General features: G+C 40.3%; 2 protein-coding genes across 3 annotated transcripts; both read left to right on the forward strand.

The window, feature by feature from the left end:
- Positions 1–4,515: 4,515 nt before the first annotated feature.
- Positions 4,516–10,068, forward strand: LOC145799139 (regulatory-associated protein of TOR 1-like). 2 transcript variants are annotated; one of them, XM_082888683.1, is made up of 7 exons: positions 4,516–5,114; positions 5,297–5,420; positions 5,919–6,043; positions 6,161–6,306; positions 6,537–6,826; positions 8,661–8,734; positions 9,889–10,068. In XM_082888683.1, exons 1-5 carry the CDS (start codon positions 4,550–4,552, stop codon positions 6,621–6,623), a joined length of 1,047 nt encoding a protein of 348 aa, XP_082744809.1. In that variant the 5' UTR covers positions 4,516–4,549; the 3' UTR covers positions 6,624–6,826; positions 8,661–8,734; positions 9,889–10,068. The 2 variants fall into 2 exon arrangements, with proteins under 2 accessions (XP_082744809.1, XP_082744810.1); XM_082888684.1 differs by having other exon boundaries at positions 4,517–5,114; positions 6,437–6,826.
- Positions 10,069–30,268: 20,200 nt separating this feature from the next.
- Positions 30,269–30,649, forward strand: LOC145799608 (uncharacterized). Its single transcript, XM_082889208.1, has one exon. It carries the CDS (start codon positions 30,269–30,271, stop codon positions 30,647–30,649), a length of 381 nt encoding a protein of 126 aa, XP_082745334.1.
- Positions 30,650–72,089: the final 41,440 nt, after the last annotated feature.

Here is a 72,089-nt window from a genome sequence, read left to right on the forward strand (position 1 = left end):
AGATCTCTGAAGTCCACACACACCCGAATTCTGCCGTCTTTCTTTGGCATTGGGACAATATTAGCCAACCAAGTCGGATACTCAGCTACTAGCAAAAACCTTGCGTCTATCTACTTGGTGACCTCTTCCTTAATCTTCAAAGCCCAATCTGGATGTATTCTCCGCAACTTTTGATTGATGGGTCAGGCCTCGGGGTCGAGAGGGATCCGATGCTGTACAATCTTAGGATCGATTCCAGGCATGTCTTTGTAGGACCACGCGAAAACATCTTTGAAATCTTTTAATAAGGCGACTAAGCGCTCGCGCTCCTCCGAAGACAATGTGGACCCGATCTGAACCAGACGCGGATCCTTCTCAGTACCCACATTAATAGCAATGATTTCGTCAGCGAGGGGTTTTGCAAACCTCTCCTCCTCTCGATTAATCAAATTTTTCAAAACCAAAGGAATTCATTCCTCATCGTTTTCATTAAAATTTTGTAAATCATGATCAATGCAATAAACAAGAGGCACAGAGAAATACTCAGAATCTGCAATGGCATTCTCATTCAAAAGGTCTAGTTCATCCAATTCCTCGGTTACAACCGACTCAAAAGAAAAATAAAAGGACGACCTGGACAAAACATCAGCATCTAGGTTATCAACCCTAGGAATACCGGACCCAAACTCAGAAGAACCAGAATCTGATTCCGACTCCACAGACGTTGTGGAATCAGATTCTGGTTCATTACCTGACTCAGAACAGCTAGATAAGTAGCCCTCCTCCAGCTGCCAAATGAGAGAGGGTGCGTTAGATGCATCCAAGATGCTGCTAGAAGGGTTCACACTCGGTTGGTCCCTGATCATGGAAATGGTCAGGTTATTCCCCAAGCTCTTTGAGTCGATCGAAGGATCCGAAAGGAGACATACCAATGCTGCTCCTGTCTCAAGCTCATTGCTGTTTGAATCACTTTCTGTGCTCTTTGCAGCTTTAGCAGTTGGTCCAGTCTGTTCCTCTGTATCACTCTCTTGCAGCTGCAAGTTAAAGAAAATCTCAAAGCCGGGAACCCACTGTTTCTCAGAGTTGAACCAGGGCTCGGGGAAACCACAGAATGGGAAGTCTTCACCCTCCCGAACAAAATAACCATTCTGGGTTCCCCGAATTGGTCGGTGCACAAGCTCGTAGCACTTTCCAGTCTGCTTAGCTCTGGCCCTTCCGGCCATTTCTTTCCCTTTCCTTACCTAGTCCTCTTTGGTGGGCGTATAGCCAAGACCAAAGACATGCTGGTTATGTGGCACATCGGCCAATGCAGTAACACCTTTCCGGCCGCTCCTTTCCAGCCCCATTCCTGTCATGTGTTGGAGCTTGTTCGTGAAGTATACAGATTGGGCGCTGACATACAAGCCCTTATCAACAACCAAGATATTCTGCACTACTCGGGCCTCAACCAAGGTAAACCCTGAAAGGAAGACATCCTCTTCGCCATGCACAATCTCAAATACCGGTGTAGTAACCTCTGGCGGAGGATGTATAGATGAATTTTCGAAGACTATGGCCACCCCCTTTTTATGGGGGTACTTCAGTATTTGGTGGAGGGTGGAAGAGACAGCTTTCACTTGGTGTAGCCAAGGTCACCCTAGTAATAAGTTGAAGGTGGCCAGAACATCCAGGACACGGAATTCGATATCCTATTGAGCTAGGCCAACCTGTACTCTAATCTGCACTGTCCCCATCACTTCTCTACTTGTATTGTCATACGCCCGGATCACTTGGGTTGTAGGCACAAAATCGGCCAATTTCAGACCAATAGCATAAGTTGTTGTGTCGACCAATACCACTGGTATCCACTTTTCTCAACACTCAACGGATATGTATAGAGGCTTGTTGTGTGCAGAGCCTTATGGCGGTAATTCCTTGTCTGAAAAGGTCAAAGTTGGCGCAGCGGCTCCCAGGAAGACTAATCCCACCAGTTGTTTCGCGGTGGTATCGATGGACAACTTAGCTTTATCCATCGCCGTCAATACAGCCTGTCTGTGCACTCGCGAAGCTAGAAGCAGACCCCAGATAGATATATCAGCTTGAATTTCAACTGTTTCAGCACAGCCTCTTCCTTCAATTGCTTTTCCTTCTGTTTCTTAACTTCTTTATACTTCTCAGATGCCTCGGGTTGGTCCAGATGCGATGGTTTAAAGTATCGGCCACTTCTTGTCATATCGTCGACTTCTTCCACATACCAAGTGTTGTCAGGAAGGTCTCCACCCCAATCCTCATCAGTATGGGCCAAGTGTAGGTCGTCGTCATCCCACCAGACCCCTTCGGCAACCGACAAGCACTCGTCCGGCTCCATTGGGATCATTCCATTATCACAAACATTCCCCACAGGGTGTTGAGCTTTTCCAGTTTTCCGATCATTCACTCATTTCTTGCCCAAGCCGCTCCAACGTGACTTCTTGTTCAGTATGTACAGTACTAACAATGCCCAGTTCCTGAGCCAATTGTTCTACACCGGTGTTTTTCGGTAGTTTACCCTTTCCATTGGCCGTTCCAGCCATTATAGCGGTTCCCGCTGTCTGTTCTTCCATCTTTGATTTAATTTCCTTATCTTTATCGGGTTCATCACTTAACCACTCAGAATTATCTGTTGACCCGTTCAGATCAAACCAATCAATATACACGTCCCTTGATCTTGCTTATCAAAGAACTGTAAATTGTCTATATCCTCCTCCAGATCGGCTAGATCATCTAATCCCTGACTTGGCCCATCTTCTCAAACTACATTGACCTCTATCCTAGCTGGCAACACCACTTCCGGCTTAGCTTGATTGATTGGCACAATATAGCAGCTTGGGTTGTATGTCCCTTTAGACACTACAACAAAAGTAACCTATGGTGATGAAAAGTAGTGAAGAAAATAAATTTCATCACTAAATAAGAATAATTCGTGACGAATTATAAAATTTTGTCACATATAATAAAAAAATAAAAATAATAGGTGACGAAATTTATTTTCGTCAACAAATACTTCTTTTTAGGTGAGGAAAAATTAAGTTTTGTCACCGAAAGTTTTCCCGCTAATTTTTTTTGGATGGCGCCAAAATTTTGAGACTTTTGGTGAGAAAAAAATTTGTCACCAATTATAAAATTATTAGTGTGGAATATATTTTCGTCACTAATAATTTTATATATATATATATATATATTTTTGGAGAAACTTGATTTTAAATATTTTAAGACCATTTGGTGAGAAATATATTTTTGTCACTAATAATTTTTAATATTTTGAGACTTTTTAGTGAGGAAATTATTTTATCACTAATTTTGGAGGAAAAATTTTGACATATTGGGCGGTAATGAAAAAAAAGAGACTACTAACCTTTTTTTCCTTTTTTTTTCTATCAGTTCTCCTCTCTCTCTCTCTGTGAACGAAACACAAGTTAATTAGCTCTTTAAGTAACCTATGGTGATGAAAAATAGTGAAGAAAATAAATTTCATCACTAAATAAGAATAATCCATGACGAATTATAAAATTTTGTCACATATAATAAAAAAAGTAAAAATATTAGGTGTCAAAATTTATTTTCGTCAATAAATACTTCTTTTTAGGTGAGGAAAAATTAAATTTCGTCACTAAAGGTTTTCCTCTAATTTTTTTGGGTGGCGCCAAAATTTTGAGATTTTTGGTGAGAAAAAAATTTGTCACCAATTATAAAATTATGAGTAAATTACAAATGCACCCCCTGAAGTTTACTTAAAATACAGATGGTCTCCTGTGGTTTGAAAAATTACAAATATCTCCTTGTCAAAAAATTTTATTTATTAGAATTAACTGAAAAAATAAAATTCTTAACCACTGCCCTGTATAATAATAAAATTACCTGAATTATTAATTAAAATAAAATTTTAACATCATTAAAAATTATTAATTAATTTGATGTTTTATTAATAAAAGGGGTTATTCATTATGAAATTAAAAACCTTAGGGGGCGTGATGTAATTTTTAGAACCACAAGGGGCCAATTATATTTCAAACAAACCTCAAGGGTTGTGTTTTTAATTTATCCTAAAATTATTAGTGAAAAATATAGTTTCGTCACAAATAATTGTAAATATTTAAAAAAAAATTAATTTTAAATATTTTGAAAGTATTTAATGAGAAATATATTTTCATTGTCAATAATTTTAATATTTTAAAATTTTTGGTGAAAAAATTAATTTTGGAGGAAAACTTAGAGATATTGACAGAATGAAAAAAAGAACCCTACTAATTACCCCCTCTTCCCCTTTTTTTTTTTTGTTTTTGGGTGCTTCAGTTTTCCTTTCATTTCTCTCTTGCAAAACACTACCTTCAGCCCCCCTTCTCCTCCTTCAGCTTGTTCTCCTCCTTCAGTGCCGCCACCGACGTCACCGCGTTCTCCTCTGAGCAATCGTCAGCGCCGCCGGCGTCGCTTATTCGATCATTTATCTATTTTTTCTCTTTTTAGGTATGGGTTCTCTCTTTCACACTCAATTTTTTTGTTTTTCTGTCTTTGTTTTCCCTAATTGGCCGATATTTAATTACCTCCTCCATAGATGCCAACATTTGAATTCAATACTGCAAGTGCAACTGCGATTTGCAATCTTGAATCTAGAATGGGTTGGGTGTGGAAGAAGGACGAAGCCGAGAAGGATAATTCAAATCCTAGAAGGACGAAGCCGAGGAGGATAATTCAAACTCTAATTCAAACCCTTGAATCTGTGATTTGCTACTTTTGCTTGTGTAATATTCTTGTACTTTTTGGAAGTTTGAATTTGCCTTTTGTGATTTTATTGACAGGACATTTGCCCCTTACATTTAGAACTCCTCCAGTTAGTCCTCCTCGACCAAGTTACTTGCGGAGAGTTTGTTCGCTAGAGTTCAGGCCAAACCTAATGAATACTCCAGACACTGGATTAGCTGATCCACTTTTGGGTTCTCATGGAGCTTCTGGGGTTTCAGAGTGTAGTTTTCTTCCACAATCAACTATCTACAATTGGAGTTGTGGTCATTTTTCAAAGCCACTGCTTACAGCAATAGATGATGCTGAAGAAATACTGGCTACAAGAGATAAGAGTGAAAAACATGCTCTAGACCTCATTGCAAAATGCCAGCATTCTTGTGGGTCTTCATAATAATTGGTCTTTGGTTGTTTTTATTTATTTATTCATTTTGTGTATTTTTGTTTGATAATCTACTTGGATTCTAGAGTTGAGTCCTCTGAAATGATTGGTCTTGATTTTATTATCTTGATAAACTTTTGTTTTATAATCTGTAATAATTTTGGCACATTTCCTTACCAGCTATTAACAAAAGGCACAATCCAATTGCTAGTTGGGATACAAAATTTGAAACGGGTGCCAAAACAATTTTGGTGCAACCCTTCTCTCCAGTCGTTATTGCAGCAGAAGAGACTGAACGAATCAGGTATTTGAGTCTCGTGTTTTTTGGTTTTTTTGGGGTGGCTGTAAAATTTATTGTAGGCATCCTAATTATGCACTGAGGATTATGGCAAAGTATGTTAGGATATTAGCAAATGGTTATATTATACTGATGCCATACCAACTAGAACATCTTCATGGTCTTTAATCTGGCTGGATATACATAATTGTTATGAATTTCGTTTCTCTGAATCTGCAATTGCAATTGTCTGATGTCAATTTCGGATAAGGTGCTTTAAATTGCTCAACTTGGGAACAAGAATAACTATCCACTGTTCATTGGCTGTTGATTATCTAACCTTGACCTGAGTTTGTTGAAATACTTAGAAGTGAGTTGCGTGAAAATGACATGGATTGCTTAACTGGATGGGGATTTTGAGCCTATATAGTTGCATCTAAGTTCTGTTGGAGTGATTTGTTAACTACGGTGCTGGTTCCTGTCTTGTACATTGGTATTAACTGCTTGGTACTTGTATCCTTTCAGGATATGGGATTATGAGAAAACTACACTGCTTAACAGTTTTGACAATCATGACTATTCTGGCAAAGGAATAGCTAAACTCTGCCTCGTGAATGAGCTTGATGACAGCCTGTTTCTTGTTGCCTCATGTAAATTTCTGCAATGCTGTGTTTGATCAGTTTCATGGTGCTTATGAAGATTCTTTCTGGATTTTTTAAAACTTATTTTTAATTGAATCTAACTTGTACTATTCCCCCGTGATGCAGCTGATGGGAATATTCAGGTTTGGAAAGATTACACTTTAAAGGGTAAACATAAACTTGTAACTGTATTTTCTTCAATCCAAGGTCATAGACCTGGTGTACGAAGTGTGAATGCTGTTGTGGATTGGCAGCAGCAGTCTGGAAATCTGGTAAATGATTTACTCTTCCAGGATGTAATATTTATAAACTGTAGGATACATATGTTTTTTCTTTTCTTTCTTATTTAAGTTTTTCATTCGTTTTCTGTTCATTCATTTTTTCAATGCCTGCTTCTACTAGGCAAAACATGTATGCGCACATATTGGTCCATAAGCTAGGCAACAATGCACAATCCTCAATCATGATGAAGAAGTGACAAGATGTCTATGTTTTCGTTCAGCTATGTCATTTGGAACCTGAGTATATGGACAACTACTTTGATGAACAATACCATGAGAAGTCAACAAAGTATCATTGTTTTGGTTAATGTTTGAAGCCATCATTATCAACAAGCCAGACTTCAATGAGTACAGAAAATGTGATGATTTGGTGGTTAAAATTTTGAGGACGTTCAAAATAAATGCCCTAAGGACTTCTGGTGAAACTTAATCAATTATGGTATGGGACCTGGATAAAGAGCAGCTTGTTAGTTCTATTCCGTCCTCGTCAAATTGCAGCGTCTCAGCATTGGTGAGTTATTGATATTTGGGGAAACACTATGGTACACATCTCTACCATATGCACCTTATAATTAAAGAAGAAAATGGCATAATTTCATACTTTTTGAGTCATAACTAAAAAAAAAAGAAAAAAGAAAAAAAATTCATGACTAAACATAACATGAGACATAACTATAGAACTCATGAGTCATAACTAAAATAATTTTATAACTAAAGAAGAAAATTGGTCATAATTAAAGAAAAAAAATAGCACAACTAGGGGTGCATATGGTACACCCTTTTCAAGGGTGTGAATTCTAGAATTTCCCATATTCTTTTCTTGTATTTACTTGTTCTTTCTATATACGTTTTTCTTCTTTTTGAAATTTTTTGTAGGCACTGTCTGCTTAAAACTCACAATAAAACCCTTAATAAAGCAGGCACTTATCGAAATTGACTGGTTTGGTAAACAAATTGCATCATGAAAATGATTGCCACCATTAATTAAGAGTTTACACAACATGCAATATTGATTGATCTACACACAACCAAGAGAGAACAGTGTTCATAACATATCCATCCCATATGTTTATATACCCACCTTTGTTCTTTGATCACCCACAACATCCTTTATTCTCTGCATCATGAAAATATAGGCCTTGATCATTGCTTGCACCTTTCATCAGTTGGTAGCATTTTTGCCCCCTGCTCTGTTTTTTTTTTTTTTTTTTTTTTTTTTTTTTTTTTTTCCGCCATGTTGGTAGCATTTTTCCATCAGTCGTATTGACATAGATAGAGAGGTCTACCATTTTTTTCCATCATGCCACTAACTTTGGGACCATTTAGAGATATTTTATTCAATTATGAACATCAGACCATTCAACATAGATTGATCATTTTACATTTTTTTTGTGTAAAAATTTGTTTCCCAGTTTTCACTTGTTAATAGCCAGAGTTAAACAGGAAATCGAATAAGCATAGCCAACCAAAAATAAAAAATAAAAAATCCAGACAAGTTATTAACCGAAAAGGAAATCCCCTCTCCTTTTTTTTTGTGTTATTGAAAATAGTAGTGCAATAACAAAACATAAGTGGCAAGTTTATCAGTAAGGAATTTGTTTATTGATGTAGTATATCATCATTAATTAGAACTATGTCGTGTTAAAGTAAGCTTACAGGGAACACACCTAAATCTTAGATCTCTGAGAATGAGTTGACTGTCTTGAACCCATGATTCTCAGGTAGAGGTCCATTTCCTGGCTGCACAGAAATTATCACCTCCAAACCTGAAACATGTATTAGAATTCAAGATCCAATGGTTAAGGCAATCTCAACCAATGGCTCAGGCAATAACAAAAAAAAAAAAAAAAACTATTCCCATTGCACAAACAAACAACAATAAGCCCTACCCATTAGCTATCATTCTCTTCTGGTTATGAAACTCCATAGATGGTGTCGTTGGAAACCTGTCTTCCACTTCATTTATAGAAATATGAATTGTACTCTAAGCTAAAATTATGCACTATACCTTGTAGTTTTTATTAATCAGTTCTATGATGTTGAATTATGGGTGGCATGAGTATCCTAAAAAGTTATCCTAATATCCTATTGTTGTTTCTCTGAAGAGGAGTTTCGTTTGCTTTTTCTCTTTAAAATGATTTTTACCAGTCAACTCTTCTTCTGATGCCTTTCCAACAAAGTTGTGTGTTTCTAAATTGTGATATTTTACTTCATAATGTGTGAATTTAATTTGTTATTTGTTAACTTATCTAATTGTCCTTATCTTATTCCTATAGGTACAGTGTTTCAGTTCTTTGATTTGAGTTAGGAATAGGTTTTTAAACAATATGATGTTGGAGATGCAGGTGTAACTCTTGAAGATCCTCACACTGAAGATCTCAGCCAAGAAGTTAGAGGCTTCATATTCTCTAGAATTCTGGTTCGTTTCTGAAAGTCATATTTGCCTCAATTGCAATTCCATTTCAAAATACTTTTGGTCAATTCCATAGCTGCATTAATTGCTGATCTTTCTCTCTATACATGATCTACATATATTAGGCAGATGTTGTATGTTTACCAGAGACCATTATAATCTTTTATTTTCTGGATGGAGAATCTTTTTTGGTTGAAAACTCAAGTTTGAAAAATGTTTTCAAGCAATCATGAGTGGACTTTTGTTCATTCTGTAACAACCTATCACATATAGGAAAATAAAGTTCTGCTTGCTCAGAAACAGATTCTTGATAGCAAAGACGCAGACACTTGGCACGAACATGACACAACATAGATATAAATACTAAAACAAGACATAGACATGGCGACAACATTAGAATAATGAAAATTGCTTATAAACATGGGAATAATTAAAAAATGTCCATTGCATACTTAAGTTGTGGCAGCCATGTCTATGATGCCAGTGTCTTGCATTTCTTCTTTTATCTATTTATTTGAATAAATGGTTGGGTGCTTTTGTGTATGTTCATCCTTTTAATAAGGCTGTTCGTATGGCTACAATTATTGGCCTTGCGTTTGAGTAAGTGTTAGCTGAGGCCCCAAAATTGCAAAGCATATTTAAATAATGTACACACCCAAGAAGTATCTCAAGTCTCTAGGTGTGTCCAAGTGTAGGTATTGATGTAGTGTTCTACATGGACATTGCTTATTTGTGTCTGTGCTGCTAAGACTATAGTGGGTTGCTAAATGGTATGGAGAGTCTAATTTAACTATAAGCAGTTTGACTATTAACACTTTTTGACAAATACTATATTGATTACTATTATTATTTTTATTGTTATATTTAGTAAGACAAGAAAATTGACTATCACTAATACATAGGATACAGTTACAGTATGGAAATAAACTTTTTTCAAAGTAGAGACAAAATTATGTGTTTACTCTCGTGTATTTTTGCTAGGCAGTGTTGGAGTTGCTCTAAGTTAGTGATGTGATTAATAGGAGCTTGCCATGTACAAAGGAACTTCTGGTTGTTAAGTTAGACTGATTGTGTACACAATTTGTATTGACATGGATAGAGAGGTCTATACAATGTAATTGATAATATGTTAATGTTTTTCTTGTTTATTTTCTTTGCAGATTGGTTTTTAATGACGTTTGGAAGCATACTTGCAAATCAAGATCATGTGTTGAATTATTTTTTTTACTGAACTAATACTTAGTTGTAGTTGCAAATCAAGATTGAATGTTGATTTTTTTTGTGGACTCCACGTTAGTTCACTTTGGGATTTGCTTTGATGATTTTTTTTTTTGGTTATACTTAATGGATTATTATTAAAATTGTTTGATGGATATATTTTGATTTATAATATAATTGTTTAGTGAATTTTTTTGTGGAGTGGTGTACAATAGCTAATGGATTTCTTAGTACATTTAAAAAGCTATTGGGATATGAGCAGAGATATTTGTGAAGTAATAATTTAAATTGAAATATAAAATATGGAACAAGTTTAGTGACGAATTTGTTTCGTCATTTGTACTTGTTATTATGACAAGTGATTATTCGTCACTAATAAATATTTTTTGTGATAAAATTTATTGCAAATTATATATGAAAGTTTTTATTGATTTTGTTGTTTGGTGACTAAAAATTTCGTCACGTATATAAATTATTGCTACGAAATATATTTCGTCACCCATTTGACTTTTGGAGACAAAAAATTTCGTCACCTTTACATCTTACTGTGATGAAATTATTTCCACATCAATGATCAACATGTGTGACAAATTTATTTGTCAACTAAAATTATATGGTACTGAATAATTATTTGGTGACGAAAATGAGAATTTTTTGTAACAAAATCTTGTTTTATGGGTGACAAAAAATTTCGTCACTGAAGTAATTTCATTGGTGACGAAATTATTCTTCGTCACGGTGATTTTTAGTGGCAAACATTCAATGATGAAACTGGTGACGAAAATATTTCCTCGCAAATATCTATGGTGACGAAATTAGCTCTTTGGAGACAAAAAAAATTTCGTCATTCAAGACCCAACTTGTTGTAGTGAGATAAGTCCTCAAAGCCCTCGAGCAACGGACTGACATTTTCCACCAAGGTTGACCTCTCTTTATCTTCCACTGTCACCACCACTGGTTCGGGTTGGAGTGTAGACGTGTTCATCATCTCTGGGATGAACAACGCCAGCTTAGATAGGTGGGAAGGGGTGCTGTATATACTGGGGTCATAAGGGATGGCCAGTGTGTGGATTAGGTTTATATGCCGAGGTGAAGGGACTTGGTTATGTAGTGAGAGAGGATTTGTAGTGACGTTTGGCTTTTGGGGAGGCGTTATCACCTTGTTGTCAATGAGATCTTGGATCTCATGACGCAACCTATAGCATTGATTAGTGTCACGACTGTGCTATTGGTGAAAAGCGTAGTATTTGGCCGGGTTGTGTCTTGGGGGGAGAGGATCGGGTACAGGGCGAGGCTCTAGTGGTTTAAGATGCCCTTTTTTGATCAGGACCCCTAGGGCTTTGGATAAGGGCATGTGGAGCAGGGTAAAGATCCTTTGAGATTGGGCCTAGCTGGTTGAGATTTGTGGAGTTATGTTGGATGTATTGGCGAACGGGTTGGCGGTTTTAGGTGTGGTGGTGACCATACTCACATCCGAAGGCCGTGCAGAGGTGCCACCCGTCGTGGTTGCATTGAAGCTGCATGTAAAGGGCCTTTCGGGTTGTTCCTTTTCATTGTCTATCAGCCCCTGGTTTATCACATCCACAAGCACCCCTATTTTATGCAGCTCAGCAAATGTAAACAAAGGTAAGACTATCATATTCTGTATTAATCTCCCTTGCAAATTATAGACCACCATTCAGATATGATCCTTCTCGGATGGCCTAATAGTCATCATAGAGGTCTTAGCCCTCCATCGCGTTACAAAGTTTGAGATACCCTCCTTCGGCTCCTGACGGGTTGCTTCAAGATCACAGGTTGTGACCTCGATTTGGGTATTGTAGGAGTACTGCGCGATAAAGGCCTCAGCCATTTCCTCCTAGTTTCATTTTCTATCTTTCGTACCCAATGGCCGCTATGCCTGATAGAGTCCAGCCAAAAAGTGACAACTTCTACAGTCTAGTGAGACCCATTGGTCGTAGGATATTAGAGAATAACCGTAAATGGACCATGGAATCCCCGGAGCCGTCGAACTGGTCTATATGCAGCATCTTGAATCTGTCTGGAAAAGTCACTGCGGAGTCTGAGTATCCATTCTCAATCTCAGGGACTGAATTCACGCCCTGTGCCTGCTTGAAGAGCTTTTCTAGTTTGTTGACCTTCAATGCAGTAGGGTCAACCTCAAATTCAAATGGTGCCTTCGTCTAGTATGCTGGTGCCTTAGACGTCTGAAGTGGGATTGGATCTACCGAAATGCCCAGATTCTCTTGGACATTGACAGTGACCCCGGGTGCCAAAATTCCCACTGGAGGTGCATGGAATACAGAGGTTATTGCCCGTTGTGGTTGCTGTTGCTAAAGCCTATCTATCACTTCTGCTTGGCGAGTTGCGACCTCAGCTTGGCGGGCTGTGACCTCAGCTTGACGGACAACATCTAGTTGCATAGTCTTGATGGTCTGTTCGAGCTGACGAACCATATCTTCCATGTTGATTGGGGAATGTTGAGCTATCAGAACTGGCGAATACTCTGTTTCTGGAGTAGAAGGCTGGGCCTGACTGGGCATAGGCGAAGTAAAAGGTGACTGCTGGAATGGTGAATTCTGCCTGATCCTCCTCCATCTGGTAACCAGTGGGAGTGAAACAAACACTGGCTATCCCCTGACAAGATCCCCGGATCTATAAAGTCTTCTCGCTCGGGTCCAGAGTGCTTGGGGATAACAGAATCGTCTGAAGCAATGGTGAAAAACTACCCTGCAAAAAAGAAATAAAGCAAAAGAAAGAAAAAATCAAAAGCTGCACAGCACCTCGGCTGAGATACCAACAACACGCAGTTGCAACCATAAGCTGTAGAACTATGCTCAACACTAATTTTTGCCCCCAAAACTAATACCCAAACTTCCAACTTATATACACGTTCCTGCAGAGTTTCACTCTAAATGCACATAACAGTTAAGTGAGAGCCAAAACACCCCTATGATGGGGTAAGGTTACACTGTCCTAGTTTCGTCAGGAGCTAGGGTTCACTATTCAAGCAAAGTGTTTAACACAATCTTGAATTTGGGGTAAGCAACCTGTCCTAGTTTAGAACAGTCTCTACTGCTTTTGATATGCAACTAGGCCGATTGGTTAAGAAGGGTACCTCACCAAGACTACCTAATATGCCTCTCACGCCTAACACCGAGAAGTGAAAGGATGATCAAATAGTACGGGGGTAGTCCAGATCCAAGGGTTGTGTTCCCATCGTGGCAGAGCCCGCAACCGATCAACCTTTTGGCAAGCTTTTCCAAGCAAGCCTCCGGCAAACCGTTCAGGAATAGCATATGGCAAGCACTGTGACTTAAGTGCACCGATGCAAATGCAAAGAAACACATAAGTGTAGATAAAAAGTCATATCATGAGTTCTTGTCAAGTTCTCTAAATCCCCAGTAGAGTCGCCAGAAACTATAGCGCGGCTTTTTCGCACCCCCTTTCGGAAGCTCGAAAAGAAAGCCCTATAGTTCGGCATTCAAACAGTTTAGCATTTAAGCACATAGCCTCATGGCAAGCATGCTAGACAACATTTACACTCATGCAAGTATGCTAAAGCATTAAAACTCACCTAGTACTCCAGGCTAAGGAGATATGAGTTAGAAAATAATGCATGATTCCTAACTATACAAAGATGACTAATGCAACACATGCAACATGCAATTAATAGGCTTGGCTACTAATATGGCATATGAAGCAATTTAAACAACATGTAATAAAAAACATGTTCAAAGAATTATTGAAACGACGATGTAGTTTGTATGATGCGCTGAGCCTCGGTGCATGCAAGACAAGATGAATGGATGCAAGCATGCGATATGTTAATTGAAACATGTCCCTAATCTAACCATCAAAAGCGGGTAAATAAAAGGGAGAAAGACGTGGGGTTGAAAGACATACACGCACACACGCACACTTATTACAACATTACACCCTCGCGAAGGAGGGTCCGAATGAATAAAAGCTAACTAGCTAACTAGGTTAATTAAGCTAATTATTACAACACTTAAAAAAGATTAACTAGCTATTCTAAGCTAATTAAGTAAAACAAATAAATAATTAACTATCTAAGTTAATTAAATATTACAAAGCAAACTAATTAGCTAAATACTTAACTAATTAATTACAAAGTAACTACACTAATTAATTACAACATGAATTAAGTAACTAATTTACTTGAATAATTACATCATTTGCAAGCATTAGCTACAACTAATTAACTAAGCAAATTAACTAAAGGGCCACGGGAAACGAGGGATGCATGCATGCTCGATTTTTCACCCAAAAGGCCACTGTTTTGCTGCTGCAAGCCTCTGTCACACAAAAGCACTTACGCTTTCTCCTTTTCCAGATTAACTCTGTTTTGTTTCAGGAGCACACTGTTGAATTTGCATTGGTAGCTGACAGTGGGGCCGGTTGGCCACTGCTGATGGTCGGTCGGCCAACAATGGTGGCCAGTCGGCTACTGTTGGCTTGGACTTCCTTACTGCTACAGATAGCAAGCAGAGCAAAACAGTGTACTTTTTGAAGGTTTGTTTGTATTGTTACCCTCCTTATCATCAAACAAGTTCAAAGAAGTGATACTCTTGGCTCTCAAACCATCAACCAAGCAATTTTATTGCATGATGACCAAAGAACCAAGTTTGTACAAGTTTAATGAATGCAAAACAAGACTCAAATGACCATCACCCTATCATGTATGATCAAGGGCAATGGAGACCTAGGAAAATGACACATTTCTTTACTTTTGAGTATGAAATGTTCCATTTTCCTTGTGTTTAAACTAACGTCTGATTTGAACACATGAAATGCAACACAAAAAAGTGCTTATCTTACCACGTTTACTTGCCAAATTTGTTTATGCATTTTAATTACCGAATCATTCTTTAACCAATTAGTCCATTGGTGAGTGTCTTCTAAGATGAAAGAAGTGTCAACCAAGGGATAATGTAAGTCAAGAGAGAGATCATGCCGTTGGTAATGAACCCTCGAAGAGGATTAAACCATTGAGCATAACCTTAATCTCAAGCTTAAAGGATCCCAAGCTTGAAACAACCCTCAAAAGCAAATGAAAGAGTGAAGCAAAGAGGGAGGTTGAAGAGATTATAGTGTTGAAATGGAATGAAAAACAATACCAAAAGATGCTATCAACTTAAACAAGAGGTGTCTAAGACCCTAAAACGCCAACTTGTGAGGACCATTACACTACAACCATTCAAAACAAGACTCCAACGACCCAAACAACCCAAAACAGAGCTAGAACAGTCTATTTCAGAGGCAAAAACATGCTGGACTTGAGCTAAGTTAAGCTAGAAAAACAGGCTAAGATGTGAAGCTAACTAGACATGCAAACAAGGCACAAAGAGGGGAGGTTAACCCCTCCTAATTTGGACTTCAAAATGAGTTTTTTGCCACTAAAAAACCTCTGAAATTCAGTGCTTAAAAGGCCCAAAAAAGTTGGTTTGAAAGTGATGAACAAAGGCACAAAAACTTTACAAGTAAAAAAGCAACGGTGAACCATCCCTTAACTGAAAATGGCCTCAAACCAACACTTTTAAGCCATCAAAATAGAGTTTTTTACTGTTCAAAATTAGCCTCAAAACAATTGAAAAAGATGGCAAAGCAAGTGTGCAAAACAAGTATAAAAGGAGAGTGTTATACTTCTTGAAGGCGAGACACAATTTGGCCAACAATCCAAGCCAAAAACCTCATCCTAGAGCTCAAAACAAGTCCCAAGCTACCTCAACCCAAAGACTAGCAACTTCTATCAAGGGTGTATAGGCAAAAGTGTAGGATTTGTGAGCAAATGTGTATAAAATTACAAGAGAGAGAGAGAGATAATTTGGTTCCAAATTTTATAACCCTAAAAAATGGGGGAAAAACCCCCATATATATAGAAAAACATGCCTTTAGCTTAGAAACATCTCACCATACACGTGTAGGGAGATGCAACTAAATGTGCCAATAGCTGGCACAACTGTCAACAAATATCTGGAAAAAGACACTGGTGGCCGTCGGCTACCAATGGTAGCCGGCCAGCCACACCAACCATGAGCCATGGCTGACAGCCTGTGGTGGCGGCCGATAGGTCACCACAAGTTTCAGGCTTGAAACAATAAGGTTTTGGTCCAAAACAAAGCACAAACTGGACATGCTTTAAAGGCTCAAAGACAGGGCGTTCCACCGAGGACTTTAGGCACTCAAAGCGAACATATGCAATTGCAATTATCGAGTACACAAGCGATGACGTTTAAGTCTTGAGGTCAGTCAAAAATGGGGTGTCTACACTCATCCATCACATCTTCTTCTTAAGGGCTTCATTGAAATGTCATTCAAAATCTCACAAAGAGCTCCCAAGCCTACAAAGTGCACATCTAAATTTCTATCTGCCACATCATGACCACAACATTAGCAAGACAATAAGACAAAGTATAGGAAATATAACAGATAATTCACATATGTACTAAGCTAAACCACATTAAAAACTTCATTTTCCATTTCTAAACACATCCCTTCTATATCTATTATCTACTCCAAGTTCATGTACTCATTCCATATGCATCAATCATAATTCGCACCCATTAACCAAAACATTAAATCATTATATCTCTGTGTAACTATGCCTATTTTGGTATGACCAAGAAATGAACTGCAAATACACTACAAACGCATAATAAATTAACCCCCTCCCTCCCCCCTCAAAAAAAAAAAAAAAAAATACCTAAAGCTTTTAGGGTGATTTTGCTTTCATGACCTAGTTACATTTACCCAACAAATTAACTAAATTTCAGGTCCCTATCATCTCTCTTATTTGCATTTCAAACAACATAATTCACAAGCCTTATTGATAATTCATAAGCTTTTAGCCTTATTTCCATTTCAAACAACATAATTCATAAGCTTTTAGACCAAACTTTTTTCATTCATGGGAAACTATGTGTTGTGTCTGAGTTAAAGCCTTATTGACTCTTTAGATTGCAATTATTGATGCTGAGCTATGAATTCATGCTCAACAAAATAGATAAAACAATATTAAGTGCATACTCATGAAAATAGTATAGAAACCCACTAAGGAAACGAATGTAGATCTCAAAAGATGACTTACTAAGAAGAAGAATCAGTAGAGGGTCCTTCGACTAATTTGCTACATCAAGAAGTAGACTTTGGCATTGTTTTCCATGTGATCATACTCTAAGATTTGAATTCTTTCCACCAGCTCCTCATTGATTCTTCATTACTCTTCAGCCTCCCTTGTAGCAGCCTTATTATCCCTCTCAAGTTGGGCACAGGTACGTTTTCCAGATAATGTTGTACTTGGTTTTCGACCACGCCCTAAGCCTTGTATGCAGCCAGCTTTTTTTCCAAATACCTCAATAGAAAGTTGCTTGTGACATCTTGTTCCAGGTGACCGTTTGAGCAAAGAAAGTGTCGCTCGAGCAGCAAATTGCTGCTCCAAGTATCTTGCGAGTTTACAGGCGAGACTGCTCGAGCGAATGAAGTATCGCTCGAGCATAGAATGTGAGATCCTAGTAGTTTCATTGTAGCTCTACAAAACTTCCGGGACTTGTCATTTTTAGCTCAAGCAGTGGAATGATTGCTCGACGGATCCCTTCGTTATTGTGCTGTTCACTCGAGTGAAAGAAGTTGCGCTCGAGCGGTCTGCGCGATTTCAACACTTTAAAAAGAAAACTTCTAGATCATTCTTTTCACTTTTCTTTTCTCACTTCCTCCCCCTCACCCTAAGTTCAAAAAACCCTAAGTTTTCACCCTAAAATACTCAACATTCTCCTAAGATCCAACCTAAATCACTTGCAAGGAGTGAAGTACATGTGAAGAACATCCTTCCTACCGATTGCAATTTTTTTTGGTGAAGAGCTCATCTAGAAGCTTAGATGTTGTGCTCATAACTTGAGGTAGGGTTACTTTTAACCTAGTATTTCTTTGTTTTGAAGAAGTTTATATGGTATTGTTGTGATTTAAGGTTTTATTAAATGATTGAATTGGATTAAACTTTGTAATTAACAAAAAAGGGCATTTTATTCAAATGTTATTATAATTTCATCTAATTTTACATAAAGGAGGCACATGAATGTTGAGAATCTATATACATGAAAAGATAGAGAGAAAGCCCCAAATTCGACTAAAACCCTAATTTCCAATTGAGTAGAAAATAGTAGTTAAGTTGAAAATTTCTTAAAGTCTTAGGATCTCATGAACTAATGGTGATGAAATGTGTGGATATTGTTATGGCGATGAAATTGTGCATTGTGGATTGATTCATCTTGAGTGTTATGTTGTGTTTCATCTCGTACAATGTTGAATGCTTGTTGATTGAGTAAAAGTTTGGCAAATTGAGCATGAGTCCGGTTAAGAGTCGGTTTTGATATGGTTGTGTGTTTTGGTACCCACGTGGGGAGTTAAGGTGCCCAATTTCCTTGTCTGAGCTTATCGCTGGACAAATATGGAAAAATGATTTTGGGTATTCACCAATCCTGCCACATTATAGTCAATAAAAGTGGAAAAACAGATGATTTTGGGTACCCACATCCTGCCGTATAATCGTCGGTAAATGTAGAGATGGTTTTAAAATAAAAGTGACTTGTATATTTTATTCGGGCTCTCATGGGAGACTCATGGTATGTTTTCCATCTAATATGATGATGATTGGTGTGAGATGGAATTGTGATTATCCAATTGTGCATTCTTTTACATAATTAACCAATTTGGTATATGTATATTAATTACTTGTCTTGTCTCAATGATGTCCTGGGCTTATTCAAATGATTAAATACTTGGTTAAATGTATTCCTACTGGGCATATAACTCAACCCTATATAAATTTTTAGGACATGATGATGTCCCACCACAGTGATGACTTGAAGTAAGCAGTTATTCAATTTGGGATTAATAGCTCGAGGACATTTTGCTGCCAAGGATTATTAAGACTTAAATTTATTTTGTTGTTATTTTGTATGCCTTTAGGGCTCTTCTCTTTTGGTAATGTCATCTAGTTCGTTGAACTTGGGAATGTGTCTAAAGTATCTTGGGAATGTAACTTTGAAATTGTAATTTTCTGAATCTTAGTTCAATGAGAAAGATGATTTTTGGGCATATTGTTGTGCTTGTTGTGGTGTATTCATGTGAGAAATGGCAGGGCATTGCAAATTGGTATTAGAGTTGCTAGGTTTGAATACCTTGGGCTCATGGGAAGTGACATTTGTCACAATAGGATTCCTAGGCTAGGATATTCCGCTTATGTGCCTTGTGTGTTTTGTGTAAGTGTGTGATTATATGGGTGTGGGTTAAACTTCTATGATATAGCTTATATCCTTTGCATTCATCGAGATTTTTTTGGAAAAGGCACTTGTAGCTTGACTTTTCGTGCTTATTTTGGAAGACGAATAGCCCTACAGTTCGGACTCCACTTGTGGTTCTGAATCTGATTTGACAAGTGCAATGTGAAATAATGAAAACACAGAAAGAGTCCAAATCTAAAAATTCTTTTGGAAAATCAATGTTTGAATCAAATGCCAAAAATGGACTGTTTTGCCAGATTACAGAGTCACCACCTAAATATTTTAAAAAAATTTAGGAAACCCGAGACTCGTGCCAAAGGCCATTAGTCCGTCATCACCAAAGTGTCTCTGCTCGGGAAGTTAGGTACAAGAGGGGAAGGTCACGAATTGAGTACCCCACTCGCCCAATCAAAGATCGGCCTCTACTAATCATGATGTGTTTCTTATTTACATTATATGCTCTTGCTCCAATTTATTTGCGATTTTACTATGTGATGCACACATAAGCTACAGACTAGTTTGCAAGAATTGGAACACTTGATCTCATGTTTTGTTTTGAAATTGTTTTGTGAATTTTCCACTTGAAAAAGTGGGCTAAAATGGACATTTAATCAAACCATCACAGTTCAAGCAACTAACCTTCATCCATAGGCATTCAAATAATTATATCATTTAAGCACTTAGCCTCATGGAATTAAGCTTTGACACGACAACACAAACGTCTGATGCAAGATGCTAAGATATAAAAGCTTACCTAGTACTCTGAGCCAAAACAAAGAAAAATAATTAGAAAAATATGCATGTTCCTAACTTATGCAATATGACTAATACAACGCACACATTATGTATTTTATAGGCTTGGCTATGAGCATGGCATATGATTTCATCCAAGACATACGATAAAGCACGTATTCACGTAATGAGTTTGAACAATTTGATATTGGGTTAGCATGATGAGACGAACCTTGGATGCATATAAGACAATGGATGTAAACCATAAGAATGCTAATGAAACGTGGTGCCCTATACTAACCATCGTAAGTGAATAAGTAAAAAGGAGAAAAACGTGGGGTTGAAAAACAAACAACTTATTAAGACATTGCCCTCATGCAAGAGGGTGTGAATCAAAGTCCAAAAGTCTGAATTAAACTCATTATTACAAAATCGAATGAATAAATAAGCGAGGCTAATTAACTAGCTAACTATGCTATTACAACAAGGATAACTGTAGACACGCCCGCGTGGGGCCCTCACTACAGTTCGGACTCGATTTGTGTCACGGTTCTTAATCTGAACCAAAGAGTCCAAATCTGGCAAACCGTTTTGAGAAACAGATTTTTGAAAAGAAGTGCCAAACATGGACTGCTTTGCCAGATACAGAGTCGCCACCTAAATATTTTTTAATGGGGAAATTTAGGAAACACTGACTCGGTGCCGAAGGCCACGTGTCCGTCATTGCCAAAGTTGCCTCGGCTCGGGAGCTTGGGTACGATTGGGGAAGGTCAGCTATGAGCACCCCCTCTCGCCCGATCCGAAGATCGGCCTCTACTAACCGTGATATCTAGTTTTGAAAACTTTATGTGTTCTTATTCCATTTATTAGCTTAGAATTACTATGTTATGCACACGGCAAATAAGTATAGACTAGATTGCCTAACTTGGAAATAAGCATTGCATATCCGTTTATTTTGGAAAACGTTTTGGAATTTGCTACTCGTAAGTAGGCTAAAATACGGATTTCAACTAGTTTTTCCAACTCAGGTAATCCAACCTTCACCCACAGGCAATCAGGCAGTTATATCACATAAGCATTTAGCCACATGGTAAGCATACTGTCATGATAGCATTCACACGCATGCGATATGCTAAAGCATAAATACTTACAATGTACTCCGCGCCAAAACAATAAACTAGTTAGCAAACATGCGTGATCCTAGTTCATGTTAAAGTGGCTAATGCAACACATGCAAGATGCAATTAGAGTAGGCTTGGCTAACCTAAGCATGGCATGTGAAATGCAGTCAATTGATGCACGTATTCAATTTAGAATTGAAATACAAATGTAGTTAGCATGATGTACCGAGCCCGGTGCATGCAAGACAAGATGCATGAATGCACGCATGCATAGCATAAGGTATGCTAATCTTAAATATGCCCTAGTCTACCATCATAAGCAGGTAAATAAAAGGGAAGAAAGACGTGTGGTTGGAAGACATACACACACTCACGCACACTTATTACACAATTGCCCTCACTCGGAGGGTCCGAATAAATATTACAGTCCGAATGATAAGAAAATAAATTATTACAGAATTTCTAATTTACTTAACAGAATGAATGCAAAAGAAGAAAGGTGGCCACAGCTCCCGCCTCGGGATGCGCGGATGATGCATGCTCGAACCCGTCTCGCCCGGAAAGCCCGTACCATACCATTGCTGCCTCTGTTTTCACTGCCTTGCTTTTCTGAAAAATTCCAAAGTTCTGGGACAGGTTCCTTGCACATTTCAGAATACCATCGGCAGGGGGAAATTCCCACCGGCAGTGTACAACTTCCATCGGCTGCTGATTGCGTCATCGGCCATTCGCCAATGGCCGGTCGGCACTAAATTCTGCCGGTCGGCAGAAACTTCCTGCAGAAGACAGTTTTGACAGCAACAGAGGACAGACAGCATATGGCATGGGATTTCAGGCACATGTGAGCATGGTCATGTTTTCCATCATGTGTTGAACTGAGGAAAGCATGGCCCTCGATCCTTGAGCCATCAATGGTGCATGATAGCCCAAGGGATCAAGCTTGCCACTTGATGTAAAAATGCATGCAACACACAAATGAGGACCGAGACCTTATCATGTCGAAGTCAAAGGCCCCGGTGACCGAGAGTTAAGACACGTTGCATCACTTATAGTATGAACGCTCCTTAACCCTCACACTTGGTTTGACACCCCAAACCAAGTAATGCAATGCATGTTATGCTCACATGGCTCAAAATGCAACATGATACTAATTATGCAAGGCATGCCAAATGCCATGTAACTACTATGGCAAATATGCAATGCTAGGCATGCAAGATGCAAATGCAATGCAAACATGGACAATTTAAGCAATAGGATCATCATGTTACAACACCTAATGAAGCAATCATGCAACAAACATGAAACAAGCATGCAATGGTGGCTTAAAATAGTAAAGGGGCAGACCTTAATTCACCTCAAAACAATGCCAAAAAGTGCCCAAAATGATGGACAAACTCTCATGCCAACATGCAAGCCAATGGACCTAAGGCTAAGGCACAAAAAGGGGCATTTTACTTCTACCAATATGACCAATCATGGCATGAATTAGACAAGTAAAAACAGAATTTTAGCATGCAAAAATGGACTCCAAAACCCACTAATATGGCAATTTAAGTGGCTCCAATGAGATGCATGCACCAAAACTCATTTCAAGGCATAAAAGGGCATATCCTCTAAGCATGAAAGAGGTCACATATGCAAGCATACAAGCATGATTTATGGACTGAAATACGACCCTAGATGATGCCAAATCATGAGGATGGTCTAAGCTATGCATGTTAGAGGTCAATCTGCTCTAGGCTTACAAGCCAAAACACAAAGAGAGGACACCAAACATGGCAAGCATGACTGAAATAAATGGTCCAGCCCTCTTCCTTTGATCAAAATCAGTCCAAAAACTCAAGAATCAACCCCCCATGTCTCTCAACCTCGGAGCAAGGTGTAATGGTATGTGTATTAGTGCAAAAGTAAGGCAAAATACACTTTTAGGCTACCAAACACACACTAAGGGAGGAGAGAGAGGGAAATATAGAGAGATATGGTGTATCTATGTCTAAGCACTAGTTTTGCTTCCAAAATTGCTAACCTAGAACAAGGAGAAGACCCCTCCTCTTGTAGAAGTCCCTCTTGCAAAGCTTATTCAACAAGCTTGCTTAGAGGGAAATCCCTCCATACACGTGTATGGAGGGAAACAGAGTGGGTGCTAGTTATCACAGTTGGCACAAAATATCTGTATAAAGTAGATGAACAGTAGTCGGCTGCTCAAAATTGCCATTTTGACAAAAAAGAGTGCCGACCGGCAACAAATAATGCCGACCGGCAGTATACATTGCCGATGGCAACAAAATGCCAGCCGATGGCCTCTGGCCATGGCCGGTGGTGTGTGGGGATGCCTCACAAGGTATTCCCTGCCCCTCCAAGGCAAAACACAAGTGTTTGGTGCAAAACCAGACACTAAACAGTCGAGTCGAGAGATCCTGAGGCAAGGCGCGCAGGCCGAGACCTCCAGGAACTCCAAACGAACACAAACATGGATAATCACCGGGTGTTCAAACGGTGACGTCCAAGTCTTGAGGACAGTCAAAAATGGGGTGTCTACAATAACCAAGATAAGTAAACTAAACTAAACTAATTAACTATAACAATTACAACAGGACAATAATAATTATTACAACACTTAATAACTAACGAAACTAATTACAACAAACAATATTAAATTAATTACAAAAACAATGATCATAATGTGAGCAAGGATGCACAAGAATTGTATGCATGCACATGCGCAATGTTCAAGAACAGCTCTGTCTGCTCCAAGCTTGCTCTGTTTCACCTCAGCCACTACCCCTTGTTTTCTGCAAAAAATACACTGTTGACCAAACATTGAGGACCGGCCGGCCCTCAATGAAGCCCGACTGGGCCTAGAGAAGGTTAGCCGTGCCTCAATTTTGTGTAAAACTCTGTTTTGTGTTCTAAAGTGAAAACAGTGCAGACAGAGCTGTTCAAGCTCTGTTTGTCCCTTTCTTCCTTCTCTGTCATGGGAAAGCCTCGAGAGAAGGTTATAATTGTTTCCAAGATCATCAATGAGCAAATTGATTGCTTGATGATTTTGGATACAATTTTAGATAAGAATCAATGAGTGCAATGAATATGACCACTCCTCCCTCTTTATCATGGAATTAATTCAAAAAGGGAAAGTAAAGACGCTTCAAGAATCATCAAAACACCATGAATTAGCATATGACCACTCTTGACTCGATAAGCTTGGCATAACGTCCGGCCAAGCTCAAGCAAGATGACCCATTTTCTTTATGTGTGTTGGTTGCTTTTAAACCAATTCTCTTAGTCATTTCCATTCTTTAGTCCATTTTTCCGAAGTGATGATTAAGTCCTTTAAAATGAGAGAAGCATCAAATGGGAAGTAATTCTCAACATGAAAGAGGGATCATGCCGTTGACAATGAATCTCCGTAGAGATTAAGCCATTAAGCGTGAATATCTAGTTCATGTGTTGAATAACAATCAACCGATTGAAATAACTCTCAAATGAAAGAAAGGAGTGACAAGTTGATTCTTAAAATGAGGTTATTACCATGAAAGTTAGGCAAAGAAAAGCGAAGAACAACATAATACAAGCTATGTACAAAGACCAATGCTACAACAAAGGAACTAATCAAAACTTGAATCAACTAAATAGATTAGAATAGCCCTAAAATAGCCTCTAATAAGCCAACAATGGTGGCTGAAAATGTAAGAAAAGAGCTCAAAAACTAAACAAAAAGGTAAAGACACCAAAGCTATGTAAGCAAAAACAAGGAGGGGTAGCCAAGCCCTCCAATTTTAAGACTTCAAACCATGTTTTTTGGCCTTAGTTCAACTCTGAAAATCAGTTCAAAAATCAAAGAAAAAGAGTGTAAAGGAACCAAGGGTTGAGCTATACAAATAGGTGCAAGTAAGGGTGTTAACCTTACCACCTTTGGTAGCTTATCCAAACCCAAGTTCCAACACTTAAAATGGATGCAAAACAACCCAAGAATACAAGAAATAGGTAGAAATGAAGTAAGCAAAATCAAGAACAAAAGTTACAAGCGCTTTGGTTGATGATCAAACTCATTCTTGACACACTCTCAAGCTTGAATTATGCTTCTCAAGAGTCAACCAAGGCTCTAAGATGATGAGTCAAGGTTGTGTATGGTGTATATAGATGATACAAGGTTGGTAGGTTAAGTCAAAGGTAGCTTACAATGGAAGAAGGAGGAAGAAAGAGCTCTCTCTATGTGTAAAGGCTTTCTCTCAATTGTTCAACCCCCAAAACAGAGGTGTATGGTCGTATTTATAGAATTTGAGCACAAAAGGTGATAAATATCTTCAAAAATGGCTAGCTGGTGGCCTCCCGTCCAGAGCAGTGTTTCTTGCTACTGAAGCCCGGCCGACCCTCAATAGCCACGGCCGACCCTCAATGAATTTCTCTGTTTTTCTGTTTCAGCCTTAACGCAGGGTGGTACAAGGTGTACAAAGAGATTTCTTGGGTATGATCAATGGGAATGTGGAAGGTTTGGGGTTGTTTCGAAGCTTGAACAAGACTCCTTCGTTGAGACCTCGAACCACGCACAATACCACTTTCATCATCGAGTGTTCCAAGTAAAGCGCTCGAGCCTTACGGGCGGTCAAAAATGGGTTGTCCACAGCACCTAATCAATGTTTTTTCCATTTGGAGGTCCTTGATTGCCATGGAACTAGTTAGTATCTTAGGAGGGTGGCTCGTATGTGCTTTATGTGATTGTGTAATTATGTGGATTACTTTACGTGAAAGTAGATACTTGTGAAGATATGTGTTTAGATCATGTGTATCGTATGAAGATCTTGAATGGGGCACTTAGGTACGGAAAGTTGGTCTTGAACTTAATATTGTCTTTATTTCTTATAGGATATCTGGACATGGTAAAGGTTGCGGTAGACCCCGTCGGGGAGGGCGGAATGTTCCAACCTAACCTGAGATCCCTTCACAGGAAAAATGAGTGGGTCAAAACAACATACCCGCCCCGCCGGCCTAAGATGCAATGGGGGCCTTGGCCAAGGAGATGATAGGGGCTCTTCGAGAGTCCATGGAGGTACTTAGAGCTAAGCAAGCAGCTAGGACAGTTGAAGGGGAAACTAAGGCTTCCTTTTTGAAAAAAGAGTTCTTCCGTTCAAATCGTATCGAGTTCAGTGGTGGACCTGACCCGATTAAAGCAAATGAATAGTTAGAACAAATTGTCAAATCATTTGAAATTTTGGATATCCGTGAGAATGAGTTGCGGGTAGCATTAGCGGCATTTCAATTGAAAGAGGAGGCTGGACAGTAGTGGAAGTACATCAAGAATCGAGTTGAACACACATGGGAGGCATTTGTACACGCTTTCCAATAAAATTTTCTCCCTTCCACTACTAGGGAGAGATTAAGAGCTGTTATAGCTCGATACATCGGTGGCTAAGTTTGAAGCCACATTTACTAGTCTATCTTGCTTTGTGCCTGAACTAGTAGCAACTGAAGAACGCCGATACCTCGAATTTGAAAAAATGTTGAGACAAAAATTTTTTATGAAAGTGGTAGGTAATGTGATTTGTGATTATGATTGCCGAGTTGAAGTAGCAATTCATGTGGAGATCATAGCAGAGGTAAAGGAGGCAAGAGAAAGGTTGAAAAGGACTGGACATTTTAAATTCAAGGGTTATACGAGCTCTTCCAAAAAGTCTAGGGGCTCATCATCACCATTTCAATCACCCCCATAACCGGCCAAATCTTCTGATTCTGTGATGGGTGAAAATTCAGGGATTGTGGGTTGAATCCATGGTGCTTGCAATAGATGTGGCCAAGTGGGTCACAAAGCCACAGAGTATGGACAGAAGGGTAAAACACAGTCCCAAACTGTGTGCCCACAAGGCCAATCTTAGAATAGGGGTCAGTCACTGTCTTGTCATCAGTGTGGTCAACCGAGGTATTTGAAGAAGTTTTGTCCACAGAGAGCGAGGACTACTAGTGTAGCAGGGTCTCGACAGTCTGGAGATTTTCAACTGGGTCAGGGACAGAGACAGTCTCACCAGTCAGCTTAGTCAGGCCAAGCATCTAGGGTAGCACCGGGGACCACCTCGGTACAATTGGGACAACAAACTTATGCACACAGAGGTGATATGGGAGAGCAGAGATCACAGGGAATGGTATGTGCCATCACCACTTCAGAGAAGACTTCGGGACTGTTGGTGGTAAGAGGTACATTTCTCATTTTCAATACTTGGGCTAGTGTGTTGATCAACACTAGGCCATCTCATTCCTTTATGGCAACTTCGTTTGCATCATTGTTGGGATTAGAAAGTAAGCAACTAAAATCTTCACTCACTGTAGAGTCACCAATTGGGGGTAAAGTTATTTTGACCCAGGGATGTCATGGGTGTATAATTGAGGTTACGGGCCAACAACTACCATTTAACTTTGTCTTCTTGGAAATGTCTGGTCTTGATGTTATCCTTGGCATGGATTGGTTGTCTTTTTATCGACCTATTATAGATTGTTATCGTGGGAGAGCTGTTGTATGTACATCGAGCGGTGATTGTTTTACATTTTTGGAGAATAGGACCGATAAATCCTTACTCCCATCATATTATCCACGTGACCGAGGTGAGTTTGTTTCTCTTTTAGTAGCCATTATAGATGACGAAGGTGGTGTAATTTAGGATGGGTTTCCGTGGGTAGTATATGAGTATCTCAATGTCTTTCCTGAAGATCTCACTGAATTCCCTCCACACTAAGAAGTTAAGTTCACTACAGATCTAATACCGGGTACAACATCTATTTCCTTGTCGCCATATAGGTTTGCTCCAACTGCATTGGTTGTTTTGAAAGAACAATTGCGGAAGTTGTTAAGTAAGGGCTTCATACGCCCTAGCACCTCACCTTGGGGAGCCTCAGCTTTGTTTGCAAAGAAGAAAGGCGAGTCATTAAGATTGTGTATAGATTATCACAAATTGAATCAAGTTACATTTAAGAATAAATACCCATTGCCTAGAACAGATGACCTTTTTTATCAACTCAAAGGTTCACACTATTTTTTCAAAATAGATTTAAGGTCGAGTTACCACCATATTTGAGTTAGGGAGGAAAATATCCCCAAGACTGCTTTTCATACCCGATATGGTCATTACGAGTTCTTGGTCATGCCATTCAACGCGCTAGCTACATTTATGGACCTAATGAACCAAATTTTCTAGGAGTTTCTTGACAAATTTGTGGTCGTCTTTGTAGATGATAGTCTAATCTATTCGCCTTCCGAAGAGGAGCATAAAGGGCATCTTCGTGCTATCTTGTAACTTCTTAGAAAACATCATCTATATGCGAAATACGAAAAATGTGAGTTTTGGCTTTCAGAAGTGAAGTTTTTGGGTCACGTAGTTTTGGGAGACGGGGTTATGGTGGATTTCTCAAAGATAGAGGCAATACAGAATTGGGAACAGCCTAAAAACGTTTCTAAAATTCATAGTTTCTTGGGTTTAGCACGTTACTACCACCAATTTGTGAAGAACTTCTCTTCCATAGCATCACCATTGACTAGATTAACTCGCAAAGGAGTGAAATTTGTTTGGAATGAAGTTTGTGAGAATTCTTTCCGAGAATTGAAACTTAGATTGACTACTGCTCCTATTCTTGTCATTCTAGAACGAGGCCTAGGTTATACTGTGTACTGTAATGCCTCTAGAGAGGGGTTAGGGTGTGCTTTGATGTAGGAGGGCAAGGTGGTGGTGTATGGATTGTGCCAATTGAAGACTCATGGGAGAAACTATTCAACGCATGATTTAGAACTTGCCGCCGTTGTCTTTGCCTTGGAACTTTGAAGACATTATTTTTATGGTGAGAAATTTGAAGTCTTCTCCAACCATAAAAGTCTTAAATACCTATTCTCCCAGAAAGATTTGAACCTGTGCCAACAGAGATGGATGGAGTTTTTGGAAGATTATGACTTTGAAATACATTACCACCCCAATAAAGCCAACGTTGTAGCGAATGCTTTGAGTAGAAAGTCCATAAGTAATATAGCCAGCTTGGCGGTAAGGGAATGGAAAATGATGAAGGATGTTAGTGAATTTGATTTGCAACTCCAAGAGTCTTTTGAACAAGCCATTCTATGCACTACCATTGTATAACCCACTCTTGTTACTCAAGCGACGGAAGCACATATGGGTGACTCAGAGGTGAATGCAATTCTAGAGAGAATATCTCAAGGAAAAGAACAGAGGGGCTTGAACATTTATACCGACTCTACTGTTCGTTACTTTGACCAGTTGTTTGTGCCAAAATCAATAAGGGATGAAGTTTTGCGGGACTTTCATCACTCTCGTTTTGTAGTGCATCCGGGAGGCACTAAAATGTATCATGACCTCAACTGACAATTTTGGTGGAGAGGTAGGAAAAATGATATAGTTTCATTTGTGTCCAGATGTTTAACTTATCAACAAGTCAAGGTTGAACACCAAAGACCGGCAGGATTGCTACAACCTCTTCCAGTCGTTGAATGGAAATATGAGCATGTTAACCTGGACTTTGTCACGAGCCTTCCTTGAACGCAAAGAAGTAATGGCATAATATGGGTGATTGTCGACAGACTCACTAAATCAGCCCACTTCCTCACCATAAGCATGGGGGATTCTATAGAATTCCTAGCTAAACTTTACATCTGTGAAATTGTTCATCTTTATGGGGTTCTAGTGAGTATAGTATTCGATAGTGACCCTCACTTTATAGCTAGGCTATGGAAGAGTCTTTAGAGTGCTTTGGATACTCAATTGAATTTCAGTACCACCTACCACCCATAAACTGACAGGAAATCCGAACACACCATTCAAAATTTATAAGATACGTTGAGAGCATTGTGCTAGATTTTGAAAGGGTCTTGGGAGAAACACCTACCCTTAGTTGAATTCGCTTATAACAATAACTACCAAGCCAACATTGAAATGACACCTTTTGAAGCCCTTTACGGACGCCTCTGTAGATCATCGGTGTGTTGGACAGAAGTTGGAGACGCATCTATGATAGGGCCCGAGTTAGTACGTGAGACAATTGAAAAAGTAGCTCTCATTCGACAAAGATTGGTCACGGCCCAAAGTTAATAGAAAAGCTATGCCGATCGTCGGTGAAGGCCTTTGTTTTTTGAATTTGGGGATCACGTGATTTTCAAAATCTCTCCGAGGAAGGGATTAATGAGATTTGGCAAGAGTGGAAAGTTATTTCCTCAATTGATTGGCCCCTTTGATATTATTGAATGGGTTGGAGAAGTTTCATATCGTCTTGTTTTGCCGCCACAACTCTCCGGAGTTCATAATGTATTTCATGTGTCTATGCTTCGTAAATACGAACTTGATCCCTCTAATGTCTTAGATTGGATGGAGATTGAGGTAGATGAAGATGTGTCTTATAAAGAAAAACCAATCCAAATTCTTGATACACGGGAACAAGTGTTAAGGGGTAAGTCAATTCCATTAGTAAAAGTATTGTGGTTCCATCACGGTGTTGAAGAAGCAACATGGCAACGTGAAGCTGAGGTCCATGAGAAATACCCAGACTTATTTTCAAATTTATGATGTAATTGTCTTCTTGCCCTTTTCTCGTATATGATAAATTGGAAATGAACCATAATCTTCTAATTCTCCTTTGTCTTTGGTTTTGGTTTTAAATTGATATATTTTTAATTGGGTGTTGTTAAAGATTGATAAGTATATTATTGTTGCTATACTTTCTCATCGGTTTGGGAGTAAATACTGTTTTGATGGAAAATTTTCCTAAGGGGGAAAGATTGTGACATCTTGTTCCTGGTGACCGCTCTAGTGAAGAAAGTGTCACTCGAGCAGAGAATTGCTGCTCCTAGTATCCCGCGAGTTTACAGGCAAGACCGCTCGAGCGCAGAATGTGAGTTCCTAGTAGTCTCACTGTAGCACTACAAAACTTCTAGGACTTATCATTTTTAGCTCGAGCGGTGTAATGATCGCTCCATCGATCCTTTTGTTATTGTGCTGTCCGCTCGAGCGAAAGAAGTTGCGCTCGAGCGCTCTACTCGATTTCAACAGTTTAAAAACTACACTTCTAGATCATTCTTTTAACTGTTCTTTTCTTTCTTCCTTCCCCTCATCATAAGTTCGAAAAACCCTAAGTTTTCACCCCAAAATACTCCTCATTCTCTTAAGATCCAACCTAAATCACTTGCAAGGAGTGAAGTACATGTGAAGAACATCCTTCCTGTCGATTAGATTTTTGTTCGGTGAATAGCTCATCTAGAAGCTTGGATCTTGTGCTCATAACTTGAGGTAGGGTTACTTTCAACCTAGTATTTCTTTGTTTTGAAGATTTTTACATGGTATTGTTGTGATTTAAGGTTTGATTATATGATTGAATTGGATTAAACTTTGTAATTAACAAAAAAAAAAAAGGGCATTTTATTCAAATGTTTTTATAATTTCATCTAATTTTACATAAAGGAAGAACATGGATGTTGGGAATCTATATATATGAAAAGATAGAGAGAAAGCCCCAAATTTGACTGAAACCCTAATTTCCAATTGAGTATAAAATAGTAGTTAAGTTGAAAATTTCTTAAAGTCTTAGGATCTCATGAACCATAGGTGATGAAAGGTGTGGATATTGTTATGGCAATGAAATTTTGGCTTGTGGATTGATTCATCTTGAGTGTTGTGTTGTGTTTCATCTTGTACAATGTTGAATACTTGTTGATTGAGTAAAAGTTCGGAAAATTGAGTATGAGTCCGGGTTGAGAGTCAGTTTTGATGTGGTTGTGTCTGTTGGTACCCACACTAGGAGCTAATGTGCCCAATTGCCCTATCTGAGCTTATCGCCAAACGAATGTGGGAAAATGTTTTTTGGTGTCCACTGGTCCTGCTGTATTGTAGTCTGTAAAAGTGAAAAAAGGATGATTTTGGGTGCCCATGTCCTACCGTATAATAGTCAGTAATTGTGGGGATGGTTTTTAAATAAAAGTGACTTGTATTTTTTATTCAGACTCTGTAACGCCCTCAAAATAATAACATTAAACCCATCAGATAAGACATGCATTTACATATAAACTAACCGCATTCCTTTCATTCATTAGAATTCCAAGACATAAGTATTACATGTTAACCTCATAACAAAATGCCCTACGGGCTTACAGCTTTCCAAGTTAACACTTGGTTACAACAAAGAGTTCTAACTCGTTTACACATTAAGCCCTTGGCTTGAAATTACATGTAATACATCAAAAGTAAAACGACAAAACTATGCCCGCCACTAGCCTCCCAGCTATGTCCTTGGAGGTGGCATGCTTCCTTTACCTGAAAATGATATTCCCATATAGGGTGAGCCACAGCCCAGTAGAAATACACTAAACCAACCATGGACAATGACTAAAACATTAGCAATTGATAGTTGGTCAACACTGATACAATCACATAAATTACATATTTATGTCAATGACTTACAAGTCCCAATTACTTTTCATTTTCCCTTTTTCAACAGATAAGCATGCTAGCTCTATCATCATTTCCACAGATATGTATAAAAACTATATCTCACATTCAGATAAGCATAAAAGCTATATCCACATTCTCAACAGATATGTATATCAACAATATCCACAGATAAGCATACAAGCTGTATCCACACTCTACAACAGATATGTATATCAACAATATCCACAGATAAGCATACAAGCTGTATCCACACTTCACTTCACAAAGATAAGCATATGAGCTCTATCTTCACTTCTCTAGACAAGCATATGAGCTCTGTCTACGGAGTTCATCCCCTATCTCCTCCCAATACCTATCCGGTTTAGAGGTACATCCCCTATCTTCCCCTAAACCGCGGAGTACATCCCCTATCTCCTCCTCTACACATAACGTATATAAACACATTGGTTCTATATACAATCACACAATACACACAATTAATGTATTCTATCAACCGTCAAGTTCCATGACACATTCCATTGATTAGTTTCCGTTTACCTAATCATCATGCATTGTCTACAACAATCTCGACTATCCTCCACCGATAGCCCAAAGCAGTTATTTCTAAAACAGAAAATAAATGCACAAATGGATATTCAATCAACATTTCATTTCCTCATTTCTCACCAATTAATTATCCCAATTAATTAAACAATGTAATTAGGCCATTTTCCATAATTACCATTTCAACCCTTAGGTCCCATTTTCATCAATGATTCAACAATCATTCTATTTTTCTATGCCAAACATGCATCTAGGTTTATTATGAATAAAACCCCAACTTTTGTAAAATTACACAAAAGCCCCAAACTTTCACAAAATTACCAAACCAAGCCCAACATCTCAAAATACCAAAATTTAAAGACAAAACCCATAGAGAGGAGTAGGATATCCCTACCTCGAAGTTTTAGCCCAAAAGGAGATGAAGACTCCAAGATCAACTTGCTCCAAATCCAAACTTTTTCAGATTAAATCGAAGCTCTCAACGCCCTCTATCTTTTTAACAAAGGCCTTAGGCTAGATTCACACCCTAGGGAGATCAAATCTTAGAGAGAGTGCAAGTTTAGAGAGAGAGGGTGTCGGATTTAGGGTTTAATCAAAGAAAAGGACTGAAAAAGTGATGTTTTAGACGCTGCTGTCCGCTGATATAAAACACGCTCGCTCGAGCGAAGGATTGGTCGCTCGAGCTACCAGACACAGAAAACTCTCGCTCGAGCCAAGAAGTTCTCGATCGAGCGAAGAAAAACCCAGACCGCTCGAGCCACGAAAATCTCGCTCGAGCCAGAAACTACAACTCTCAGGTCCAGAACCGGGGCAACACTACTCTCGCTCGAGCGACAGACTCCTCGCTCGAGCGAAGGACCAAAAATCTGGGCAGCAACACTAGGCTCCCAAACACAACCAACCTGTAACAAACCTGCCCAACACATCCCATACTCAATATACAAAGTAAAAAGGATGCAAACAAGATAATAAACAACATCCAACATCCACGGACACATGTCCGGATCACTGTACAACAAGGGTAAACCCGGGATCGCTATAACCTCCCCCCCTTAAAGAATTTCGCCCCCGAAATTAAGCACAAGTTTTCAAAAACAGGTTTTCCTCCATTTTAAACAATGTTACAATTTAACATTCAACAATTCGACCCATTACCGGTCATCCCATCCCTTTAACAAGAGACATATCACAATATGTAAACAACATATGTATTATCAACATGCATCAACATTATGCACTAACTTTCCAATGTCAACAATATACTTAACACCTATAATGTTACATTCAACTCCCATATGAGGCAAGTTCCAAAACATACTTCCAATAACTAAAACATTTTCAATGTTTCACAACTTAAGACATATATAAAAGCTCTTAAGTTCAACAAAATGTAAAATTTAAATACAAAATTACATATCAATAAACAAGTCCGGATATTTCTCTCGGACTTCCAACTCACGTTCCCAAGTGGCTTCCTCCACTCCGTGATGTTTCCACAAGACTTTCACCAAAGGAATGGTCTTGCCACGCAGGACCTGATCCCGCCTATCCAAGACCCGAACCGGTCTCTCCTCATTCGAGGCATCCTCATCTACCTCTAAATCAGTCCAATCCAGCACATGTGATGGATCTGGCTCATACTTCCGAAGCATACTCACATGAAACACGTCATGTACTCCGGACAACTGCGGCGGTAAGGCTAACCGATAAGCAACCTCACCTATCCTCTCAAGGATCTCAAAAGGACCAATAAACCGAGGGGATAACTTTCCACTCTTCCCAAACCTCATCAAGCCTCGCCTAGGTGATATCTTCAGAAAGACATGATCACCTACCTCAAACGCCAAAGGCCTCCTCCTACGGTCGGCATAACTCTTTTGTCGACTCTGGGCTGTAACAAGCCTCCTACGGATAAGCTCAACTTTCTCCGTCGTCTCCCTAACCAACTCCGGACCCAACAAAGGTGCATCACCCACCTCGGCCCAACAAACTGGAGACCTACACGGTCGGCCATACAAGGCCTCAAACGGTGCCATACCGATGCTAGACTGAAAACTGTTGTTGTAGGCAAACTCTACCAATGGCAAGTGCCTCTCCCACGTCCCACTGAAGTCCAGGACACAACCCCGAAGCATATCCTCGAGGATCTGAATAGTACGCTCGGACTGCCCGTCAGTCTGAGGATGATAAGCCGTACTAAAGGTCAACTTAGTGCCCAAGGCACTTTGCAAACTCTGCCACAACCTAGCAGTAAAACGAGGATCTCTATCTGAGACAATCGTCACTGGGACCCCGTGCAATCTCACTACGTCCCGAATATACAAGTCGGCAAGATGATCTACTGAATCTCTCACGCGCATAGGAATAAAGTGCGCCGACTTAGTCAACCGGTCTACAACCACCCAAATAGCATCACTACCCCGTTGAGTCCTCGGAAGACCTACAACGAAGTCCATAGTGACATGCTCCCACTTCCACTCGGCTATAGGCAAGGGTTGTAACAAACCCGCTGGCCTCTGATGCTCGGCCTTCACTTGCTGGCAAGTAAGGCATTTCGATACGAAAACAGCCACATCTCTTTTCATACCCCGCCACCAAAACTGGCGACCCAAATCCTGATACATCTTAGTACCTCCCGGATGCACCGCAAGGCGCGAATGGTGAAACTCTCGGAGTACTTCCTCTCGGCAAGACTCCGGTACAAACAAACGGTTTCGGTATCTCACACTCAGGTCGGGATACACCGTCAAACCCTTCTCAACTTTCCCACTGGAGATCTTCTCTCGGAGGGATTCTACCTCAAGGTCACCTCTCTGTGCCTCTAACACTCTAATCACAAGTGTAGGCTGCGCAACAACAGAAAACAAGGCCGCAGCCTCAACAGATTCGCCCAGCAGCAAATCAAACTCGCCAAGTGCTCCCAACATCACCCATTCCCGGATGGCTATACTAGCAACATCACTAATGGTCTTCCTACTAAGGGCATCGGCCACAACATTGGCCTTTCCCGGATGATAATGTAACTCAAAATCATAATCCTCGATGAACTCCATCCATCTCCTCTGCCTCAGATTCAAGTCTCTCTGTGTAAACAGATACTTCAAACTCTTATGATCCGAGAATACCTCGAACCTCTCACCATAAAGGTAGTGCCTCCAGATTTTCAAGGCAAAGATCACAGCTGCTAACTCTAGGTCGTGTGTGGGGTAATTCTTCTCGTGTATTTTCAACTGACGTGAGCCATAAGCTACCACTTTCCCCTCTTGCATCAACACACAACCCAAACCCTCTCGTGAGGCATCACAATAAACCGCATAACCCAACCCTCTCTCCGGAATAATCAACACCGGAGCGGTGGTCAATCTAACTTTCAGTTCTTGAAACGACTTTTCACAAGTCTCACTCCACACAAACTTGACTCCTTTCCGAGTCAGTCTAGTCAACGGTGACGCTAACCTGGAGAAATCTTTCACAAACCGACGGTAATACCCAGCTAATCCCAGAAAACTGCGGATCTCAAATACACTCTTAGGCTGTGCCCAATCTTGCACTGCCTCAACCTTGGATGTATCAACAGACACCCCTTCCCCGGATACCACATGGACTAAGAATTTGACTTCCCCCAGCCAGAACTCACACTTCCCAAACTTGGCATACAGTCTATGGGCTCTAAGTAACTCAAGCACCACTCTCAAGTATGCCTCGTGCTCCTCCTCAGAAGGCGAATAGATAAGAATGTCGTCCACAAAGACGACCACAAATCGGTCTAAGAACTCCCGGAAAATCCGGTTCATCAAGTCCATAAAGACTGCCGGTGCATTGGTAAGCCCGAATGGCATCACCAGAAACTCGTAATGGCCATACCGCGTACGGAATGCCGTCTTAGGAATATCTTCCTCCCTGACCCTCAACTGATGGTAACCCGATCTCAAGTCTATCTTAGAGAAACAACGGGAACCCTTCAACTGGTCAAACAAATCATCTATACGGGGCATAGGATACTTATTCTTAACCGTAGCCCGATTCAACTTCCGGTAGTCTATACACAATCTCAAGGCACCATCTTTCTTTTTAACAAAGAGGGCCGGTGCTCCCCACGGTGAAACACTAGGGCGAACAAAGCCCTTATCGAGCAATTCCTGAAGCTGAACTTTCAACTCAACCAACTCTGCTGGAGCAAAACGGTAAGGTGCCATAGAAATCGGCGCCGTACCAGGCACTAAATCAATAGAGAACTCTATCTCTCGGTGAGGTGGCAAACTAACAAGATCTTCGGGAAAGACATCCGAATACTCACAAACCACCCTCGGTAACACAACCTGGGTCTCACCACTCTCACCACTCTCAAAGCTAGCAAGTAGACTACTAAGCTCACTTCGCCCTCGCGAATCATACCCCGGTGGCAAAACACTACCAACCCGGTCTCCCAAGAAATGGAACCACTCCCCGCTCAAGGTACATAATGTAACCCTCTGGCGGTAGCAATCAATAACAGCCCGGTATGACGATAACCAGTCCATACCCAAAATAACATCAAAACCCTTCATGGGCATGACAACAAACGGAAAAGGAAGCCTATAATCGGCGACCTCAATCTCACATCCTCTAACACCCTGTTTCAGAATCAACTCACCGCCCAAAGGCGATACCACACAAATAGGAGATGCTAACTGTGCTAACTCCAATTCCAAAACAGATGCAAATGCAGCAGATACAAAAGAATGAGATGCACCCGTGTCTATCAACACACTAGCAACTGAGTTGCAAAACAGAAAAGTACCTCTCACTACTGATGGAGCTGGTACTAAATCCTGCGCGGTAACAGCATACACGCGCCCCGTAGGCCCCTGGTCTACCTGCTCACCTCTCGGAGCAAAAGACTGCTGCACAGACTGGGATGACGAAGCCCCCGGATTGGCCCTCGAGGCCTGCACAGACTGAGCTGGCTGGAAACCCTGCGTCTGCCTAGAACCAGACGCTCCCGAAGTGGCACTCAACTGTGGGCAAAACCTCTTCATGTGCCCAGATTGTCCACACTGATAACAAGTCAAGAGCTGCCCCCTGCCCAAACTCTGACTCTGCGGTCTAGCTGAAGAAGAAGCAGCTTTCTGACCCCCACCCTTCTGCGGGCAAACTGAAACCTTGTGACCCATCTGGCCACACTTGTAACAAGTGAATTCCCCCTGACTGCCTCTCCCCGAGCCTACACTCGGCACTGGAAAGGTCGATCTAGAGACTGCACCCTGAGACTGCTGAGGGTTATTACCCTTCTGTCTCCTGCCATCACTCTGACTATCTTGGCTCCTCTTGGAGCCTCATCCTCCTCCTGCATCATAAGCTCCATATGAGCTGCAGCGTCCACTAGGTGTCTATACTCTCGAATATAAGACCCACCAATTCTCAACTTGAGGCCCCGCCTCAACTTCCGCTCAAACTCATAGCAACGGCGTTCCTCAGACGCCACCAGTTCAGGTGCAAACCTAGACAGACTGGTAAAAGTAGCCTCAAACTCGGCCACTGACAAGCCCTGCTGATTAAGCCGGCTAAACTGATCCCTCAGCTTCTCCCTAGCTGCTGCTGATAAAAACCTCTCCTGAAAAGCATTCACAAACGCCTCCCAAGTACCACCAACACGAGCTTTCTCGTACTTCCACCATTGACCCGCATCTCCCTTCAGCTGGAAGGATGCCAAGGTCACTTTCAGTGCTCCGTCCTCGATGCCAAGCATCTCAAACGTCTTCGTTGTCTGTGCGAGCCATTCATCTGCCTTAAGCGGCTCTTTAGGATCCCCGATAAACTCGTCCGGATTATATCGGAAGAACTCCCTCTTCAAGAAGGAAGGCCCTGTCTCAGCTGCCTGATTCCCAACTCTAAGAATACCTAAAGCTCCTGCTATCTCTCTGGCCAAGGCACCCATAGCCTGCTGACCCACTGGCTCGGCCACATTGGCCTGTCCAACTCCCTCCTGCATTGCCGGAATCTCACCCTGTAACGGTACTTCCTGCCTCGCAGGTCTACCACGCCTAGCACCTCTTCCTCGTCCTGACATCCTAATAAAGGTAACACAGAACGTTAGCACATTCATAGGTGTGCCGAAACTAAACACTCACGTCCTAATGCATGGACAAGTGTAATTCACTCCACATAAGCACATAAACACATAAGCACTTACGAATTTCATTTCCGGATAATGATAGTCCCAAGGCGTTACTAGAGTTCCGGTTAGAAATAGCATTGATCAAGTGCCTTTCCAACAAGACTCCCAGAAACTCAAGGATCCAATCAACATCCTAGAAATTAAATCCCATACCCACATAGTCACATAAGCATGTTATCACTTAAGCACATAGCATATGATACCACATCTAAGTCTCTATCAAGCGAGACAAACCCATTGTGATCCTAATCACTTCCCACGTACCCAAAGTATTCGAACCCGGTACGCTCTGATACCAAGTTGTAACGCCCTCAAAATAATAACATTAAACCCATCAGATAAGACATGCATTTACATATAAACTAACCGCATTCCTTTCATTCATTAGAATTCCAAGACATAAGTATTACATGTTAACCTCATAACAAAATGCCCTACGGGCTTACAGCTTTCCAAGTTAACACTTGGTTACAACAAAGAGTTCTAACTCGTTTACACATTAAGCCCTTGGCTTGAAATTACATGTAATACATCAAAAGTAAAACGACAAAACTATGCCCGCCACTAGCCTCCCAGCTATGTCCTTGGAGGTGGCATGCTTCCTGTACCTAAAAATGATATTCCCATATAGGGTGAGCCACAGCCCAGTAGAAATACACTAAACCAACCATGGACAATGACTAAAACATTAGCAATTGATAGTTGGTCAACACTGATACAATCACATAAATTACATATTTATGTCAATGACTTACAAGTCCCAATTACTTTTCATTTTCCCTTTTTCAACAGATAAGCATGCTAGCTCTATCATCATTTCCACAGATATGTATAAAAACTATATCTCACATTCAGATAAGCATAAAAGCTATATCCACATTCTCAACAGATATGTATATCAACAATATCCACAGATAAGCATACAAGCTGTATCCACACTCTACAACAGATATGTATATCAACAATATCCACAGATAAGCATACAAGCTGTATCCACACTTCACTTCACAAAGATAAGCATATGAGCTCTATCTTCACTTCTCTAGACAAGCATATGAGCTCTGTCTACGGAGTTCATCCCCTATCTCCTCCCAATACCTATCCGGTTTAGAGGTACATCCCCTATCTTCCCCCTAAACCGCGGAGTACATCCCCTATCTCCTCCTCTACACATAATGTATATAAACACATTGGTTCTATATACAATCACACAATACACACAATTAATGTATTCTATCAACCGTCAAGTTCCATGACACATTCCATTGATTAGTTTCCGTTTACCTAATCATCATGCATTGTCTACAACAATCTCGACTATCCTCCACCGATAGCCCAAAGCAGTTATTTCTAAAACAGAAAATAAATGCACAAATGGATATTCAATCAACATTTCATTTCCTCATTTCTCACCAATTAATTATCCCAATTAATTAAACAATGTAATTAGGCCATTTTCCATAATTACCATTTCAACCCTTAGGTCCCATTTTCATCAATGATTCAACAATCATTCTATTTTTCTATGCCAAACATGCATCTAGGTTTATTATGAATAAAACCCCAACTTTTGTAAAATTACACAAAAGCCCCAAACTTTCACAAAATTACCAAACCAAGCCCAACATCTCAAAATACCAAAATTTAAAGACAAAACCCATAGAGAGGAGTAGGATATCCCTACCTCGAAGTTTTAGCCCAAAAGGAGATGAAGACTCCAAGATCAACTTGCTCCAAATCCAAACTTTTTCAGATTAAATCGAAGCTCTCAACGCCCTCTATCTTTTTAACAAAGGCCTTAGGCTAGATTCACACCCTAGGGAGATCAAATCTTAGAGAGAGTGCAAGTTTAGAGAGAGAGGGTGTCGGATTTAGGGTTTAATCAAAGAAAAGGACTGAAAAAGTGATGTTTTAGACGCTGCTGTCCGCTGATATAAAACACGCTCGCTCGAGCGAAGGATTGGTCGCTCGAGCTACCAGACACAGAAAACTCTCGCTCGAGCCAAGAAGTTCTCGATCGAGCGAAGAAAAACCCAGACCGCACGAGCCACGAAAATCTCGCTCGAGCCAAAAACTACAACTCTCAGGTCCAGAACCGGGGCAACACTACTCTCGCTCGAGCGACAGACTCCTCGCTCGAGCGAAGGACCAAAAATCTGGGCAGCAACACTAGGCTCCCAAACACAACCAACCTGTAACAAACCTGCCCAACACATCCCATACTCAATATACAAAGTAAAAAGGATGCAAACAAGATAATAAACAACATCCAACATCCACGGACACATGTCCGGATCACTGTACAACAAGGGTAAACCCGGGATCGCTATAGACTCTCACGGGGTACTCATTGTATGTTAACCTTCTAATATGATGATGATTGGTGTCAGATGCAATTGTGATTATCCAACTGTGCATTCGTTTACATAATTAACCATGTTGGTATATGTATATTAATTACTTGTCTTGTCTCAATGGTGCCATGGGCTTATTCAAATGATTGAATACTTGGTTAAATGCATTCTAACTAAGCATATAGCTCAACCCTATTTAAATTTTCAGGACATGATAATGCACCACCACAGTGATGACTTGAAGTTAGTAGTTATTCAATTTGGGATTGATAGCTTAAGGATATTCAAGGCTTAGAGCTTTGTATCAAGACTTTTAAATTTATTTTGTTGTTTTTTTGTACGCCTTTAGGGCTCTTCTCTTTTGGTAATGTCATCTAGTTCATTGAACATGGGAATGTAACTTTGAAATTGTAATTTCTTGAATCTTAGTTCAATGAGAAAGATGATTTTTAGGTATATTGTTGTGTTTGTTGTGGTGTATTCATGTGAGAAATGGCAAGGCGTTTCATTGCTCATTGGATAGCAGGCTAGATTCATCTTCAATAGCTTTCTCTTGTCGCTTTTCAAGCTTGTACTACAATATTCATTAGTTAAGATAAAACTAAGTGTCCATCCACATTTTATTAAGGATATAATGAATGAAAGTACATAAAGATTGATGCCTTACATGCCTAATCTCAACATCAGCATGCACCCATGCCTCTTTTTTCTCACTAAAATGTGTCTTTTTGTACAACTCAACAAATCCAAGTTCCTCTCTAGTGGTACGATCTGGCTGTGCCATTTATAGCACACATTAAACCTCAATATAGATTTCGTTGTTCAATTACAATTGCAAAACATAAATTATAGATTCTATAATTAATACCTTATCATATTGCACTTTTTTGAAGGCCTTCGAGCCAGCAATGTGGAGGACTTTCAATTTCTCCTGATTCAACTTATTCTTGCCATATTTCACCTATTATTAAATGCATAAGTCAAAGTACAAGGTAAACACAATTCCCAAGCCTATTCAGATTATCACAAGGTAAGGAAGGTTCTTTCAATGAGTTTTATAAGAAGAGAGTTAGCTCAAAGAATTGTAATTTGGCATTTAGAAGGGTTTTATATGATTAGGAGGTAAAGAAGGTGTCTAGACGTGTTAATCCACTTCAATAGAAATAAAACCATCACAGAGAACCCATAAATGTGATCGCTTCTAAATAAACTTCCTAAATTACCTTTAAATAAATAAATAACCAAGGAAAAAAAAAATTAGCATGCCTTTTCAAAGAAGTATAACAGATTTATATGCACAGTAGTCTGAATTCCCTACTAATTTTAATCACACCACTTTTATGTTGGGTAAATATAAATCCATCATTTGTGTTGTGAGTATGGACAAATCAAGGACCATTGTAATCGAAACAGATAGAAATTTCACATATTAGCTGCTATATGTAACTTGATCAAGATCAATATTCAATCACAAGCAGGATTATACATTAGGTCACCCCAAATCATTTGAAGAAAAATATATAATCATACATGCAATAAGACAATGCTAAAAGTACACTGATTTTCTAAACAGATTGACAGAAAATGAGCCCATGATTACAAAGTTACCCTATAGTCCTTGTCAGACCACTTTTCGCACAAGAACCTCCACACCTTTTTTTCCATATTTTTAGGCTTATCCACAAGGGCAGATTCCATTGTATGGAAACTTCTAAAGCATTCTCGTAGGTCATGGCGATAGTTCTTATGCCAGTCGTGCATCAATTTGAGGATAAATTCGATAGCATAGGGTTCATTGGTAAACTTAAAACCTTCCTATCATACCAAAAAAGAAAAAAATTAAAGCACATTAAAAAAGAGTTTTAGAACACTTGAACTAATCCAGACACACTTGTACCAAAACTGTTGTAATATATCGTTGTTGAAAAAATTGAGGAAATGGAAAGAAATTTAACGCAGGCTTTCGATTTCCAAAGAACAACACAGCCAATCTAAATCTCAGTAGTTGTACCACTTACCTGAAGGTATGCAATCAATGTTTCTTTATCCTCTTTGCTAATATCAGTCCACGATGGCACATTTTGTTAAGCAAATTGCCTAGTGACAATCCCTAATTCACTGGTAAATTTTTCAAAAGCTTCACCATTTGGTCGTCCACTAACCTTACAAATCTGAATAGGCAGTCGGACCCCTTGATTTTTTAGCTTGGCCAATTTGAGGCTGCGTGACTTCCCATGTCCTCTCTTATCCTTGGATGTGCTTACTAGAAACAATGAAAAAGTATCATGTTAATATATAGATTGAAAAGAAGAGACCACCAACCAAAACAAAACATAAACTTAAAATGTTTACAAACCATCAGTGTTGCAATGTGTGCTAGAAGTATCCGAGTGTGTTGTGACGTAACTTCATGTACCGATTCTAATGTAAATGGGTGCAGTGTAGATGATCAAACTAATTTAATGGATGCATGTGGTCCAGGAGTTGATTGAGTGGATGAGCGAGCTGATTTAGTGGATGCATGGGGTGTAGGCACATGGTGTGTAGGTGCATGGGGTCTAGGTACATACCTTGCTCGTCATCTGCCTTTTGTAGACATACATGTTTAGAAGCTGGTTAGACACAACAGATCAGAAGAAAAGTCATCTCCAGTTGAGTTAGTCCTCTAAAATAGCATATTTCTGTATGATGAAAAGATTATAAGAAAAAGAGAGAGATTTGTCATGATGAAAAGATTAGAAGAAAAAAAGAAAAAGAGAAAATTCAATGTCTATGTCGTACACGAAAACAAGGAACAATTCAAAATAGAACAACTTAATTTCAAGTTCACAACAAGTAAAGGCTAAATCGTTTCATCATTGATTGTCATCATCAATCATATCATCTTCATCAATTTCATCTTCATGATTGCTATCACCATCAATCATATCATCATTGACTTCATCATCTATGTGAGTCTCATCCTCTTCTATACTATTATCGTCAACTTCAAGTTCCTCTTCGTGCAATTTGCCATCAATATCAACACATATCATTTCCATGTCTTTTTTGCATACATTCTTTTCAATGTGCATAACATAGAGGTTATGGCGAATTTTGAGGGTTTTCCAGTAAGGCAACTCAAAGAAGATGATTCTCTTTGTCCAATTTACATATTAAGGAGAACGTTTTCGCTTCTTCCCACGTTCATCTATCTTCCCAAATACTGTCGAGTCAATATGCTCCAATTGTCCCAAAACCTCCTCCCGAGACAACAACTTGGGTTCCGACCTAAGCTTTGGCTCACCATTGAATGCCTCGCTTTTTCGTAAAACATGATTATGCAGCAAAAAATGACGATGCCCCATATAACAAGTTTTCTTCCCATGATGCAAGTATTGGTGAGATGCATCTTCATTACATGAAGGACAAGCCAATTTCCCTTTGGTGCTCCAACCAGATATACGTAGGGAAATCATTGTTGGTCTATAACAATACAACACACAATTGAAAATTTTGGCCATTTGATGGATTGTATGTCACTACCCTTACCTCTCATGACTCCTTTAACTCATCTATCAATGACCGTAAAAATACATCAATGTCAAATCCGGGAGCCCTACGCCCAGGAATAAGCAAAGGCATCATAAATAAAATCCTTCATATATTTCCATGGTGGTAAATTGTATGGGACAAGGAAAACCAGCCATATGCTATATGAGTTACTCAGGTTTCCAAACAAGTTAAAATGGTCGCTAGCTAGTCCAAGCCTAACGTTACGAGGATCTTTGGCGAATGACTCATGCTTTTTGTCAAAGTCTTTCCACGCTTCAGAGTCAATTGGATGATGCAATACATTTTCCTCCTCTGCACATTTATCCTTGTGCCACTTCATATCAGTAGCTGTCTTCCTTGATATGAATAGCGTTTGTAGCCTTGGTTTTAAAGGAAAGTATCACAGAACCTTGTGAGGGATCGTTTTACCTTTACCTTTACCTTGACATTTACCTTTCCAAACTCTGTATCTTGGCGCTTTGCAAGCAGGACACTCATCTTCATTTTCATATTCCTTTCAAAAAAGTACGCAATCGTTCTTGCATACATGTGTTTTTTGATAGTCGAGGTCCAAATCTCGAATTATTTGTTTATCCTCATTGTAAGAGCATGGAAGCGTTTCACCAATTTGAAGTGTCTCCTTCAACAATTCCAACAACATCGTGAGTGATTTGTTACTCCATCTATTAAATATCTTTAGATGTAACAACTTAACCATGAATGATAGTTTCGAGAATCGTTGGCAATCTAGATACAAATCTTGCTCTGCATCCCTCATTAATCTTGCAAATTTATTTGTTTCTCCACCACAACTTCCAGGTAAGTCAAGATTACAACTACTAGATGCTTCTCCCACATAACCAAATGTGGTTGTTCCACTTCGTATGTCATGAATAACTTCTCACACCTCAATATTGGGCCTATTTGACTTCTTTGTCACATCGTTGAGATATTCGTCATTTTCATTTTGTGAGTCATCATTGTCATTCAACTCAAAGCCTTCCCTATGATACACCCACTTAGTGTAACTCATGACCACCCCATATGCATACAAATTAATTTCAACTTCCTCTACGGTCTTTTGAATATGGTTGTTGCATCTATAACATGGACACCAAATCTTATTCGCCCTTGGTTTCATATGATCACGAGCAAACATGATGAATTCCCTCACCCCATCAATGTACTGAAGTGACATTCTATTATGAAGTTGCATCCAACTTCTATCCATGGTGCAAAAGAACTAAAAAAGAAAGTGAGAGGAAAAAAAAAAAGGAAAGAAAGAAAGAAAGAAAAAAGGTAAAAGCTTAAAAAATAGGATATACTAAAAATAGGAAATATGATGCTAGAATTTTCGAATTTAATAAAACAAGCATATCAAAATAAATTCAATAACGCAATCAATCAAATTGGCATCTACATTTCCAAATAACACAAATATAATCAAATCAAACAAATCAGGATTACATCAGACCATATCATCAAAGCAAAAGAAATGTCAGATTAAGCATCAAGATAGAGATTCTACGAATTCCTCAAAAATACAGATCAAAACACAATGCCAAATCATTGGAGATTTATGAGCTCAAATCTACAATTCCTATACATAAACAAACACATTCTTGTTAGATACATACACGTACAAGTGGATATTTATATATATAAATATGTACATATATCATTTTGAAAACATTTCTTATTATATATACACATACAAGTGGATATATATATATATATATATATCATTATGAAAACATGTTATTTCTAGCATGTCAATGACACAGCAATGGGAGTTATCAATCACAAACAAAAATGCTTTCACTAAGTGCCAGTATTGGCAGACAGCAGGGGAAAAAGAAGGGACAAATGACTATCATAGATATGAACCTAACAATTATCGATATGAAAAATGAAATAAAATGAATATGGTTATTTCATATCCATAATTACCGAATCTAACACTCACAAATACAAATTAAAAATGAATCATATTATGATAATACATCATCAACACAAACATTACACTGATAAATAAGCATTTTCAAAGAATTAATACAAACAATAGATCAAAAACCAAATCTATGAGAATGAAATCAATTAATCGATCAAACCTGGATGCTAAAATCACAGTGGAGAAAGATGCTACGAGACTCATTGGGGATGAAATTATTGCTGAGATTAGAAGCAATCAATGAGATCCGTAGAGATGAACCATTGCATTTGCGAGAGGAAAAGAAATTAGGGATTTGAGAGAGAGAGAGAGAGAGAGAGAGAGAGAGAGAGAGAGAGAGTTTGTATAAAGTGAGTGAGTGAGTGATGAAATTGTCCCGACTGTTTTTTGTTTTTAGATAGACTGTCTTGACTATTGAGTTCAAAACTGAATATATCGAATAAAATAATGTATGATTTGGGTTTATTAGAGACCAGCTAAAATTGTAAGTAAAAGTCGCTGATCCTTTTATAACCAAATAGACTTGTCTAAAAAATGTAATAACATGATTTAATATATATATATATATTTTTAAATTCCTTCATTTTGTCCTTAAAAGTATAATTTTTGCAAACAAATTATTTTTGTCCCTAAAAATTTGTCTCTAAAACCTTAATTTCTTGTAGTAAGTATTTCCAAGTGGTGCGATTGAAATTCAAAACCCCAGTGATGGTCAGCCTTTCAAAGTAAATGGTCAGCGCCTGAAACCATACATAAAGGGTATTCATGATAGGGAGACAATTGAGTATATTGCATTGATAGCCCCTGTTTACCAAACCAATTGATCTATCTTTTTGTCTAGCTGAAGACATTAAACTTAGCGCTGCATTAGAGGCAACTAATGGTCTGGTTTTGTGTTCAAGCGATTTGGTGTGTGAAAAATCTTGACTTACCTTTTGATGCCAAGTTCATCATTTTGATGAAAATTAAAAAGGCCTTCGAGCAGGAAATGAAGGATAAACAATCGCTACTGTTTAATGGTAATATCCTTTTTGCTATTAAACGTAGAGCTAAAAGGCTTGGTTGTTGTTATAGATGTGGGAGATTCACTTGTAATTTAGTCTGAAGAGAAAATGGGAAACCTTATAAGGGTTTGGAGCTACCTTCATCAGGGAAAATGAAGCAGGTTTACCTTGGTAAAGAACCACTAAGTAAGACCAAAGAAATTTGGTCTAAGCGGGTTACTTAAGGCACGACCAATCTGATGCCCTACATCGTCTTGGAATCTGACGTTAAAAAACCAATTTTATTTTTATTTTGTTGTATTTTATTTTTATCTATTTTTTAATTATTTTTTTATTGTTTATTTTCTTTGATGATTTCATATATACAAAACAATATATATATATATAACTTTTATTCATTCATAAAAAAAAAAGAAAAAAAAAACTATACAAACAAAAAACAAAGAAAAGAAAAAAAAATGAAATCTATAACATTTAAGCACTGATCACACCCCCCAACTTACACTATGCTAGTCCTTGAGCAAAGCAAAACTGAAAAGAAAATAAAATGAAATCTATCTAAGCCATTTTCGTAGGGAACACGATTGCATTAGCATATGCAACTAGCCTTTGAACCCCTAGGTTACCCCTAATGGACGAGTTATAGTCTCGTGAGGGTTTACAGTGAATATACTCACAAAATTCTTTTTTTTTTTTTTTACAAGCAACCCTTAATAGTGTCTATGACAAACATGAATGCTGCAAGTGATTTGACAGCAATGGCACATTTCTTTATCCCTTATCCAATTTCTTCCGATCTCCCTAATCTTGTAGCTTAACAGTAGATCAGAAACGGTCGTCTCAAAGCCACATTCATGGGTTTTACTCTGCCTCGTTTTAATCCATTCATTAATTTCTTTTGAAATTGGATTTGTTTGGTCATATGGAATTCTACCTTCCAAATAGTAAGATATTCTCTTTGCTCTCCTCTTCTTGGACAGAGAACTTTTTCCATGAAGTGGCCTGGCTTTTGACTCTTGGATTTCTAAGGTCCTCACCTCACTAGCCTTCACTAAAATTAGTGTTCGAATGCCATAAGGAAATGAACGAAAAAACACATTCGAAAAACTAGCAATCGACCATCAATGTGAACCATGATTATTTTCTAACTGACTCTCTATCAAATTTGTAACGCCCCAAAATCAATACAATAACCCATCCACAATATCAATAAATAATAACAATGATAAAATAATTATCTTCCATTAATTTCCAATTACGTTTTACAAAAGAGTAACATACGCAGATATATATTCACAAGCCTAACCTTGAATCTATAGCATATGTTACATAATGAAATGTACATTAAGCAAATAAGAAAGGCTCCAAGGGTTTACAATTTTCCAAGCCAGGGCTTGGTTACAACAAAATAGATTTAAATCCAATACAGATAAAGCCCTAGGTTTGTACAAATAAATACAACAAAATAAAGCCCTAGCTTCAAAGTCCTCCTAATCTATTGCCTTGGCGGAGGCATATCATCAGCACCAAAAAATGGTTTTTCGCACATAGGGTGAGCAAAAACCCAGTAGAAATAATCCAACACAGTATATGAATATTAACAAAGATATGATGGTGAAATGCATATGCAATGCTCATGCCAAAATCTTTTTATATCTTTTTCCAAAACCATGTAATGCCAGGTTAATATTAGAATTCATAAATCACCTCCTTTACAATAGAAAACAGGACAGTGAATCACATTTTGGGAATCTCAATACAATTTCAACCTTTCATGAAAATTTCGTCCCCAGGAAACTATAAACCGGCACCCATCTACAAGCAATACTATTGCCATTTCATGGAAATTTCATCCGAGGGATCGACACCCATGTATACACGCAGTTTTTAGGACTTTCACCATGGACATTCAGGCCAACTTATTTCAACGAGACAATACAAACTTCTTAGATTTACTGCTTTTTCTCAAAACGATAAACATTTCCAATGTATAAAACATGAAATAATGCTCGTTGCAAATGGGTGAGGTAAAAGTTTCAATTCTTCTAATTCTCATGCAATTTCTACAACATTCATAGCTATCATTTACCGATAGGCTAAAACAGATATTTCTAAATAGATAAATGATTTTCAATAAAGATAAACTTTCCAAATCTCATATGTGTGTGATAATACATATCCAACTCCACTATCCTAATTAATATGAATCCAATTTCACATTTCCAACATCAATTCCATTATTTATACAAAATCAACATTATATATAAATATTTAAGGGAAAACCCCATTTTCTTCCAAAACCGACTCCAAGTATCAAAACTGACCACTTTATCACAACTCAACCTCATTTCAAATCCCACAGCTATTTAAGAACCCATTTGAAAACCCATTTTTTCATTTTTAACCCCAAAACCTAGTTTTGTCCAAAATTCCTCCAACTCAAAATGTTGTTTTATAAAGACAAATATCTAAGTCAAAAATCATAAGAAAGTGCAGAGAATCCTTATCTCAAACTTTGAAGATGGGAGAGAGAATGGAGATACTTCAAAAATGCCGAAACCCAACTTTGTTCAGATCAAAAGAAAGCTCATGGCATGCTCTACTTTTTTAGCAAAAGGACATGGGTAAGGAACTCGACGGATCTAGGTGTATTTGTAGAGTGAAGTAGAGTTTTGGAGAGAGAGGGAGTAGATCTAGGGGTTTTAGAATGTTTAGAGAGAGAAAGAGAAGTGAAAAAGTGATTTAAAAGTGGCTTCCTATGAACTAATATATGAACAGATCACTCGAGCGCAAGTGTCGCACGAGTGACCAAACACAATAAGTTGCACCGCTCGAGCGCAAGAAGCATCGTTTGTGCTCGAGCAAAGTATATCAACTTCTAGAAGTTTTACAAATAGAACACTATTGATCAAGCTCAAGGAGAGGGCCACTCGAGCCAACACTACTCGAGAGCAAGAAGCTTTGCTCGAGCAAAAAATACCACCTCCCAGTAATTTTGCAAACTTGCAAAAGTACTGAGAGTTCATAAAGACCGCTCGAGCACAAGAAGTGTCGCTCGAGCGAAGAAGCAAAATTCTGGGCAACAATAATTTGAAAGATAAACTACCAACCTGTTCCAAATGCAACTAACACAACCCAATAGCCAAAATCAAAGAGAAATAAGGGGAAACTAGACATGAACAACTATATAAGACAATGAAACCTGAATCTAAAACATCTAATTGGTCAGGTCTAAACTAGAATAGCTATAACCTTCCCCCTTAAGGAATTCCGTCCCCCAAATTTTAAAGCAAACAAGAAAGCCAAGTTCAAACCAATTACAACAATGATAGTAAATTGAATTCATCACCATGACCTATTCATCGGTCATTCATTCTCATCACCAAGATAAACATATGCTCATTCTGAATATACAATTCATATTTCCAAAACATATACAATGTTTATATTATAATAACATAACAAAGTTTCCAATACATGTTCAAACATCAACAAATAGGTCCAGATACTTCTCACAAACTTCCATCTCATGCTCCCAAGTGGCCCCTTCAACCCCCTGGTGTCGCCACAACACTTTTACCAAAGGAATCGTCTTGCCTCGCAAGACTTGGTCTCGAGTATCTAAAACTATAACCGGTCTCTCCTCATATGAGGCATCCTTGTCTACCTTTAACTCCGTCCAATCCAACACGTGTGATGGTTCATACTTCCAGAGCATACAGATATGAAACACGTCATAAACCCCAAAAAGATGTGGCGGCAAGGCCAAACAATAAGCTTACCCCCCAATCCGCTCTAGGATTTCAAAAAGACCAATAAATTTAGGAGACAACTTCCTGCTCTTCCTAAATCTCATCAAACCCTGTCTAGGTGATATCTTCAAGAAGACATGATCTCATACGTCAAAGGATAACGGTTTCCTTCTACAGTCGACATAGTTCTTCCGACGACTCTGAGCCGTAACCAACCTCTTACGGATAAGTGCAACTTTCTTCATCGTTTCCTAGACTAACTCAGGACCTATCATAGGTGCATCACCCACCTCGGCCCAACACACAGGTGATCTACACAGTTGGCCATACAAGGCCTCAAATGGTGCCATACTAATACTCGATTGGAAGCTATTGTTATAGGAAAACTCCACCAAAGGCAAATGTCTCTTGCACAACCCCTTAAAGTTAAGGACACAACCCTGTAGCATATCCTCTAAGATCTGAATAGTACGCTCTGACTACCCATCGGTCTGAGGATGATAGGCGGTACTAAAAGTCAACCTGGTGCCCAAGGCATTCTAGAGGCTCTGCCACAACCGAGCCATAAAACATGGATCTCTACCTAAAATAATAGTCACAGGGACCTCGTGAAGTCAAGCAATGTCCATAACATAAAGGTCAGCAAGATAATCTACCGAGTCACTCATGCGCATAGGTACAAAGTGCGCTGACTTAGTTAACCTATCAACTATCACCCAAATGGCATTGTTACCCCGTTAAGTCCTCAAAAGACCCACAACAAAATCCATCGTGACATGCTCCCACTTTCACTTGGCTATAGGCAAGGATTGCAACAAACCCGCTAGCCTCTGATGATCGGCCTTCACTTGTTGACAAGCAAAGCACCTCAACACAAACACATCTACATCCTCCTTCATGCCCTTCCAGCAAAACTGGCGGCTAAGGTTGTGATACATCTTTGTGCCTCTCGGATGTACCGCAAGGCGTGAATGGTGAAACTCTCGGAGTACTTCCTCCCGACAAGACTTTGGCACGAAAAGAAGGTCAAGGTATCTAACACTCGAGTCAGAATACACATTCAAGCCCTTATCTACCTTCCTACTAGATATTTTCTCCCGGAGGGCTTCTACCTCGTGGTCACCCCTTTGTGCTTCTATAACTTTGCTTACTAGTGTAGGTTGTACAACTACTGTAAATAAGGTAGCCGACTCAACGGACTCGCTAAGATGCAAGTCAAAGTCACCAATATTTCTTATTCCTGGATGGCAATACTAGCCACATTGCTAAAGGACTTTCTACCCAAGACATTGGCCATTACATTAGCCTTTCTCAAATGATAGTGCAACTCAAAATCATAGTCCTCCATGAACTCCATCCATCTTCTCTGCCTCAAATTCAAATCTTTCTGTGAAAATAGATACTTTAAACTCTTATGATCAGAAAAGATCTCAAATCTCTCACCATACAAGTAATGCCTTCAAATCTTCAAGGCAAAGATCACCACAGCTAGCTCTAAATCATGAGTAGGATAATTTCTCTCGTGTGTTTTCAACTGACGTGAGTCATAAGCTACTACATTCTCCTCTTGCATCAAGACATAACCCAAACCTTCCTGGGATGTGTCATAATACACAGAATAGCCTAAACCCCTCTCCGAAATAATTAACACTGGAGCTGTGGTAAGTCTAACTTTAAGCTCTTGGAATGACTTCTCACAAGTCTTATTCCACATAAACTTGATTCTCTTCCTCATCAGTCTAGTCAAATGTGAGGCTAACGTAGAGAAATCTTTCACAAAACGATAGTAATACCCAACTAACCCCAAGAAACTACGAATCTCAAAAGCATTCTTAGGTTGTTCCCAATCTTGCACTGCTTCTATCTTAAAAGAGTCTACAGTCACTCATTCCCCGGATACCACATGGCCTAAGAATTTCACCTCCTTCAACCAGAACTAAAACTTCCCAAACTTAGCATATAGTTTGTGGGCTCTAAGCAACTCGAGCACAACTTACAAGTGTTTCTCGTGTTCCTCCTCAGAGGGTAAATAAATCAAAATGTTATCAACAAAGACGACTACAAAGCAGTCTAAAAACTCACGAAAGATCTGGTTCATCAAATCCATAAACACAACCGTGTGTTAGTTAACCCAAAAGGCATCACTAGGACCTCGTAATGGCCATACTGTGTACGAAATGTTGTCTTATGGATATGCTCCTCCTTGTAGACACCCCATTTTTGACCGTCCTCAAGACTTGGACGTCATCGTTTGAACACTCGATGATTGTAGACACCCCATTTTTGACCGTCCTCAAGACTTGGACGTCATCGTTTGAACACTCGATGATCATCTATGCTCGTGTTCGTTTTGAGTTCTCGGAGGTCTCGGCTACACGCCTTGCCTCAAGATCTCTCAACTTATCTATTTTGTGCTTGGTCATGCACCAAACATTTGTGGTTTTGCTTCTAAGGGAAGAGGGTGGCTTGTTTGCCATCGCCTCAACCCATGGGCCACGGCATGAGGCCATCGGCCCCTTTTTCTTGCCACCAACCAAGAGTGTTGGCCGGTCGGCACTATATTTGGTTGACCGGCCATTGTGTTGGTCGATCGGCCATTTTTGCTGGGCGAACCCTGTTCATCTGCTTTATGCAGATATTTTGTGCCAGCTGGCACCCACTATTTCCCCCTCCATACACGTGTATGAAGGGATTTGCTCCTTGCTTGGCTTCTCTTGGAAGCCTTATATTTTGAACCTCTATAAAGAGATAGGCCCTCCTCCCTCCTATACGGTTTGAAAAATTGGTTCTTGAGAGAATAGATATAGTGTTGTATCTATTTTACTTAGTTTGGTCTTGTTTTGTGACCTAAAGTGAGTTTTGTCTTACTTTTACACTAGAACACCTAGCATTACACCATCCTTGGGTTGTTGATGCCTTAGAAGGTTGTTGTTAGGGTTCTTGGACTGGTTTTGACCAAAGAAAGGTGCTGGAGCTTTGTTCCTAAAGAAGGTCTACAAGGGTGAGCATCCTTACTTTAGTTACCCCTTTCTTGCTTAGGCTTTTAGCCATTCTTGCTTATTGTTTTAAGTTTCGACTATAACTGATAAAAGTTCTAATTTTGTGTGCTTTAGAACTTTCTTTAAGGTCACTTTGAGGTTTGGGGTTGTCTCCCCCCTCTAAGGCCTTGTTAGGCCTTCTTTTAGGCCATACCTTTTGGCCATTGTTTTGGTCTTTGCATGACCTCTCCACCACTAAAATGCAGAGGATTTTTAGTGGTGGAGATGTGGTTTTGAGGTCCTAAAAAGGAGAGGGTCATCCCCTTTCCTTGTTGTCTTTAATGCTTGCATAAATGGCTTATGTGGTAGCATGTGTGCTTAGTTTGTTTTAGCTCCATTTCAGTATGTATTAGGATTTGTATTGCCATGATACACCTCTATTTTGAGTTGGTTTAGACATGCCATGTATGCTTTATACACTTGTCATGTAATCCCATGATTTGGCCTTAACACGCAACATGTTGTAACATGTGTTTTTAGCATGATTTTGGCTCAACTCCATGAAGCTTTTAGCCATGTTGTAGCATGCTTAAGTTCTATTTTTCATTATTTTGGCTATGCTTACATTGTTTTGTATAGCCGCCATGCAATCTAGCTCGTTAGCTTTGAGTGTCCAAGTTGCTAGCATGCTCTATTTGGATCATTTCAGTGGTTTGGCATCACTTAGAATGTTATTTCAGTCCATATTTCATGCTTGAATGCATGCACTTATCATTCCTTTAATGTCTTAAAGAGTTTGTGTTTTACGCCTCATGAATGTGTCATTGCGTATGCTTCCATGCTTAGGCCATTTGGATGCCATCTAAGTGTGTTTTTGGCCTTGTCTTGACCTACATTGGGACTGTTTCGAGTCCCTTTGACCCTTTGGGACTTGCCTTGTATGGCCATGATTTGAGCCCTTTGGTTAGTCTTTGGCCTTGGACCTTCTTGCGTGCTTTGCTTGCTTTATTTGGTTGATTTGGCATCATTCCTCACATATTTTCAGAGCTTAATGCATTGTCATGTTCTCATATTTATCACATCTTGCTCATGCTTGAGGATTGTGCATGGTTGCCTAAGTGTTGGACCACTCACATGTGCATGATTGTTTTGCATTTTCCTGCCTCTAATTCTGACTTTGGCCACTGATTTAGGCTTATTTGAGAGCTGCCCATTTTGGTTTAAGACCATTCCCGCATGTTGTTGCATGCTTGCCTTGCATGTTGCTGCATAATTTGCCTATTAACATGTTGTTGCATGTTTAAGTGGTATTGCATTTGGTATGCATCTCTTGTTAAGTCACCTAACATGTTGTTACATGTTTGCCTCACATGTTGCTACATGCTTTCCTATCCTCACATGTTGTCATATGCTCGCCTTGCATGCTTGAACGTCCATGTTGCATCTTGCATGCTTGTCTAGGTTGCATTGCATTTGGCATGCTTGTTACCTTAACATGATCATGCTGCATTAGTTTTGCTTTCATACTTGCATCCCTTGCCTCTTGACCAATCATGATAGAGGTTAGGATCTATTGTGTGTTTGTGTGCATTTCGTTTGATATCAAATTGCACACTCGACACCTTTGGCCATCACGCATTGAAACGCGTGATTGATGGCCCGAGAGTCGAAAGCCATACTCCCTTGAGCTCATGACATGATGGGGAGGGTGGTGGTGCAAACATTGCTTTGAAAATGCATTGACATGCTCTATTTGTCCTCTGCTACAGCAAAACAGGATTCCGCACGAAGAGATGGCCGGTCGGCCATCTTCAGCGTCGGCCGGCCATGAATCGTTGGCTGATATCCCCACAAATGGTCGATGACCAGTTACCCATGGCCGGTGGCCTTACCCCTTGGTCGGTGACCTCCCACAACCCTTAGGGTGTAGTTCAAAAGTAACTTTGAGACTTGCCCAGTGTTCAGAGGTGCAGAGCAGTGTAAACAGAGGCAGCATGAGTATGGTGATGAATTTTCGAGCAGAGCCGAGCGTGCACGCATTCATCCCTCTTCCCGAGGCCTCTTTGCTGCTTTCTTAGCTTAATTAATTCATTTAATTAATTAAGTATTGTGTAATATTTAATTGGCTTGTTAGTTAATTAATTTGTATTATTCTTTCGGGCCCTCCGTCGAGAGGGCGAATTTTGTAATAAGTGTGCGTGCGTGTGTGAATGTCTTCTAACCCCACGTCGTTCTCCCTTTTACTTACCTGCTTTTGATGGTTAGTTCTAGGGCATGTTTCAATAAGCATCCTTATGCTATGCATGTTTGCATCATTCATCTGTATTGCATGCACCGGGCTCAGCGCATCATACTAACTGCATTGTATTTGAATTCCAAGTTGAATACATGTGTCGAATTGTCGCATCTCATATGCCATTTTAGATTAGCCGAGCCTATTCTAGTTGCATTTTTCCTGAGATGCATTAGCCATCTTAACATGGACTTGGATCATACATTTGATTACTAACATGTTCTTTGTTTTGGCTCGGAGTACACTGTGAGTGTTTATGCTTTAGCATCTTGCATGTATGTGAGTGTTAACATGAAAGCATGCTTACCATGAGGCTAATTGCTTATGTGATATAACTGCCTAAATGCCTGTGGGTGAAGGTTGGATTGCTTGAATTGGAATAATTCATCGAAATCCGTGATTTAGCCTACTTACGAGTAACAAACTTCAAACCGTTTTTTCAAACAACAAATATGCGATGTTTTGTTCCAAATTAGGCAATCTAGTTTATACTTGTGTGTTGTGTGCATCACATAGTAAGGTTAGCTAATTAACCGGAAAAAGAACACATATGTTTTCAAAACTCGATATCATGCTTAGTACAGACGATTTTTGGATTAGGCGAGCAGGGGTGCTCATAGCTGACCTTCCCCAATCATACCCAAGTTCCCGAGTTGTGGCAACTTTGGTGATGACGGACACGTGGCCTTAGGCAACGACTCAGGGTTTCCTAAATTCTCCCAAAATAAATATTTAGGTAGCGACTCTGTATCTGGCAAAGTAGTCCATGTTTGATACTTTTTTCTTAAAAATCATTTTTCCAAAACGATTTGCCGGATTTGGACTCTTTGGTGATTTGTCGGTCTTGCATAGCACTTTGCGGGATTAGATTCAGAACCGTGACACTTGAGTCCGAACTGTGGTAGCATAAAGCCCGAGGGCGCGTCCATAGTTTCTGGCGACTCTACTGGGGAGTTTAAAGAACTTGACTCGAACTCATGATATCTTGTTTTGATTACACTTATGTGTTTCTTTGCATTGCATTTGCATTGGTGCGCCTAGGACACTGTGTTTGCCATCTGCTATTCCTGAACGGTTTGTCGGAGGCTGCGTGCCATAAGGCTGACCAGTTACAGACTCTACCACGATAGGAACACAAACCCCGATTTTACCGAGGCACCCTTTTCGACCATTCGACCTAGTGCATATTCGGAATCCATAGTGACCATTCCAAACTAGGACAGGTTGCTTACCCAATTGTAGATTGTTTGAAACCGCTATGTGCGTAGTGAAACTCTAGCTCCTGACAAAATAGGATAGGGAAACCCTACCCCAACATAGGGGTGTTTTTGCTCTTACTTGCTTGTTATGTGCTTTTTTTTGAGTTGACCTCTACAGGGAATGCACATATCAGTTTGCAAGTCCGGGTATCAGGCTTGCGGGCATCAGTGTTTTGAGAATCAGTTATATCTGCGGGTATCAGATTCAGTTTTCGGATAAGTAATTTAGGAACAATGATTAGTGATCGAATACAGTTATTCAGTTGTGCTCACGATTGTTTGGGTAAAATTGGGCTAAGATGCTGCCTGTTTTCCCTTTCAGGGGGGGAGTTTCAGAGATTTAATTCAGAATAGCCAGTGTTCTCATTCGCCGAAGCAAGGCAGACATCTGATCCGTCAATCACCGGTCACACCACCTCCGTTCAGTTCAACGGACTTATGATGGGACAAAATTCAGAGGAAATTGTGGTTATGGAAGTCGCATTAAACCAAGGGATCATCTTACAAGGTGAAACCGATGTTGAGGTACCACACCCGCCCAGGTCGCCCGCCGCGCGCCCGATCTGGGAACCCCAGTTGTTTCAAGCTCATGAACCCACCACGTTTTAGTTAATGGTAATGATTGGTGACCTCCAGAGATCCGTGGGTGATCTAGCCTATGGAATGTCAGCCCCGCCACCAACTGCATCGTATGTTAGGAATTTCATGCCGCAAGAGCCCCCGCTATTGGGGCGAATTGTAATTGAGCTCAGCCAACCTGAAGCTGTCTCAAACTCTGGCAATGAGACATCGACGACGATGGGGCTTCGCACTGAAGTAGCAACCCAAACCGTCCACCAACCTGAGGCTAGTGGAAAGAATAAGATGAAGGCAGACGCAGATCCCTATGCACAACTCCAGCAAGCTGTTGAGGCTTTGAAAGCCGAGGGGTTGAATAAGCAACAAGTACTTGAGGTTGTGGCTAAGACCGTGAATGACATTTTCCCCTTTCAGACCGAAAGCAGTACAAGCCAAAGAGAAAATCGAGATAGGGATCGTCATATTTGAACAGTTCCTTCCCATCCTAACCCTACACCTGGGAAAGATCAGAGAGCCAAGGCAGCACCTGCTGATCCTTTTGCTAGTGCATCTAGCAAAAGTCCACAGACCTCGAAGTATCTGCCTCGAGGGCGCAGGGTCTTTCATGCCCTCTACATGCCTTTGTCCAAGGCTCTTCGAATCCTCACTGAAAAAGGTAATCTCAAACCTCTTGAGCCTCGGCCTCTCCTGAGCAATCTCCCTCTTTCACATGATGCTACCCAGTACTGTGCGTACCATAAACAGGCTGGTCACACCACCGACAATTGCTTTTGTCTTCGCCATGAAGTGCAAGACTTGATCGATGATGAGGTCATCTTCCTACCTAGCTCAGCAAAGTCTGTCACCACTGAGTTTGTGGACTTTGAAGATAATACAAGTATGTGATCAGGGGTTGGCCCACCTGCGGGCGACGCTCGGTTTATTTCAGATGTGGCATTTGACACGCACTATTTTGAGCATTTGCGAATGCTAATTTTTGTACTCTCTGACTTGGGTATTGAGTCAGTTCTGTGGTTTTATTTTTAGTCTGTCTCGTTGTTTTGAGTTAGTCTTTTTGATTAAGGTTTGTCTTGTTGTATCGAGTCAGTCCTGTTTTGTTAAAGTCAGGTAATTTCGGGGGTGTTACCTCAGACATCACTGGTTTGTTTTGGTATTTGTCTTTTACACTCTTTTGAGTCTGTTTCTACCATGTGGCCAGTTGCAACCAGGAAATCTGAATGAAACAGTTGTGGCTGTCATGTTTCTGTGCTTATTGCTACTTTGCGCCTGTTGTGCCAACAAGTTTAAAATGAAACGACAGTGCTTTTCACCTGCTCTTCTGTGCCTTGAAATCATTGCATTGACTTAAGTTTTTCAAAAAATTTTGAACATTGTAAAAAAAAAATGAAGATGAAGGAATTCCTCGGGATTTGTGAAAATTTGATCAATTGAGAGAAAGAAAGGCATGCTAAACCCTTAATGAATGAGATCATGTTTGTTAACATGAGTACTGAGAAGGATCCTGGCTTGATCTAGATTGGTTCTACACTGTCTTCAACGCGAGCGATTGGTCGCTTCTTAAAAAAAATTTCAAAAAAAAAATGTTTTGTGTGGTCCTGCGAAGACCTGTGTGGAATCGCTCTTGAGATTGTGCAGCTTAGGATCGCTCTCAGCCTCAAGACTCGACCCCCTTACTTTCAAACAATTGAACTTGCATTCAGAATGTTCAATGGTCAGCCACAATGTGAAGCTTGTATGGCCAGATCAGAAGCATCCCTCGAACAAGGGGCAAAAGACGTCAGATAATGCACTCGAAGAGTCCAAGACAAAGATCGGCAGGAATACCAAATCCCAGAAGGGAGGAAAGAAGGAAGTACTGCCAGAGAACAACCGAGTTCCTATCCACAACACTAGGGGCAAATTCAGGCCCCATTGGATGGACTCTGACATCATCAGCAAACAGCAGCCACTCTCCTGGATTCAGATGGCTTCGAGATCTCAAAATCATTTGACATGGACAAAGCTATACTTTTACCCTTGAGAGGCTCGCTGGGCCAAAAACCCAAAAGGGCGACCCAGACAAAAGTTAGAGCAAGAAAAGATGAAAAAGAAAAAAGAAGAAAAGAAATGAAAAGAAATGAAAAGAAAAGAAGAACAAAGCTCGCAAGGTTGAAAACCCAGAAAGGGCGGCCTTGGCAAAAGTTAGAGCGTAAAAGGAGAGGTTAATACCCGAGTGTACCTTAACCCGAACTACGTAAGGCTTGATTACCATCTTTGGGATACGTAGGCAACTTCATTCTGAAGTCCAGCGATAAACACTTCCAAATGGATTGTGTCTATGCAATGGTTTTGATCATCTTTGTTTTCTCTGTATCCGAGAAGTTCGGTTGTGATCCTCGCTCTGAAGGCTGATTACATTGCGTTGCGATGCTATCCAAACAAGGGGCAACTTTCCGTTGCCATACAGTGTGCTGCGGTGCCATTCGAAAAAGGGGCAGTCTTTCGTTGTCGTGCAGTGCCATTTAGGCAAGGGGCAATTTTCCATTGCTTCCGATCTGAGGTTGTGCATCTGAAGAGTAGATTCTGTGTTGGTCGAGCAGTGGTCATCTGCAAAAACAGTTTTTGAGAATTTTTACTGAGGTTGACTAATTCTCTCAAAAATTATTCCATTTTTCCAAAACTGGAACATTTCTTGGACCTAAAAAGGAAAATGTTCAGTGCTCACAAACTAACTTGCATGATTTGAAATCCGAAAATTGAACAAGCATGTTAATCTGACTCTCATGTTGGTCAAAATTGTTTTAGTAGAAAGCCAAAACAAAAATGGTCAAAAGGAGGAACTAGGGGCACAGTTGAGTAAGGTGTTCTGTCTTTTTCCCAATTGTCAACTTACTTGTCGGAAAGGGCACCATAGTCGCTAGAAAAGGCACGACTGAGGTTAACAATAAAGGGTTGAAAGCTCTTGTACCCTCTAAGCAGCGAGGTATCAAGCCAGGTGCGAAGCACAAATTGGGATGGACCGAGACATTTCACTCCCTCATCCGGGGCATCGACTAAACGCCACCAAAAGAAATAGCCGCAAGCTGATAGTGTTGGGGCATGAACCCACAACTTCTTGTCTATCCATCAACCACCTAGGGGAGGGATAAAAAATGAGAGATTGAAGAATAGAGAGATGTGCGATTAGAGAAAAAGTGAGCAAAGGGTTTTTTTCAGAAAAAAAAAAACAGAGCCTGAGGGCCAAGTGATGCGAGAATCACAAATGAGAAAGGGTGGGAAACAATACCCGGAGAAACAGGCTCCCTGTGCACGTCTGAGTGTTGTGTCTTTTGTTCTATCTCGATTCTTGTTTTGAGTCGTTTCGAGTGTTACTCGATGTGTCTAGGTTGTTACCCTTTGTTTTTCGGTTGAGTCATTTTTGCTGTGTTTAGTCATAGGCTCAATACCCGGTCAAAAAATCATTTCTTATTTCAAAATAAGTTGTTTTGTGCTCAAAGTGCTGTGCCATTCTTCACATTTGTGCAAAACAGAATTCATTCTTTCATAAAACGGCAGGGTTTAACCCCGGTCATGTGAGAACAGTAGAACCAGGATCTATCTGAAGCTATAGGTTCCAGACTGCGATGCAAAAGAAAAGAGGAAGGATTCGGAGCATCTGAGTTTGTTTCGACTTCTGCAAATGCTGTCTTTGCATCCTGTGTGTTCAAAATGAATAGAATGCTATGTTATGGGCTGTGAGTTCAGAATGAGCAATGTTCAGAATGGGTTGTGTGTTCAGAATCAGCAGTGTCCTGCATGAGCCATATGTTCAAAATAAACAGAGTACTGTGTTACGAGCTGTGTGTTCAAAATGAGCAATCTATATGTTGAACATATTGAGAATTTGTGATTAGTTCCACTTCCAGTGCCTTCCGATGTCGATTTTGCGAAGTCACACCTGTGTTACTTCAATTTTCTTATAGAGTTGTTACTCATTCGCTTATCGAGTTGTTGCTCATTTGTCTATCAAGTTGTTGCCCATTTGATTACCAAGTTGTCGCAATTTTGTTTATCGAGTTGTTGCTCGTTGCTTATCGAGTTGTAAACTTGTTAAGGTCTTATTGTTTCTTATTGAGTTAATCTGTTTTATTTGTTACGTTGGTCTACCTGACCTGGTAGTACATGCATGTTCAATTTCCATTAGATTACATTGTTATGTAATATAGTGCGATGTGATGCGATGCAATGCGATGTACAAATGCAACACTTTTTTTTAGCGAAAAGCTTGTTTCATTCCATCATCTTTTCAAATACATAGTTTTGAGAAAGTAAAACCTGCCTCAAACAGTAAAATGTCCTCAATCTACCAGCAAAAAAAAAGAGAGGATAAAGCAAAAAAGAAGAGAAAAGCAACGAAATGTCTGAACAAAGCAAAGAAGGAAAAGGCAACAGAAAGTCTGGATCAAAATCAGTCATCTCAGGTACGGGGGTCGGCCTGGTCCTTTTCCTGGACGAGGGTCCAGGATCACCACCGCCATCTCCAAAATCAGAGTATGAGCTATCTCCGACCTCGCCCTGCGACGACGCCGCCTCCTCATCTAACTCATCGTCATCTGGAGTGGGCTCTCGAGAACTGCTCTCGGCATGAGTACGCCTATGTCTGCCCCGGCTATGGATAGTCATCCTCCGCCTGACTCCCCCTCCTCCCCGAACAGGAACAGATGGTCCAGCTGACGCACCTCCTGCGGCCGGAATCTGGAATGGGGCCTGAAAAAGACAAATGGCAAATGCATCAGTTGTAGATAAAACAGAATGCAGTGTTTGAATATAGTGTATGAATGCCGTGAGCAACGCTATGAGCAGTATATGAATTACAGTGCATCAGTGCCGTGAGTGCTGTGTTTCAAGTGCCGTGTCAATAGTGTGATGCATCAGATTATGTATGAAACAGATTAGGCGGAGTTTGAAATTGTAGTTGAAAGAACTTACCGGGATATTGTAGATGGTCAACAAGTCGAAGCACCATTGCAGCATCCCTACCGCTGAGGCAGCCAACTCTAGGGACTGGCGAGTGTACTCGACGGAAGCCTGCAAAAGTATTGAAGTCATTAGTATTCTGCGGGATATCAAAGGAATTGAAATGACTGTACAAAATGCAAAGTTTAGTAATGCATACCGGGGTCGAGCCATAGACTCCAACAAGCTTATAATCAGCCGGAGGAGGAGCGAAGGGAATCTGATAAGTCTCCCCACCTTGCCCTCGGCATGTGATAGTCATGGGCAACTCCGGCCATCCAGCTCCCTGCCCTCTCCGGGACCCACTTCTGCCTCGAGCCGGAGGTACCCTCGGTGCCCTCGATGCTCCTGCTCCAGCCGCTAGCCTCTCCCTCTCAGCTCGACGAGCACTACTCAGAGGCGGCATCAGATAGGCCTGGATAAACTCGGTGTAGTCGCCCTTATCTCTAAAGCCCTCCGAGTCCCAACCAATCGTATAATCAGCCATCTCCTGTGGGGTGTACATCTCTGTCTGCCTTATGGTTGTAGTAGGAGGTGCTGGAACTACCTGCTCCGGTAAGCCAAGGGTCTGCCGCAAGAAGCGCTCACCCAAGTACCAAGCGCGGTAGACTGGGCCCTCTAGCAGAACTCTGAATCGGGCAGTCTCCCGAGCACCGGCATACCGATCCCCAACTGTGTCAGGCAATGGAGCCCAAGGCTGCCAGGTGATCTGCAAATAAAACACAATTTGTTACCTACTGATATTGAAAGAACAATGTAAAGTGAAGCTTAAATAAACTGTAATGTTTGACATACCTCGGCTGCGGTGATGGTGTCAAAATAGCGGCAGAAGAATACGAGGGACTCCCGTGGTCTCTGCTCGCACCTCACGTCGAAGCGGTGAGAAAATGGAACACCGAGTGGGTCCTCCTCGTCTGGCACTGGGGCAAGTCTCGGGAAGTAGGCATATACCCACAACTGCAAAGTATAACAGAGCAAACACCAGTATGATTATCAGATAAAGCAGATTATGTGTATACCGTGTGTGTAGTGTGCAAACCGGTGTAAAGCAGATTACATGTGTGCAGTGTATAGAGTACAAATAATGTAAAAGTAACTGAAAAGACAGAAAAGGGAACATGTACCTCCCAGACTCGCCAGTAGCCTCCAAGTAACTGCCCGCTGAGGCGGGAAGATGAGCTCATGTACCCGTAAAGAGTGGCCAAGCCCGCGCCACCCTAGTCGTAGCGACGGATCTGTGTCACATCCACAAGCGTGCTCAGCAGGTAGAGGGCGACGGTGTTCGCCCGGTCGGCAAAGAGCGTGGTCCCCAACAAAAACATAATAAAGCCACGAGCGTACTGCTCATCCTCCTCCCAGGTAGTAGGCGCCTGGATCCGGAAATGATCCTCGAACCATGAGTATCGCACAAACCCTGCTCGAGTGAGAGGTGGCTGAATGCCGAGCAAGTATAGCTGAGCGGCGTCTCACTCGTCCATGTCTATATCAAAGGGGATCGGATCGCCCCCCACTCTGATGCCTGTGAGCATGGAGAAGTCGAAGGGAGTCATCGTCATCTCCCCGGTGGCAGAAAAGTGGAAGGAGTCGGTGGTGTCCCACCACCTCTCCACCAGAGCAGCAAGGAGAGGCCTACTCGCAGTGAGGCGCGAGAGTCCCATGCAAAAAGTCCCAAAGCCAGCCCGATCGATAATATAACGGGCCACATCGGGCAACTCCATGTACCAACCTCTGGCAGCAGTGTTCCCATACCCTCGGAAGGCATGGGAATCTCCTTGTGATCAAAATAAATAGTTGCGAAGCAGTGTTACAAATACAGTGTTGAAAGCACTCAAAATTGATGAGAATACAACGTGTGTACACGTGTTCAGATTCAAACAGGTATTGGGTGCGGGTGTGCTCGCAGTGAACTACAACATGTGATGTATCAGTGTGTTTAAGTGGTTCAGTTGAGAATACAGCGTATGTACACGTGTTCAGATTCAAACAGATGTCGGGTGCGGGTGTGCTCGCAGTGAACTACAGCATGTGATGTATCAGTGTGTTTGAGTGGTTCAGTTGAGGATACAGCGTGTGTACACGTGTTCAGATTCAAACAGGTATTGGGTGCGGGTGTGCTTGCAGTGAACTATAGCATGCGATGTATTAGTGTGTCTGAGTTAAGCAATTAAAGAATAGAATCGACTATTGCAGTTATGTGTTCTACATTGCAGAAAATGAAACAGAGAAGAGTGTACCTCAGAAGCGCCGAAGGACAAATGAGACTCTGGCTAGCGCAACAAAAGCTCCAGTGGCGCGCCTCGTGCATAGCTCTGGAAGTGGCGGATGCCATCGGGAGGCAACACATGTATCACTGGCCTGTAAACTGCCGGATCGAACGGCCGGATATGAAGAGGCAAGAGCTCAACCTCGAGATCCACATCCATCTTTGGGGGAGCCCCACCCTGTGGTATGTCATCTGCCATCATAGAAAGAGTGCAAAAATGGCCGAGAATGTGAAAAATAGGCGAGAATGCCAAAAGTCAACCCAAAAGTCAACCCCTAGAGGGTGAAAAATGGGAGGAAAGGTCAGGGTGTGGAAAAGGCACGAAAATCAAGGTATGACTCGGGAAAAACAAACCCCAAATGGTGGAAACCAAGAAAAATGCACCGAAACCAAGATTTGTTGGGTTCAAAAGGTGCGAAACGGTGAAGATTTCGTGAATCGAACGACGAAAAAGTGTCGAAAACACGAGAAAAACGAGGATCGAAGGTTGGAAAATCACCTAGAGAGAGAGGGGAAGGTTTTTCGAGCTTGGAGGAAGTGAAAATATAGGGTGTGAGGCCCTATATTTAAAGACCCGTGGCTAAATGTCGAAACTGCCCCGACTCTGCCATTTTTGGCCGGTCGGCCAAATTGTCAGTCGATCGGCTAAATAGTTGGCCGATGAACTCATTTTGTGGCCGATGAATGGCCGGTGGCCTCTCCTTATGGTCGGTGAACCTCCCACACCCTTTTTTGGGTCACTTATGTGGTTTGGGACCCTTTTTACTCAAGACAGTGCAAGAAAGTGCATTTTTGAAGCTTAACCGGCCTCCTTATTGATCTCGAGCCGTGTCTTCTATGTACGACACTTGATACGTACGAGGTGTATCCTTTTCTTTTCTTTTTGTATCCTCTTTGTCTCTTGCAAGATTCAGAATTTGCTTTACAATGTTTTGTTGTGCTTAAAATGAGCGCGCGTTGGTTGTACGTTATTTCGCTCCCGCATTGTTATGCACATCTCTTATGCGTTGTAACGCGCATCACACTCGCATTGTTATGGACATATTTTATGCGTTACAGTGCACGCCATGCTTGCATTGTTATGCACATTCTTTAGGTCGCTTTGTCTTGTGCCCCCCCTCCATCCATTTTGTTTCGCTCATCTCATTGATATCATTATATACCTTACAATGCATTGTCATGCATTCCCTTACTTCGCATTACCATGCACACGTTACATGCATTGTCATGCATTTCCTTACTTTGCATTGTAATGCATTTCAGTACGTACATTGTCATGCATTTCCTTACTTTGCATTGTCATGCATTTCCGTACTTTGCATTGTCATGCATTTCCTCACATGCATTGTCATGCATTTCCTTACTTTGCATTGTCATGCATTTCCTTATCATGCATTGTCATGCATTTCCTTATCATGTATTATCATGCATTTTCTTACTTTGCATTGTCATGCATTCCCTTACTTCGCATTGTCATGCACACGTTACATGCATTGTCATGCATTTCCATACTTTGCATTGTAATGCATTTCAGTACATGCATTGTCATGCATTTCCTTACTTTGCATTGTCATGCATTTCCTCACATGCATTGTCATGCATTTCCTTACTTTGCATTGTCATGCATTTCAGTACATGCATTGTCATGCATTTCCTTATCATGCATTGTCATGCATTTTCTTACTTTGCATTGTCATGTATTTCGGTACATGCATTGTCATGCATTTCCTTATTTCGCATTGTCATGCATTTCAGTATATGCATTATCATGCATTTTCCTACCTTGCATTGTCGTGCATGTCTCACTTGCATTCCTTTGCTTTACACATTGCATGTGTTTCCGCGTGTGCTTTACTTACATGTATTCATGCATATTTTCAGGAGGTTACACATTGCTTGCGTTAGCGCGCTTGCTTTACTTACATGTGTTCATTCTTGCTATACACATTGCATGCATTTCCGCACGTGCTTTACTTACATATGTATATTTATCGCTTACTTTACACATTGCATGCGTTTCCGCGTGTGCTTTACTTACATGTGTTCATGCATATTTTCAAGAGGTTACACATTGCTTGCATTAGCGCGCTTGCTTTACTTACATGTGTTCATTCCTGCTATACACATTGCATGCGTTTCCGCGCGTGCTTTACTTACATGTGTATGTTTATCCCTTGCTTTACACATTACATGCGTTTCTGCGTGTGCTTTACTTACATGTGTTCATGCATATTTTCAGGAGGTTACACATTACTTGCGTTACCGCGCTTGCTTTACTTACATGTGTTCATTCTTGCTGTACACATTGCATGCGTTTCCACGCGCGCTTTACTTACATGTATATATTTATCCCTTGCTTTACACATTGCATACGTTTCCACGTTTGCTTTACTTACATGTGTTCGTGCATATTTTCAGGAGGCTACACATTGCTTGTGTTAGCGCGCTTGCTTTACTTACATGTATTCATTCCTGCTATACACATTGCATGCATTTCTGCGCGTGCTTTACTTACATGTGTATATTTATCCCTTGCTTTACACATTGTATGCGTTTCCGCGTGTGCTTTACCTACACGTGTTCATGCATATTTTCAGGAGGTTACACATTGCTTGCGTTAGCGCGCTTGCTTTACTTACATGTGTTCATTCCTGCTATACACATTGCATGCGTTTCCGCGCGTGCTTTACTTACAAGTGTATATTTATCCCTTACTTTACACATTGCATTTGTTTCCGCGTGTGCTTTACTTACATCTTTTCATGTATATTTTCAGGAGGTTACACAATGCTTGTGTTAGCGTGCTTGCTTTACTTACATGTGTTTATTCCTGTTACACACATTGCTTGCATTAGCACGCTTGCTTTACTTACATGTGTTCATTCCTGTTACACACATTGCATGCGTTTTCGCGTATGCTTTACTTACATGTGTTTATGCACCCTTCTCGCATTGTTACACACATTGCATGCGTTTTCACGTATACTTTACTTACATGTGTTTATGCACCCCTCTCGCATTGTTACACACATTGCATGCGTTTTCACATATGCTTTACTTACATGTGTTTATGCACCCTTCTCGCATTGTTACACACATTGCATACGTTTTCGCGTATGCTTTACTTAATGTGTTTATGCCTCTCTTGTTACACACATTGTATGCGTTGTCGGGCATGCTTTACTTACATGTGTTTATACACTACTCGGTTCGCATTGTTATGCACCACTAGGCTGACGATGTCGCGCGTGCCCTCCTTGCATTGTTATGCCTGTTTCAAATCGCATTGTTATGCACACACCCGGGTTGCGTTGTTATGCACCCCTTCCACCCGTATTGTCATGCACCCCCTCACTTGCGTCGTCACGCACTTTTCACTTGCGTTGCTATGCATGTTTCTAACAATGTTGTACCTGTTAAGTTTATTTCTTTTGCAGGCACGATATTGTATGTACGGTTCATTTGAAGCTGGCGCGACTAGACGAACCGCATAGGTGTTGTATTCTCCGCGTGAGACATAGCGAGAATTACATGATTCTCTTACATCCTTTTATGCATTGTAATGTAGTTTGGTTTTTGGCTTGCTTAAAACTGTTGCATGTTATGCTTCGTCACAACTTTCTTTGCATGATCATAAGTTATGCTCGGCTTTGTGCATTGTTCTTGCATCTTGTCCCTGCCTTCGGGCGCATATCTTTGCTATCTTGCATGCTTGTCTAAGTCTTTGGCCTTGTCAAAAATGGGTCGTCTCTGGGCTTTGACATTCACTCCCGTCATTGTTATGACTTTCGAGTTCTGTCAAAGAGGGGCAACTATAGACACCCCATTTTTGACCGTCCTCAAGACTTGGACGTCATCGTTTGAACACTCGATGATCATCCAGGCTCATGTTCGTTTTGAGTTCTTAGAGGTCTCGGATATGCGCCTTGCCTCAAGATCTCTCAACTTATCTATTTTGTGCTTGGTCATGCACCAAACACTTGTGGTTTTGCTTCTAAGGGAAGAGAGTGGCTTGTTTGCCATCCCCTCAACCCGCGGGCCATGGCATGAGGCCATCGGCCCCTTTTTCTTGCCACCGGCCAAGAGTGGTGGCCGGTCGGCACTATATTTGGTCGACCGGCCATTGTCTTGGTCGATCGGCCAGTTTTGCTGGCCGAACCCTGTTCATCTGCTCTATGCAGATATTTTGTTCATCGGCCAGATATTTTGTACCCACTATTTCCTCCCTCCATACGCATGTATGAAGGGATTTTCTCCTTGCTTGGCTTCTCTTGGAAGCCTTAGATTTTGAACCTCTATAAAGAGGGAGCCCCTCCTCCCTCCTCCAGGGTTCAGAAAATTGGTTCTTGAGAGAATAGATATAGTGTTGTATCTATTTTACTTAGTTTGGTCTTGTTTTGTGAACTAAAGTGAGTTTTGTCTTACTTTTACACTAGAACACCTAGCATTACACCATCCTTGGGTTGTTGAAGCCTTAGAAGGTTGTTTTTAGGGTTCTTAGATTGGTTTTGACCAAAGAAAGGTGCTGGAGCTTTGTTCCTAAAGAAGTTCTACAAGAGTGAGCATCCTTACTTTAGTTACCCCTTTCTTGCTTAGGCTTTTAGCCATTCTTGCTTATTGTTTTAAGCTTCGACTATAACTGATAAAAGTTATGATTTTGTGTGCTTTAGAACTTTGTTTAAGGTCACTTTGAGGTTTGGGGTTGTCTCCCCCCTCTAAGGCCTTGTTAGGCATTGTTTTAGGCCATACCTTTTGGCCATTGTTTTGGTCTTTGCATGACCTCTCTACCACTGAAATCCAGAGGATTTTCAGTGGTGGAGAGGTGGTTTTGTGGTCCTAAAAAGGAGAGGGTCATCCCCTCTCCTTGTTGTCTTTAATGCTTGCATAAATGGCTTATATGGTAGCATGTGTGTTTAGTTTGTTTTAGCTCCATTTCAGTATGTATTAGGCTTTGTTTTGCCATGATACACCTCTATTTTGAGTTGGTTTAGACAAGCCATGTATGCTTCATACACTTGTCTTGTAATCCCATGATTTGGCTTTAACACGCATCATGTTGTAACATGTGTTTTTAGCATGATTTTGGCTCAACTCCATGAAGCTTTTAGCCTTGTTGTAGCATGCTTAAGCTCTGTTTTTCATTATTTTGGCTATGCTTACATTGTTTTGTATAGTCGCCATGCAATCTAGCTCATTAGCTTTGAGTGTCCAAGTTGCTAGCATGCTCTATTCGGATCATTTCAGTGGTTTGGCATCACTTAGAATGTTATTTCGGTCGATATTTCATGCTTGAATGCTTGCACTTATCATTCCTTTAATGTCTTAAAGAGTTTGTGTTTTACGCCTCATGAATGTGTCATTGCGTATGCTTCCATGCTTAGGCCATTTGGATGCCATCTAAGTGTGTTTTTGGCCTTGTCTTGACCTGCATTGGGACTGTTTCGAGTCCCTTTGACCCTTTGGGACTTGCCTTGTATGGCCATGGTTTGAGCCCTTTGGTTAGTCTTTGGCCTTGGACCTTCTTGCATGCTTTGCTTGATTTGTTTGGTTGATTTGGCATCATTCCTCACATATTTTCAGAGCTTAATGCATTGTCATATTCTCATATTTATCACATCTTGCTCATGCTTGGGGATTGTGCATGGTTTCCTAAGTGTTGGATCACTCACATGTGCATGATTGTTTTGCATTTTCATGCCTCCAATTCTTGACTTTGGCCACTGATTTGGGCTTATTTGAGAGCTGCCCATTTTGGTTTAAGACCATTCCCGCATGTTGTTGCATGCTTGCCTTGGATGTTGTTGCATAATTGGCCTATTAACATGTTGTTGCATGTTTAAGTGGCATTGCATTTGGTATGCATCTCTTGTTAAGTCACCTAACATGTTGTTACATGTTTGCCTCACATGTTGCTACATACT

Source organism: Camellia sinensis, chromosome 9 (genome assembly GCF_055761805.1).
Source record: "Camellia sinensis isolate YWXY chromosome 9, ASM5576180v1, whole genome shotgun sequence".
Lineage (NCBI taxonomy): Eukaryota > Viridiplantae > Streptophyta > Magnoliopsida > Ericales > Theaceae > Camellia > Camellia sinensis.

What these genes read in the sequence shown, in the direction of transcription:
- LOC145799139 (XM_082888683.1), top strand. Translation starts at nt 4,550, where the DNA reads ATGCCAACATTTGAATTCAATACTGCAAGTGCAACTGCGATTTGCAAT. An exon ending in GAAGAGACTGAACGAATCAG is followed by an intron (nt 5,421 to 5,918) that starts GTATTTGAGTCT and finishes GTATCCTTTCAG; the next exon opens with GATATGGGATTATGAGAAAA. An exon ending in AGCAGCAGTCTGGAAATCTG is followed by an intron (nt 6,307 to 6,536) that starts GTAAATGATTTA and finishes GTTTTCGTTCAG; the next exon opens with CTATGTCATTTGGAACCTGA.
- LOC145799608 (XM_082889208.1), top strand. Translation starts at nt 30,269, where the DNA reads ATGAGATTTGGCAAGAGTGGAAAGTTATTTCCTCAATTGATTGGCCCC.